Below are 72,089 nucleotides of genomic sequence, written 5' to 3'. Positions count from 1 at the left end.
ATTTCAGAGAGATTTTGCAAATAAAGTCAAAATTCACATTTGCAAATTTTCCCAACAACTAGACCACATATCACATGAGAAACTTATTTTCTTTTAATTTTTTTTGACATTTCCATTATTTTCTTTTATTTTTTTTAAAACTGAAAAGGCGATCCAGGGGGGAGGAGGTAGGGTCTCAACCCCATTAGTCCCGGTTCGTGCCTCAAACCGGGACTAAAGGTCTCAATCCCAAGTTCTGAATTATTTTAACCACTAGTCTGTACCACCCCTCATCACTTCTCAATTTATCCTCTAATCACCCTCATCATTCCAAATCATCTAACTTCCCGAACGGTCACCCATCCCTCTCACTACTCCAGCCCGAGCACGCTTAACTTTCGGGTTCTATTCTCCTTCGTTTCCAAGTCTGCACTTGTTGTTTTCCTGACAATAGTAAGATGTCAATCCTATTAACCTTCAGGAATTTTGCTTGAGCATGAAGTGACACATTTCACTGTTTGAGTTTGAAACTATTGTTTTAAAAAACAATAATTATTTAGTAACACTAATATTTCTTGAATAATTAGTTTGACCATTGTTTCACCACAGTTTGACCATAGTTTGACCAGATTTGACCAAAATTGAAATAACTAAAATAATTATTTAGTAACACTAATATTCTAGAATAATTAGTTTGACCATTGTTTGACCACAGTTTGCCCACTGTTTGAATTTTTTTCGATTTTTTCCACTCTAGATCTTAAAAGCCCCGTAACTTTTTTCTATTAGGTTTTTGAGGATTTTGAAAATGTTTAACGGGTTCCCCCCGTTAAATTTGGATGTAACTTTTCGAGTAGATGATTTTTCATATAAAAAACTTTTTCATCCGAGTTAGTATGCAAAAGTTATGCCCATTTTTACAAATTTCAGAGAGATTTTGCAAATAAAGTCAAAATTCACATTTGCAAATTTTCCCAACAACTAGACCACATATCACATGAGAAACTTATTTTCTTTTAATTTTTTTTGACATTTCCATTATTTTCTTTTATTTTTTTTAAAACTGAAAAGGCGATCCAGGGGGGAGGAGGTAGGGTCTCAACCCCATTAGTCCCGGTTCGTGCCTCAAACCGGGACTAAAGGTCTCAATCCCAAGTTCTGAATTATTTTAACCACTAGTCTGTAATCACCACCCCTCATCACTTCTCAATTTATCCTCTAATCACCCTCATCATTCCAAATCATCTAACTTCCCGAACGGTCACCCATCCCTCTCACTACTCCAGCCCGAGCACGCTTAACTTTCGGGTTCTATTCTCCTTCGTTTCCAAGTCTGCACTTGTTGTTTTCCTGACAATAGTAAGATGTCAATCCTATTAACCTTCAGGAATTTTGCTTGAGCATGAAGTGACACATTTCACTGTTTGAGTTTGAAACTATTGTTTTAAAAAACAATAATTATTTAGTAACACTAATATTTCTTGAATAATTAGTTTGACCATTGTTTCACCACAGTTTGACCATAGTTTGACCAGATTTGACCAAAATTGAAATAACTAAAATAATTATTTAGTAACACTAATATTCTAGAATAATTAGTTTGACCATTGTTTGACCACAGTTTGCCCACTGTTTGAATTTTTTTCGATTTTTTCCACTCTAGATCTTAAAAGCCCCGTAACTTTTTTTCTATTAGGTTTTTGAGGATTTTGAAAATGTTTAACGAGTTCCCCCCCTTAAATTTGGATGTAACTTTTCGAGTAGATGATTTTTCATATAAAAAACTTTTTCATCCGAGTTAGTATGCAAAAGTTATGCCCATTTTTACAAATTTCAGAGAGATTTTGCAAATAAAGTCAAAATTCACATTTGCAAATTTTCCCAACAACTAGACCACATATCACATGAGAAACTTATTTTCTTTTATTTTTTTGACATTTCCATTATTTTCTTTTATTTTTTTTAAAACTGAAAAGGCGATCCACCTAGGGGGGGGGAGGGGGTAGAGTTTGAAAATGGGACCTTTAGTACCGGTTCGTGGCACGAACCGGGACTAAAGGTCTCAAACCCATTAGTCCCGGTTCGTGCCTCAAACCGGGACTAAAGGTCTCAATCCCAAGTTCTGAATTATTTTAACCACTAGTCTGTAATCACCACCCCTCATCACTTCTCAATTTATCCTCTAATCACTCCTCATCATTCCAAATCATCTAACTTCCCGAACGGTCACCCATCCCTCCCACTACTCCAGCCCGAGCACGCTTAACTTTCGGGTTCTATTCTCCTTCGTTTCCAAGTCTGCACTTGTTGTTTTCCTGACAATAGTAAGATGTCAATCCTATTAACCTTCAGGAATTTTGCTTGAGCATGAAGTGACACATTTCACTATTTGAGTTTGAAACTATTGTTTTAAATAACAATAATTATTTAGTAACACTAATATTTCTTGAATAATTAGTTTGACCATTGTTTCACCACAGTTTCACCAGATTTGACCAAAATTGAAATAACTAAAATAATTATTTAGTAACACTAATATTCTAGAATAATTAGTTTGACCATTGTTTGACCACAGTTTGCCCACTGTTTGAGGATTTTCCCAACAACTAGACCACATATCACATGAGAAACTTATTTTCTTTTATTTTTTTGACATTTCCATTATTTTCTTTTATTTTTTTTAAAACTGAAAAGGCGATCCACAGGGGGGGAGGGGATAGAGTTTGAAAATGGGACCTTTAGTACTGGTTCGTGGCACGAACCGGGACTAAAGGTCTCAACCCCATTAGTCCCGGTTCGTGCCTCAAACCGGGACTAAAGGTCTCAATCCCAAGTTCTGAATTATTTTAACCACTAGTCTGTAATCACCACCCCTCATCACTTCTCAATTTATCCTCTAATCACCCCTCATCATTCCAAATCATCTAACTTCCCGAACGGTCACCCATCCCTCTCACTACTCCAGCCCGAGCACGCTTAACTTTCGGGTTCTATTCTTCTTCGTTTCCAAGTCTGCACTTGTTGTTTTCCTGACAATAGTAAGATGTCAATCCTATTAACCTTCAGGAATTTTGCTTGAGCATGAAGTGACACATTTCATTGTTTGAGTTTGAAACTATTGTTTTAAAAAACAATAATTATTTAGTAACACTAATATTTCTTGAATAATTAGTTTGACCATTGTTTGACCACAGTTTGACCAGATTTGACCAAAATTGAAATAACTAAAATAATTATTTAGTAACACTAATATTCTAGAATAATTAGTTTGACCATTCTTTGACCACAGTTTGCCCACTTTTTGAACTTTTTTCGATTTTTTCCACTCTAGATCTTAAAAGCCCTATAACTTTTTTCTATTAGGTTTTTGAGGATTTTGAAAATGTTTAACGGGTTCCCCGGTTAAATTTGGATGTAACTTTTCGAGTAGATGATTTTTCATATAAAAAACTTTTTCATCCGAGTTAGTATGCAAAAGTTATGCCCATTTTTACAAATTTCAGAGAGATTTTGCAAATAAAGTCAAAATTCACATTTGCAAATTTTCTCAACAACTAGACCACATATCACATGAGAAACTTATTTTCTTTTATTTTTTTGACATTTCCATTATTTTCTTTTATTTTTTTTAAAACTGAAAAGGCGATCCACCGGGGGGGGGAGGGGGTAGAGTTTGAAAATGGGACCTTTACTACCGGTTCGTGGCACGAACCGGGACTAAAGGTCTCAACCCCATTAGTCCCGGTTCATGCCTCAAACCGGGACTAAAGGTCTCAATCCCAAGTTCTGAATTATTTTAACCACTAGTCTGTAATCATCACCCCTCATCACTTCTCAATTTATCCTCTAATCACCCCTCATCATTCCAAATCATCTAACTTCCCGAACGGTCACCCATCCCTCCCACTACTCCAGCTCGAACGGTCACCCATCCCTCCCACTACTCCAGCTCGAGCACGCTTAACTTTCGGGTTCTATTCTCCTTCGTTTCCAAGTCTGCACTTGTTGTTTTCCTGACAATAGTAAGATGTCAATCCTATTAACCTTCAGGAATTTTGCTTGAGCATGAAGTGACACATTTCACTGTTTGAGTTTGAAACTATTGTTTTAAAAAACAATAATTATTTAGTAACACTAATATTTCTTGAATAATTAGTTTGACCATTGTTTGACCACAGTTTGACCAGATTTGACCAAAATTGAAATAACTAAAATAATTATTTAGTAACACTAATATTCTAGAATAATTAGTTTGACAATTGTTTGACCACAGTTTGCCCACTGTTTGAATTTTTTTCGATTTTTTCCACTCTAGATCTTAAAAGCCCCGTAACTTTTTTCTATTAGGTTTTTGAGGATTTTGAAAATGTTTAACGTGTTCCCCGGTTAAATTTGGATGTAACTTTTCGAGTAGATGATTTTTCATATAAAAAACTTTTTCATCCGAGTTAGTATGCAAAAGTTATGCCCATTTTTAAAAATTTCAGAGAGATTTTGCGAATAAAGTCAAAATTCACATTTGCAAATTTTGTCAACAATTAGACCACATATCACATGAGAAACTTATTTTCTTTTATTTTTTTGACATTTCCATTATTTTCTTTTATTTTTTTTAAAACTGATAAGGCGATCCACACGGGGGGAGGGGGTAGAGTTTGAAAATGGGACCTTTAGTACCGGTTCGTGGCACGAACCGGGACTAAAGGTCTCAACCCCATTAGTCCCGGTTCGTGCCTCAAACCAGGACTAAAGGTCTCAATCCCAAGTTCTGAATTATTTTAACCACTAGTCTGTAATCACCACCCCTCATCACTTCTCAATTTATCCTCTAATCACCCCTCATCATACCAAATCATCTAACTTCCCGAATGGTCACCCATCCCTCTCACTACTCCAGCCCGAGCACGCTTAACTTTCGGGTTCTATTCTCCTTCGTTTCCAAGTCTGCACTTGTTGTTTTCCTGACAATAGTAAGATGTCAATCCTATTAACCTTCAGGAATTTTGCTTGAGCATGAAGTGACACATTTCACTGTTTGAGTGTGAAACTATTGTTTTAAAAAACAATAATTATTTAGTAACACTAATATTTCTTGAATAATTAGTTTGACCATTGTTTCACCACAGTTTGACCATATTTGACCAAAATTGAAATAACTAAGATAATTATTTAGTAACACTAATATTCTAGAATAATTAGTTTGACCATTGTTTGACCACAGTTTGCCCACTGTTTGAATTTTTTTCGATTTTTTCCACTCTAGATCTTAAAAGCCCCGTAACTTTTTTCTATTAGGTTTTTGAGGATTTTGAAAATGTTTAACGAGTTCCCCGGTTAAATTTGGATGTAACTTTTCGAGTAGATGATTTTTCATATAAAAAACTTTTTCATCTGAGTTAGTATGCAAAAGTTATGCCCATTTTTACAAATTTCAGAGATATTTTGCAAATAAAGTCAAAATTCACATTTGCAAATTTTCTCAACAACTAGACCACATATGACATGAGAAACTTATTTTCTTTTATTTTTTTGACATTTCCATTATTTTCTTTTATTTTTTTTAAAACTGAAAAGGCGATCCACCGGGGGGGAGGGGGTAGAGTTTGAAAATGGGACCTTTAGTACCGGTTCGTGGTACAAACCGGGACTAAAGGTCTCAACCCAACCCCATTAGTCCCGGTTCGTGCCTCAAACCGGGACTAAAGGTCTCAATCCCAAGTTCTGAATTATTTTAACCACTAGTCTGTCATCACCACCCCTCATCACTTCTCAATTTATCCTCTAATCACCCCTCATCATTCCAAATCATCTAACTTCCCGAGCGGTCACCCATCCTTCTCACTACTCCAGCCCGAGCACGCTTAACTTTCGGGTTCTATTCTCCTTCGTTTCCAAGTCTGCACCTGTTGTTTTCCTGACAATAGTAAGATGTCAATCCTATTAACCTTCAGGAATTTTGCTTCAGCATGAAGTGACACATTTCACTGTTTAAGTTTGAAATTGTTGTTTTAAAAAACAATAATTATTTAGTAACACTAATATTTCTTGAATAATTAGTTTGACCATTGTTTCACCACAGTTTGACCACAGTTTGACCAGATTTGACCAAAATTGAAATAACTAAAATAATTATTTAGTAACACTAATATTCTAGAATAATTAGTTTGACCATTGTTTGACCACAGTTTGCCCACTGTTTGAATTTTTTTCGATTTTTTCCACTCTAGATCTTAAAAGCCCCGTAACTTTTTTTCTATTAGGTTTTTGAGGATTTTGAAAATGTTTAACGGGTTCCCTAGTTAAATTTGGATGAAACTTTTCGAGTAGATGATTTTTCATATAAAAAACTTTTTCATCCGAGTTAGTATGCAAAAGTTATGCCCATTTTTACAAATTTCAGAGAGATTTTGCAAATAAAGTCAAAATTCACATTTGCAAATTTTCCCAACAACTAGACCACATATCACATGAGAAACTTATTTTCTTTTATTTTTTTGACATTTCCATTATTTTCTTTTATTTTTTTTAAAACTGAAAAGGCGATCCACAGGGGGGGAGGGGGTAGAGTTTGAAAATGGGACCTTTAGTACCGGTTCGTGGCACGAACCGGGACTAAAGGTCTCAACCCCATTAGTCCCGGTTCGTGCCTCAAACCAGGACTAAAGGTCTCAATCCCAAGTTCTGAATTATTTTAACCACTAGTCTGTAATCACCACCCCTCATCACTTCTCAATTTATCCTCTAATCACCCCTCATCATTCCAAATCATCTAACTTCCCGAACGGTCACCCATCCCTCTCACTACTCCAGCCCGAGCACGCTTAACTTTCGGGTTCTATTCTCCTTCGTTTCCAAGTCTGCACTTGTTGTTTTCCTGACAATAGTAAGATGTCAATCCTATTAACCTTCAGGAATTTTGCTTGAGCATGAAGTGACACATTTCACTGTTTGAGTGTGAAACTATTGTTTTAAAAAACAATAATTATTTAGTAACACTAATATTTCTTGAATAATTAGTTTGACCATTGTTTCACCACGGTTTGACCATATTTGACCAAAATTGAAATAACTAAAATAATTATTTAGTAACACTAATATTCTAGAATAATTAGTTTGACCATTGTTTGACCACAGTTTGCCCACTGTTTGAATTTTTTTCGATTTTTTCCACTCTAGATCTTAAAAGCCCCGTAACTTTTTTCTATTAGGTTTTTGAGGATTTTGAAAATGTTTAACGGGTTCCCCGGTTAAATTTGGATGTAACTTTTCGAGTAGATGATTTTTCATATAAAAAACTTTTTCATCCGAGTTAGTATGCAAAAGTTATGCCCATTTTTACAAATTTCAGAGAGATTTTGCAAATAAAGTCAAAATTCACATTTGCAAATTTTCTCAACAACTAGACCACATATCACATGAGAAACTTATTTTCTTTTATTTTTTGACATTTCCATTATTTTCTTTTATTTTTTTTAAAACTGAAAAGGCGATCCACCAGGGGGGGGAGGGGGTAGATTTTGAAAATGGGACCTTTAGTACCGGTTCGTGGCACGAACCGGGACTAAAGGTCTCAACCCCATTAGTCCCGGTTTGTGCCTGAAACCGGGACTAAAGGTCTCAATCCCAAGTTCTGAATTATTTTAACCACTAGTCTGTAATCACCACCCCTCATCACTTCTCAATTTATCCTCTAATCACCCCTCATCATTCCAAATCATCTAACTTCCCAAACGGTCACCCATCCCTCCCACTACTCCAGCCGAGCACGCTTAACTTTCGGGTTCTATTCTCCTTCGTTTCCAAGTCTGCCCTTGTTGTTTTCCTGACAATAGTAAGATGTCAATCCTATTAACCTTCAGGAATTTTGCTTGAGCATGAAGTGACACATTTCACTGTTTGAGTTTGAAACTATTGTTTTAAAAAACAATAATTATTTAGTAACACTAATATTTCTTGAATAATTAGTTTGACCATTGTTTCACCACAGTTTGACCACAGTTTGACCAGATTTGACCAAAATTGAAATAACTAAAATAATTATTTAGTAACACTAATATTCTAGAATAATTAGTTTGACCATTGTTTGACCACAGTTTGCCCACTGTTTGATTTTTTTTTTCGATTTTTCCACTCTAGATCTTAAAAGCCCCGTAACTTTTTTCTATTAGGTTTTTGAGGATTTTGAAAATGTTTAACGAGTTCCCCGGTTAAATTTGTATGTAACTTTTCGAGTAGATGATTTTTCATATAAAAAACTTTTTCATCCGAGTTAGTATGCAAAAGTTATGCCCATTTTTACAAATTTCAGAGAGATTTTGCGAATAAAGTCAAAATTCACATTTGCAAATTTTCCCAACAACTAGACCACATATCACATGAGAAACTTATTTTCTTTTATTTTTTTGACATTTCCATTATTTTCTTTTATTTTTTTTAAAACTGAAAAGGCGATCCACAGGGGGGGAGGGGGTAGAGTTTGAAAATGGGACCTTTAGTACCGGTTCGTGGCACGAACCGGGACTAAAGGTCTCAACCCCATTAGTCCCGGTTCGTGCCTCAAACCAGGACTAAAGGTCTCAATCCCAAGTTCTGAATTATTTTAACCACTACTCTGTAATCACCACCCCTCATCACTTCTCAATTTATCCTCTAATCACCCCTCATCATTCCAAATCATCTAACTTCCCGAACGGTCACCCATCCCTCTCACTACTCCAGCCCGAGCACGCTTAACTTTCGGGTTCTATTCTCCTTCGTTTCCAAGTCTGCACTTGTTGTTTTCCTGACAATAGTAAGATGTCAATCCTATTAACCTTCAGGAATTTTGCTTGAGCATGAAGTGACACATTTCACTGTTTGAGTGTGAAACTATTGTTTTAAAAAACAATAATTATTTAGTAACACTAATATTTCTTGAATAATTAGTTTGACCATTGTTTCACCACAGTTTGACCATATTTGACCAAAATTGAAATAACTAAAATAATTATTTAGTAACACTAATATTCTAGAATAATTAGTTTGACCATTGTTTGACCACAGTTTGCCCACTGTTTGAATTTTTTTCGATTTTTTCCACTCTAGATCTTAAAAGCCCTGTAACTTTTTTCTATTAGGTTTTTGAGGATTTTGAAAATGTTTAACGGGTTCCCCGGTTAAATTTGGATGTAACTTTTCGAGTAGATGATTTTTCATATAAAAAACTTTTTCATCTGAGTTAGTATGCAAAAGTTATGCCCATTTTTACAAATTTCAGATAGATTTTGCGAATAAAGTCAAAATTCACATTTGCAAATTTTCTCAACAACTAGACCACATATCACATGAGAAACTTATTTTCTTTTATTTTTTTGACATTTCCATTATTTTCTTTTATTTTTTTTAAAACTGAAAAGGCGATCCACCAGGGGGGGGAGGGGGTAGAGTTTGAAAATGGGACCTTTACTACCGGTTCGTGGCACGAACCGGGACTAAAGGTCTCAACCCCATTAGTCCCGGTTCGTGCCTGAAACCGGGACTAAAGGTCTCAATCCCAAGTTCTGAATTATTTTAACCACTAGTCTGTAATCACCACCCCTCATCACTTCTCAATTTATCCTCTAATCACCCCTCATCATTCCAAATCATCTAACTTCCCAAACGGTCACCCATCCCTCCCACTACTCCAGCCGAGCACGCTTAACTTTCGGGTTCTATTCTCCTTCGTTTCCAAGTCTGCCCTTGTTGTTTTCCTGACAATAGTAAGATGTCAATCCTATTAACCTTCAGGAATTTTGCTTGAGCATGAAGTGACACATTTCACTGTTTGAGTTTGAAACTATTGTTTTAAAAAACAATAATTATTTAGTAACACTAATATTTCTTGAATAATTAGTTTGACCATTGTTTCACCACATTTTGACCACAGTTTGACCAGATTTGCCAAAATTGAAATAACTAAAATAATTATTTAGTAACACTAATATTCTAGAATAATTAGTTTGACCATTGTTTGACCACAGTTTGCCCACTGTTTGATTTTTTTTTCGATTTTTCCACTCTAGATCTTAAAAGCCCCGTAACTTTTTTCTATTAGGTTTTTGAGGATTTTGAAAATGTTTAACGAGTTCCCCGGTTAAATTTGGATGTAACTTTTCGAGTAGATGATTTTTCATATAAAAAACTTTTTCATCCGAGTTAGTATGCAAAAGTTATGCCCATTTTTACAAATTTCAGAGAGATTTTGCGAATAAAGTCAAAATTCACATTTGCAAATTTTCCCAACAACTAGACCACATATCACATGAGAAACTTATTTTCTTTTATTTTTTTTGACATTTCCATTATTTTCTTTTATTTTTTTTAAAACTGAAAAGGCGATCCACAGGGGGGGGGAGGGGGTAGAGTTTGAAAATGGGACCTTTAGTACCGGTTCGTGGCACGAACCGGGACTAAAGTTCTCAACCCCATTAGTCCCGGTTCGTGCCTCAAACCAGGACTAAACGTCACAATCCCAAGTTCTGAATTATTTTAACCACTAGTCTGTAATCACCACCCCTCATCACTTCTCAATTTATCCTCTAATCACCCCTCATCATTCCAAATCATCTAACTTCCCGAACGGTCACCCATCCCTCTCACTACTCCAGCCCGAGCACGCTTAACTTTTGGGTTCTATTCTCCTTCGTTTCCAAGTCTGCACTTGTTGTTTTCCTGACAATAGTAAGATGTCAATCCTATTAACCTTCAGGAATTTTGCTTGAGCATGAAGTGACACATTTCACTGTTTGAGTGTGAAACTATTGTTTTAAAAAACAATAATTATTTAGTAACACTAATATTTCTTGAATAATTAGTTTGACCATTGTTTCACCACAGTTTGACCATATTTGACCAAAATTGAAATAACTAAAATAATTATTTAGTAACACTGATATTCTAGAATAATTAGTTTGACCATTGTTTGACCACAGTTTGCCCACTGTTTGAATTTTTTTTGATTTTTTCCACTCTAGATCTTAAAAGCCCCGTAACTTTTTTTCTATTAGGTTTTTGAGGATTTTGAAAATGTTTAACAGGTTCCCCGGTTAAATTTGGATGTAACTTTTCGAGTAGATGATTTTTCATATAAAAAACTTTTTCATCCGAGTTAGTATGCAAAAGTTATGCCCATTTTTACAAATTTCAGAGATATTTTGCAAATAAAGTCTAAATTCACATTTGCAAATTTTCCCAACAACTAGACCGCATATCACATGAGAAACTTCTTTTCTTTTATTTTTTTTGACATTTCCATTATTTTCTTTTATTTTTTTTAAAACTGAAAAGGGGATCCACAGGGGGGGGGGAGGGGGTAGAGTTTGAAAATGGGACCTTTAGTACCGGTTCGTGGCACGAACCGGGACTAAAGGTCTCAACCCCATTAGTCCCGGTTCGTGCCTCAAACCGGGACTAAAGGTCTCAATCCCAAGTTCTGAACTATTTTAACCACTAGTCTGTAATCACCACCCCTCATCACTTCTCAATTTATCCTCTAATCACCCCTCATCATTCCAAATCATCTAACTTCCCGAACGGTCAACCCATCCCTCCCACTACTCCAGCCCGAGCACGCTTAACTTTCGGGTTCTATTCTCCTTCGTTTCCAAGTCTGCACTTGTTGTTTTCCTGACAATAGTAAGATGTCAATCCTATTAACCTTCAGGAATTTTGCTTGAGCATGAAGTGACACATTTCACTGTTTGAGTTTGGAACTATTGTTTTAAAAAACAATAATTATTTAGTAACACTAATATTTCTTGAATAATTAGTTTGACCATTGTTTCACCACAGTTTGACCATAGTTTGACCAGATTTGACCAAAATTGAAATAACTAAAATAATTATTTAGTAACACTAATATTCTAGAATAATTAGTTTGACCATTGTTTGACCACAGTTTGCCCACTGTTTGAATTTTTTTCGATTTTTTCCACTCTAGATCTTAAAAGCCCCGTAACTTTTTTTCTATTAGGTTTTTGAGGATTTTGAAAATGTTTAACGAGTTCCCGGGTTAAATTTGGATGTAACTTTTCGAGTAGATGATTTTTCATATAAAAAACTTTTTCATCCGAGTTAGTATGCAAAAGTTATGCCCATTTTTACAAATTTCAGAGAGATTTTGCAAATAAAGTCAAAATTCACATTTGCAAATTTTCCCAACAACTAGACCACATATCACATGAGAAACTTATTTTCTTTTATTTTTTTGACATTTCCATTATTTTCTTTTATTTTTTTTAAAACTGAAAAGGCGATCCACCGGGGGGGGGGGTAGAGTTTGAAAATGGGACCTTTAGTACCGGTTCGTGGCACGAACCGGGACTATAGTTTAGACCCCTTTAGTACCGGTTCGTGGCACGAACCGGTACTAAAGGTCTACTAAAGGTTAGACCTTTAGTACCGGTTCGTGCCATGAACCGGTACTAAAGGTGATCGTGGGGCCCCGGTCTGACGCCAGCCTGCCACCACCCCTTCAGTGCCGGTTCGTGCCACGAACCGGTACTAAAGGTTCAACACGAACCGGCATTAATGCAAATCCGTTCGAACCGGCACTAATGGTACCATTAGTACCGGCTCAAATACAAACCGGCACTAATGTGCTTCACGTTTGACCCTTTTTCTACTAGTGACAAGCCCTTTAACACGTCGGGTTGCGAGGTGTTGTTACTTGTGTGCAGGTACTGTTTACGTTGTGTTGTTTGGTTCTCCTACTGGCTCGATAACCTTGGTTTCTTCACCGAGGGAAATACCTACCGTCGCTATGCTACATCATCCCTTCCTCTTTGGGGAAATACCGACGTAGTCCTAGCAGACATGAGCTTTTCTGGCGCTATAGTTAGAGAGTAATCAAAAGGTATTTCTGGCGCTGTTGCCGGGGAGGATCTTCAACATAACCAGGTTCCTAATCAAAAATCTCATCTCCTTGCAATTTACATTATTTACCATTTGCCTCTTGTTTTCCTCTCCCCCATTTCAAAAAATTTACAGTTTTATTCGTCCTCTTTTTCGTTCACCTTTGTCTCGTCAAATCTTTTGTTTGCTTGTGTTGCCATGTGCCTCTATATGCTTGCATCTTCGCTTGCTAAAAATGTATTGATATGGATCCCCATCCACTTGCTAATCTTTTTAAAAGATCCAATCATGACGAACCAATTGCTAGTGAGTTGAGTGCACTAGATTATCTTTATGAAGTTTTGCTTGAGAATCGTGAATCTGAAAATTGTGATGAAGAAATTTATGAAGTGATTCATGCTAGCTCCTTGAATGAAAAGCATTATTTTAATAATTTTTCTATAAATTCTATTAATGTCAATTGTGCTAATAATATGCAAAACCCCAAGCTTGGGGATGCTTGTTTTGTCATGTCCGCTACTTATTGCAATGACCATGATTGGGGTGATAATGATTCTTATGATCTTCAAAATATATTTAAACCTCATGATGAATATGCTTGCGATAATATTGAAAGTGGGTTTGGAAGAGTGTCAACTTTAGCTAAAAATAATCCCACATATTTGGAGAGTGTTCAATCTTATGAAAATTTTGATAAAAGTGGGCTCGGAGAGGTCATGACTTTATTTAATTATAATCCCACTATTTTAAAAGAGTGTCAATTTTGCATGCATGTGGATCATGAAGAGAATATTTTATGTGATAGTTGTATTGTTGAATTTGATTATGATCTTACATGCAATTATTTTGAGAGAGGGAAGGGGCATTGTTAGTATCCTTTACCACACTTGTGCTTTAAAGTAGCACCATGTCTTTCATATGGAGAGTCTCTTATGTTGTCACTTTCATATAGTGGTGGGAATTTTTCATTATAGGATTAGATGCACACCCATTGAGTTTTCATACACTTATAGCTCTTAGTGCATTCGTCGCATAGCAATCCTTACTCCTCACGTTGATATCGATTGATGGGCATCTCCATAGCCCGTTGGTTAGCCACATCGATGTGAGACTTTTTTACTTTTTTGTCTTATCTATATTTACCCCTATCCTCATATTATATTCCACCCGTAGTGCTATACCCATGGCTTGCGCTCATGTATTGCATAAGAGTTGAAAAAGTTAAAGCACGTTAAAAAGTATGAACCAATTGCTCGGCTTGTCATCGGGGTTGTGCATGATAAATACTTTGTGTTAAGAAGACCAAGCATGACAAGACTATATGATTTTGTACGGATAACTTATTTTAGCATTGATATTTAGAAAGACATGGTTGCTTGTTGATATGTTTGAGTATCTAAATTATTATGTCAACACTAAACTATTGCTTTGAATCATATAAAAGCCCAAATGTCCATGCTATAAAGAAAAAAATATAATATGACATGTTAAACAGCACTTCACATAAAAAATTCTGTTTTTATCACTTACATACACGAGGACGAGTAGGGGTTAAGCTTAGGGATGCTGATACGTCTCTAACATATCTATAATTTTTGATTGTTCCATGCATGCCGCTATATTATCAATCTTGGATGTTTTATAATCATTTTATATCAATCTTAGGTACTAACCTATTGACATAGTGCCAAGTGCCAGTTCCTGTTTTTCCGTGTTTTTTACATCGCAGAAATCAATATCAGACGGAGTCCAAATGCCACGAAATTTTACCGACATTTTTTATGAACCAGAAAGAACATGTTGTGCCTTGGTTGCACCTGGGGGAGTCCGAGGTTCCGTTGATGCAGATACCGTATGAAGTGGAATATGCGTGCGGCTCTAGCGCCGCGGAATCGTTATCCCCCGTGATGGGGTCGAGCTTCCCAACTACGGGCGAGTTGATCTGCTCCAGATATAAGGCCAGAGCTGCTATAGGAGCTATCTCCTGGATGCAGCCTGATGACAGGTTTAAGCCATGTTCGTCGAGGTCATGGTGAGCGGTTGACGCGGTCTCGGATCCGTCGAAGATCAAATCTCCACGGACGTCCATGACGTAATTTAGGCTTCCGAATTTGACCTGATGGCCAGGGGCGTAGCTGTCGATCTGCTCCAGATGGCCAAACGAGTTGGCCCGTAGTACGAAGCCGCCGAATACGAAGATCTGTCTGGGGAGGAAGGTTTCTCCTTGGACAACGTCGTTATTGATGATTGAAGGGGCCATCGAACCTTTTGTCGACGAAACAGTGGAACTCTCAATGAAAGCACCAATGTCGGTGTCAAAACCGGCGGATCTCGGGGGGGTCCCGAACTGTGCGTCTAGGATCGATGGTAACAGGAGACAGGGGACACGATGTTTACCCAGGTTCGGGCCCTCTCTATGGAGGTAATACCGTACTTCCTGCTTGATTGATCTTGATGAATATGAGTATTACAAGAGTTGATCTACCACGAGATTGTAATGACTAAACCCTAGAAGTCTAGCCTATGCATATGGTAATGAGTATACGTGGTGTCCTTTCCGGACTATCCCCTTCGGTTTATATAGACGCCGAGGGGATCTACGGTTTACATGGAGTCGGTTACATAAAAAGGAATCTTCGGTTGCCTAGCTTGCCTTCCACGTCAAGTAGAGTCCAATATGGACACGATTATGATCTTTGATCTTCAAAGCCCATTAGTCCGGCCCTTGGATAACAGGCCGGACGCCTGAGGACTCCTTAGTCCAGGACTCCCTCAGGGGCGGCGAGGCGGCGGCCTCGGTCCGGGCTCCCGGCATGGCCTAGGCGTGGACGGCACACATGCGCTCGGTGGCAGCTCGGCTGTGGGAGTGCGCGTGGGGCACAAATCGACGGCTGGGCGCGGTGACCGGCGGCTGTGCGTGGTGGGTGTGCTGCTCTGGAGTGTGCGGTGTGCTGCGGAGGGAGAACCTGCTCGTCTTTGGATCTGGTGGGAGCTTGTTCTTCAATCTGGGTGCTGCGCGTCGCAATGCGGCGTTGGTTGATGCGGTGGTGGTAGTCACGGTGGTGCCACGGTGGTGGACGGTGGCTTCGGCCAGGGGGTGGTGCGTTTCTGGTCTCGGTGGATCATGGGATCACGTGGCCATAGTGAGGTCGACCTCGGCAGGGGTCGTGGTTTGTTGGCGGCGGTCGGTGGTGGCGGGCGGTAGGCACATCTCCGGGAGAAATCCTTGCTCCAGTCTCCACTGGAGCCGGCGATGGCAGTGCCCGCGGGTGCCACGATATTTCTTGGAAGCGTCGTCATGGAGGTGCGCTCCTCCTCGGGCGATGGAGGCGTCTTCACGTCTTTCTCCTCCTTGGGGGCATCGTCTCGAAGTAGGCTACGACTGGGAGACTGGTGGATAACGACATCCTTGCCGTGGAGGGCGGCATCTTCGCCGCGTGGTCTGCTGAGGCAGAGCGCTGGTTTCTATTTGGCAATGATGATGGCGTCGAATGGAGCTTGGGTCGCGGCGTGGTCTTCGGTAGTCTGTTCTTCCCGGCGTGTCCGAGGTGCTCTTCCGTGGTTGCTGGTTGCTTTGAAGTCAGAGCTGCGGTGGAGCGAGTCCAGGTGGTGACGATGACAGGCATTCAGTGGTCGTCTGCGGGGGGCATGGTCGGCGCAAGTGCTGCATATTTCCCCTGCGTTGCTCGTCAACAAAGTCGGAGCTGTCGGTTGCTTGCGCGTGCGGTCATCTGTTGGCATGTGCCGTCGTGGCTTTTGTTCCATGTCGGTGGCTAGGTTGGCCGGTGGTGCCCATGTCATGTGGGCTGTGTTGTAACGGTTTTAGCCCGGTTTTCTGTCAATTAACCAGGAAAATTCTCTTCTTCTTAATCAATAAAAATGGCATGTCTTTTTCCTCGTTTCAAAATCTTTTGAGTTGTGACAAAATTTGCTGGGTTTTATTTTCTTATTGCAAAGTGTACCATAATGTCTCACTAGTTCAATGCCCGTGTGTTGCCACGGGCCAACAAATGAATATAAATATTGCTCAAGTTTTTACCATAAACATGCATATTGTGTATGATATTCCACGAGACCACAAAAACAAGCATCTTCCTCTCTTTTTCAAGAAACACAATTCACCACTCTAGCAGACCTTCCTCAGGCCTGCTCCCGAGAGCTTAGCGATAATACATCAAATCTTCCCAACAACTATATCAATAAAAAAAATCACGGCTATGTGTTCCAAACTGAAAATTGAGACAACCCAATAATGCCCAAGGAACCGGAGGAGTAGACATGGAGCATCTAGCAGTGGGGGGCAAGAAATCTAACCAGGTCTCTTTGCACACCTCTCTAGGGTATACGGCAGCGACAAGCTCGAAATACCTGCACTTACGGCTTCGTCACCCCCCCTCCCCGCGCGCTTGCCCCGTAGTCTCACAATCCAGCTCATAGTTGGTGTCGAGATGGAAGCGCGCCTTGTCAAGCTCCAGCACGAGCACGAGCCCCTTGCCCTCGTCGAGATCATACAGACCGTGTGTGTTCTGGAACCCGCCAAGGCATAAGAATGGCACGGCATACCCACCGACATCATACTCGTCAGAAATGAGTCAGGCGATGGGGGAATCGACCCTGCCAAAACCGGCGACGTCGTTAAAGTAGGTGAGGGCCGGGTCGAGGGGCTCCTCGACCTCCTAGACGTGGTTAATGCCGGCGCGGATGCGCGGGTGGCACTTGTGTTGGGAAACGTAGTATTTTCAAAAAAAAAATCATACGATCACGCAAGATCTATCTAGGAGAAGCATAGCCACGAGCGGGGAAGGGTGTGTCTACGTATCCTCGTAGACTGAAAGCGGAAGCGTTTAGTAACGCGGTTGATGTAGTCGATCGTCTTCGCGATCCAACCGATCAAGTACCGAACGCACGGCACCTCCACGATCTGCACACATTCAGCTCGGTGACGTCCCTTGAACTCTTGATCCAGTTGAGGCCGAGGTAGAGTTTCGGCAGCACGACAGTGTGGTGACGGTGATGATGAAGTTACCGACACAGGGCTTCGCCTAAGCACTACGACAATATGACCGAGGTGACCCCCAGTACTCCGAAACTTATCTGAAACGATCCGAATCATTTCGGTGTCCGAATGTAGCCTTCCAATATATCAATCTTTATGTCTCGACCATTTCAAGACTCCTCGTCATGTCTGTGATCTCATCCGGTACTCCGAACAATCTTCGGTACATCAAATCACATAAACTCATAATATGAATCGTCATCGAACGTTAAGCGCGCGGACCCTACGGGTTCGAGACCTATGTAGACATGACCGAGACACATCTCCGGTCAATAACCAATAGCATAACCTGGATGCTCATATTGGTTCCTACATATTCTACGAAGATCTTTATCGGTCAAACCGCATAACAACATACGTTGTTCCCTTTGTCATCGGGATGTTACTTTCCCGAGATTCAGTCGTCGGTATCATTATACCTAGTTCAATCTCGTCCTGGCAAGTCTCTTTACTCGTTCCGTAATGCATCACCCCATGACTAACTCATTAGTCACATTGCTTGCAAGGCTCATAGTGATGTGCATTATCGAGAGTGCCCAGAGATACCTCTCCGACAATCGGAGTGACAAATCCTAATCTCGATCTATGCCAACTCAACAAATACAATCGGAGACACCTGTAGAGCGTCTTTATAATTACCCAGTTACGTTATGACTTTTCATAGCACAGTAAGTGTTCCTCCGGTATTAGGGAGTTGCATAATCTCATAGTCATAGGAACATGTATAAGTCATGAAAAAAGCAATAACAATAGACTAAAGGATCATAGTGCTAAGCTAGCGGATGGGTCTTGTGCATCACATCATTCTCTAATGATGCGATCCCGTTCATTAAATGACAACACATGTCTATGGCTAGGAAACTTAACATCTTTGATTAACGAGCTAGTCTAGTAGAGGCATATTAGGGACATTCTGTTTGTCTATGTATTCACACATGTACTAAGTTTCAGGTTAATACAATTCTAACATGAATAATAAACATTTATCATGATATAAGAAAACGTACAAGTCCTTAAATTTTTAAGAGTTAAACCAGACCTAGCCTCCACAGCAGCCATAAGAAGATAAAGATTCATCTCAGCAGTAGCGCTGTCTCGTAACTCATCTTCGTCCATACCTGAGTAGTCTCCCTCCGTGAGGTGTAGAATAATAAGGAGGCCTTTGAGCAGATCTAGGCCGCACACACCGAAAAGGCATATATGGCCGATCTCCAAGCAAATCATTCGGAGCTCGTCGTTGAGGAGCTCCGGGTTTGCGAGCTCTACAAGAATATCACCGATGAGGCTAGACAGTCCGGTGGGGGCTCGGCGATGAGGATGGAACGGTAGTGATAGATTTTTGTCTGTGACTCCAGCTCTGGAGGGTCCGGCGTAGGTGACGCGGATTGGGAGAAAATCCTGGCCAAAGAAGATTAGTTTTATTTAGTTTAAGTTTGAATCGAGTAGTTTAAGTTGATGTTATACAATGTACTGAATTATCCAATCATTGTTTAAATTTCTGTTTCAATCGAGTAGTTTCAATATCTGTTGAAATAAATTAGTGTGGAAAATGTTTTAGGGAGTTAAGTTAAGAGTTTGGCTAGGAACTATTTTTATTTAACTCTTCAAAATATAATGAGTTCAGGTTTGAGGGGTCGTTTGAGGGGCTAGAGATGCTCTTATGTGGTGAGATTACTCACAAAACCAAAAAGGTTAATTAGATAGAATTGATCTAAATTTGTGGGATAGAAGTAACCGGAACAGCCGAGACAAGGGACTGAAATTGTCTGGTTTCAAGAGACGAGGTGCAAATTGTCCAGTTTGAAAGTTAAGGGACTAAAAGTACACTTTTCCCTTGAGAAAATCAAATTGACCTTTAGCTTTTTACATGAAGCTATGACCGACGGTAACGATAAAAGTGATCCTATATGTAAACGTAGATCCGTCTCAGTCACAGGTAGCCTAGCCTAGGCGAGAGACCATTCTGCGCTGCTGCTTTCATACGGTCTTACTACGCGGGAGACCAGTAATGCACAGAAAAAAGTACACAATAGAGGAAAGAGCAATTTTTTTGCGGGATATTGAGACCATGATATCTACCACCACAATCATTTCTCCATATTTCATTGTCTCTAGGCGTTTCGTTGTCTCTAGCTTGCTCTCATCAAACATCGATTTACCACCACAATCGTTTGTCCATGTTTAGTCTCCAAGACGAGATCTTGTCAAGCAGTCGGTATGTGTTTTGTCACGTCACGAGTCAGCATATGTATGCTTTGAGAGTGACTCCTCAAGATGAGTGTTAGAATTAAACACGGCTTTCTACTTCGAAGTACTAGACTATTCAACAGCGGGATATTGTAACTAGCGGAGATGAAACACCTGCGCGCGCGAATCTCCACCCAAACGCACGCGTTTCGTCAGCAGGAAACTCGAGTCCGTACATCCTTATTACATCTTCTTCTTCCTCCTCCTTGCAGACACACGTTCTTCCCTTCCCTTTCCATTCAATCCACTCCAACCCAACCCGACCAAATCCATCTCCGACCTTGCGCGCTGACCGCTAGGACTGGGAGCCAATAACACCAGTAGAAAACAGGGCTATGGTCCAGGCCGGCTCAGCCCATTAGTCCCGGTTCAGTCTAGAACCAGGACTAATGTGAGCATTGGTCCCGGTTCGTGCGGCTAAGGCATTAGTCCCGGTTCACTCGGACCCTTTAGTCCCGGTTTAAGACATGAACCGGGACTAAAGGGTGCGATGACCTTTAGTCCCGGTTCGTGCCTCAAACCGGGACTAAAGATTAGACCTTTAGTCCCGGTTTGAGACACGAACCGGGACTAATGGGGTTGAGACCTTTAGTCTCGGTTCGTGCCACGAACCAGTACTAAAGGTCCCATTTTCAAACTCTACCCCCTCCCCCCCCCCCCCCCCCCCGGTGGATCGCCTTTTCAGTTTTAAAAAAAAAAAAGAAAATAATGGAAATGTCAAAAAAATAGAAAAAATAAGTTTCTCATGTGATATGTGGTCTAGTTGTTGGGAAAATTTGCAAATGTGAATTTTGACTTTATTTGCAAAATCTCTCTGAAATTTGTAAAAATGGGCATAACTTTTGCATACTAACTCGGATGAAAAAGTTTTTTATATTGAACCGGGACTAAAGGGTCAGGGCATTAGTACCGACACTTTAGTCCTGGTTCAGGAACCGAGACTAAAGGCCCTTACGAACCGGGACTATAGGCCCTTTTTCTACCAGTGTAAACAGGACCCCCGCCAACCGAGCCCTTCATCTCCGGCCGGCCAGTGCCTCCGCACTGCCAGAGCACGAACAAATGCCTCCTCCTCCTCCTCCTCGTTACTCACCACGCCAGCATGCAGGACTGGAGGGGCGTCGGAGGCCTCAATCCTCCTCATCTTTCATCTGCGCCTCCCTAGCGGCAGGGCTCCTCATCTTTCATCCGCGCGTCCCTAGCGGCTGGGCTCCTCATCTGTGTCGTCAATGTCGGGCTTCTGCTGCCCGTTGCCAGCTTAATAGGCTTGTGATGCTTTGTCTGCGTCCAAGTTCCTCACGCCCGTCGCCACCGCCGTCGCCCAAGGTCCCAAGTCCTAAGTCGCACGCGCACCCCGCACACAGATGTATCACTGTTTCTAGTACATATAGTGATGGCCTTAGAAGAACCAGGAGGCCGCGGATCGGTGAGGTGGCGTAAGGTATGACAGACCTTTGATGGATGCCAACCAATGGATGGAACAAATGAACAAAGGGAGGAGGAGGGGCGATATATTTAACGGTAGCAATTAAATGGGGATTGCCTGATTCCGAGGAGGAGGGATAAGCGAGAGGATTAACTGCAAAACGGTTGGCAGTTTCCAGCTTTTTTCATATATAATGTGAATCCAAGGATGCAAATCGGTTGGCTGTTTCCAATTTTTTTTTTCATATGTAATGTGAATCCAAGGATCACGTCACTCAGATCTCTAGTTTGTCTCTCCTCCTAACAAACTTGTCGAGATCACTCCTTTCTCTCCTGCTAACAAACTTGCATAGATCTCTCCTTTCTCTCTCCTCCTAACAAACTTGCAGAGATCTCTCCTTTCTCTCTCCTCCTAACAAATTTGAAGTGTCTGATTCCCAAAACAAAAACTGATCTTCCCTAGTAGATTTTACATATTATTAGGAATAGTACGTAGATTAGAGAAGATAACTAAGAAGAGAAAACAGGTTGCTCTTTTGCATTCCTCGGTTTCTAATTATAAGATGTTTTGTTACTTGTGACAGATATGGTAGCATACAACATTACACATATTCGATTCAACACTGTCTGCTCGAAATAAGAATGATCAGAACAACCCAGTGATCATCATCAATATTAGAACATGATCAAGTTGAACCATCATCAAGCATCAATCAAAACTAGTAATCATCACATGATTAAAATGCACCACAAATCAATTATCTTCTACTTCCTTGTCACATAATCTTGTTGCAAGTAGTAATACGCACCAAAAGAGAGAAGAATCCAAATCCAACCCTCCAGTTTCGACATGATTGTCGGGGACAACAATAACTACCAGCCAAGCAATACTATGCTTGCTCACATGTTGATGCATACACAAGCACAACCACTCCAATTTCCTTTTCTAATGGAAAATTTGAAAGCAAGAAAGCAATTGCTTTCCACATCAACATACTAGATATGTTTTCATGCACAAGTTATTATTGTACGTATAACTATTGAATGAATCATTCATGAAGAATTACTACCATTTGAGCCGCACACATTCATTCCAATCTCTTGACACTGACCGAAAATACAATAATAACTCCCTCCATGCCACACAATACAATCCCTGGGACAAGGCCAACATATATCACCATCCCATCAATTTTACAAAGTTCTGAGACACCTCAGCCTACAAGAGAGAAAAGTGAAAATAAACACAATAATGCCAATCTGTATTCTTCAAGATTAGATCGGCAGGGTCTTCTTGTATCTCAGAATGTATCACCATTCAGTACAGACACTTAGACCATAAGATTGGGATCTCTCTACAGACCCCTCTCAGTCCATCCAATGGCAAACAAGCCTAAAAGTGCCCTGTTGATTGCTGAAATACGTCGAGCAATTTCCCCCTGCCTTCAACCAATAGGGCCACCGTCCACTTCCAAGGACTCTTGAGACTGGCAAGGTGCATTCGACCACATCCATTAGTGGTCGCTCACCATCATCCGTCCATTCCATGGCACATAACCTGACGACCATAGGAACAAAACTTCTAAGTCAGAGCTTCAAATACACATGCAACAAGTTAAAGAAACAATGACCAGACATGTTCAGTCAATCTGTGCAGAGGGAATCGGTCCCTAAGGAACCCCCGAAAGGGATTCACAAACTAAATGTTCTATAGCTAGTTATAAAAAAAGAAGCTAGAAAGTCAATCTCACACAAAACTGTTGGCAGGTACTATTATAACGAGATGACAAAAACAAAAACATGCTATGCTCAGAACCCAAAACGAAAAGACACCCTTGTACATAAGCTGGCCTTAAGTAACGACAGACCCTCACGTAATCGAAGTTCTGTCACCATCAACTTCACAAACAAAATGTTTTATGGTGACTAATCTAAAAAGGCACTAGACAATCTCACACCCCAAGTGTTGGCTTATACTACCAGGGGGGACAACAAAAACAACGGCATGCTATGCTAAAAACCAAAAGGAGAGAGGGAACCAAAGATGATCGGCCATTTAGCTAGCGTATGGTCACAGACACCAAAGTGTTTGCGCTTGGCAGTGTCACTAATGTTGAGACACTTATTTTGGGACGGAGGGAGTATATATTGTCAGCTAACATGAATATAGCCAGGTAATGGGAGAATCCTGCACTTTATTAGCCCAAGAAAGGTGGAGGAGCCATTTCAAACCCTGTAATGGGATAAAGGTGCAACCAGCCAACTTCAAACAAATTAACACAAACTGCTTGGACTCATTCGTACAAGCAAACAGCATCGAACCGACCTTCTTGTTCAACTAGTATTAGTAGTGTAGTTCGTTTGGTCAGCATCACAAATTTATTAGAAAGTGGATGTCACATCCATCACAAATTAGAGATACATGCTTGGACTGCTTAGTTAGGAAACCAGAAATTACAAAGAGCATACAACATTGTGTTTGAAACTACCACTACTAGGGAAAAGCTTATACACAGACGCTTACTAGTAGCGCTCTTTATTTACCCACGCTACTACTATTTACTAGTAACGCGCTATAATGACCCGCGCTACTAGTACTATTTACTAGTAGCGTGTGGCAAAAAATAACACGCTATTAGTAAATATTTTCGACCGTGCCCCGCCGACATACCGTAGTAGTAGCGTGGGTTTTAAACAATCGCTATTGCTAAGTGGATATCTGTAGCGCCGGTGAGATACCCTGCGCTACCGCTAGCCTTTCAGTCCATCCCCCAGCCCGTCAACCGTCCCAGTCCACCCACTCCCGCACCCCACCCACCGCTGATTCACATCCCCTCCACCTCCTCTCATCTCCTCTGCCGACGGGATCTCTCCCTTTCTCCGATCCATGCCGGGATCCTCCACCGCCCAGCCGACAAGGCCCATCGCAACGGCCAGCCCGGGCTGCTCCCCGCCGCGGCATGGAGGTGGGGCGGCGCGGCGGCCCCGAGGGACCGTCAGCTCATCTCAGCCCCCTCCCAAAGTCCCAAGCGCGCCAGGATTCGTTCCCCTGCACCGGTCAGACCAATCGGCGGCGACGAGGAGAGAGAGAGGCCTTCACTTTCCACGACCGACGACCGCCGGAGATGGGGGACCAGGAGGAGGAGCCGGCCGGGTTCGCGCGCGAGCCACGCGGCGTTCCTGGAGGTCATGTCGTCCGAGCTCCCCGACGGCTACGCCACGCAGGAGGTCAACCACCTCACCCTCGCCTACTTCTCCGTCGCCGGCCTCTCCCTCCTCCGGGAGCTCGACCGGGTAAGCTGAGTCGAGATCTACCCCGCTGCCTGCCCTCTGGGCGTGTACTCTGTCCACGGTTGCACAAATTGCACGGAATTCTAGGGGGTTTCCTGAGTGATCTGTCATGTTCTAGATGTGGCTGTCCTCTGTTCATAGCTTTGGATCTCGCGTGGGTGTACTGATTATACTAGGAGATTGTATGCTTGTGCTCAGTTTATTCAAAAATTGTCAAGCATGCACATACACATCAGTAGATTTCTGCGCTATGATGTACTCCCTCCGTAAACTAATGTAAGAGCGTTTAGATAACTACTTTAGTGATCTAAACACTCTTATATTAGTTTACAGAGGGAGTAGAAGAAAAGGTGGCAAATTTTTGAAAAATTTGGTTGTGGCGACTGAAATTAAGCTGCCCCTAAGCCGCTCCCAACTCAGGTCATCAAGGTAGCGATTTTAATTAGTTTTGAGGCTGATTTGCCCTTGCCCTGCTCACTTGGCTTTCTGCCGATGCTACATTGGCTGAGTCTCCTATCCATCGATCTGAGGACTTGGCACTTCCTCATATATGCACATACTGAACTCTGAGTTTTGCATCGGAAACGTGCAGAACATTGATATGCAATCAGAGCGAACTACATTGTAAATTTGTAGCTAGTTTGAACTCGTCAAAAAGTATGCAAACTCTACTACTCTAGCTTAGTTGCAGGAGACTAAATTAGGAACTAAGTAGTGCTAGTATAATGGTTGAAACTCAATGTTGACTGCTGCTGCGTTCTCTATTTTGCATACACTCAAGTACAGATTAATTTGTTGTTAGCTTTGGAATCAATTCATCTTCATGCCTTTATTTTGAGGATGCTATCGTTAATTTTCATTGGATAGCAGATGCCATAGTCCAGTTTAATTTTGATAGGTCTGTTTCGGGCTAATAGACAACTTTCTTTACATTCTTGTAGAGATTTTTGTATCAGTTATGCAAAGGAATTGCACACTGCCATGGCCATGGTGTCCTTCATCGGTTAGACCTTTGTTTTCTGATTTATGTTGCTGTATTTATCGGCCCATACAACATATTGCAATTGTTGCTAATGTGATTTACGATTGTTCCTCTTTGATATCATAGGGAGAATGTGATTTACGATTGTTCCCCTTGGTCCGGGAGTAGGACTCCCCCCCTTTCCTAGTTGGAATAGGATTCGCGGAGGGGGGGAAAGTGGAGAGAGAGGAGGAAGGGGGGCCAGCCCCCTCTCCTTGTCCTATTCGGACCAAGGGGGGGAGGGGCGCGCGGCCCATCTCTGTCCACCTCTCCTCTCTTCCACTAAGGCCCACTAAGGCCCATATACCTCCCGGGGGGTTCCGGTAACCTCCCGGTACTCCGGTAAAATCCCGATTTCACCCGAAACACTTCCGATATCCAAACATAGGCTTCCAATGTATCAATCTTTATGTCTCGACCATTTCGAGACTCCTCGTCATGTCCGTGATCACATCCGGGACTCCGAACAACCTTCGGTACATCAAAATGCATAAACTCATAATATAACTGTCATCGTAACCTTAAGCGTGTGGACCCTACGGGTTCGAGAACAATGTAGACATGACTGAGACACGTCTCCGGTCAATAACCTTAAGCGTGTGGACCCTGCGTGTGGAACCTGGATGCTCATATTGGCTCCTACATATTCTACGAAGATCTTTTATCGGTCAGACCGCATAACAACATACGTTGTTCCCTTTGTCATCGGTATGTTACTTGCCCGAGATTCGATCGTCGGTATCCTATACCTAGTTCAATCTTGTTACCGGCAAGTCTCTTTACTCGTTCTGTAATACATCATCCCGCAACTAACTCATTAGTTGCAATGCTTGCAAGGCTTAAGTGATGTGCATTACCGAGAGGGCCCAGAGATACCTCTCTGACAATGGGAGTGACAAATCCTAATCTCGAAATATGCCAACCCAACATGTACCTTTGGAGACACCTGTAAAGCTCCTTTATAATCACCCAGTTACGTTGTGACGTTTGGTAGCACACAAAGTGTTCCTCTGGCAAACGGGAGTTGCATAATCTCATAGTCATAGGAACATGTATAAGTCATGAAGAAAGCAATAGCAACATACTAAACGATCGGGTGCTAAGCTAATGGAATGGGTCATGTCAATCAGATCATTCAACTAATGATGTGATACCGTTAATCAAATAACAACTCTTTGTCCATGGTTAGGAAACATAACCATCTTTGATTAACGAGCTAGTCAAGTAGAGGCATACTAGTGACACTCTGTTTGTCTATGTATTCATACATGTATTATGTTTCCGGTTAATACAATTATAGCATGAATAATAAACTTTTATCATGATATAAGGAAATAAATAATAACTTTATTATTGCCTCTGGGGCATATTTCCTTCAGTCACATCCATCACAAATTAGAGATACATGCTTGGACTGCTTAGTTAGGAAACCAGAAATTACAAAGAGCATACAACATTGTGTTTGAAACTACCAGACATGCAATTAAATAACAGATCCAAAGACTAAATCAATGCCTTGATGGCCAGAACATCTCAAAGCAAGAGAGAGAGATAGAGGTGCGGGGAGGGGGGATCAATGACTCACCTGAACCAAGATGTGTAGGGCTTCCCTCCCAAAGCCTGTGATTTCCAGGGTGGTTTTCCTCCCTTTAAAAGGTCCTGTCATAATGAAAGAAACCGCAATGTCAGGTCTCTCTGTATGAAACAACCCAAAACAGACAAAATATAAAAGCGAGAAAGGTTCAGGGTGGATGAATACCATGGACCACTCATTTCCAAGAGAGCAACCATCTAGAATGCAAAACAACACTACATCAAATTCATCACAAAGAGCAATTAACTACATAAACAAATTATCCATGATTAGTGGTTCGGGTGTCAACTGTGAAATACTGAGCATCAACTCAGTTCCATGTATTGCGGTAATCAGCGTGCAGTGCAAAATTTCGGTGGTCGCAGAACTCAAGCAATGACAAACTGCTACCATTGATCGATGGTCATGAACACGCAGAGCTTAACTAAAAACAAGGGAAGCTGACCAACTCACCACCAGTAAGACACATGTGGGCGAGGAAACGGGACCATCCATCTCCTCCAATTTGTGACATATTGCGTCCTTTCTCGACCTCCATAGTGTAGGGCCCCAGGAGCCTCAAAGGTCACATTGTCTCCTGTCATCTTGTTGAATTTGAGCCTCACATTGCATGGGACAATCTGTGTACAAAAACAAAAATGACACAATGCATTAATGCCAACACTAAAAACAAAATACTTGTTACATTTCATATAATTTCTTACCGCCGCATGACAAAAACTTGGTTGGAAGAAGATGCCGAATAGCTTGCCAGCTGCAAGGCTGCTGCCACACCATGACTTGCACAGTCGACATGGTGGTGGTGGTCGCGCCATTTTCTTAAAGCAATATGAGCAAAGAAAACAATAACTTAGCATGGGATGATCATCAAGCTCAACATGCAAACCAACGTAGCAAACTAGCATCGACTATTCTAAACCCTAGAAACTATCCTATATCAAAGTGTTATATATGGCCAGAGGCTTATATCAACTAAAACCTATCAACTATGTCTAAATTTTTACTAATCAATTAATATCAACTAAAAACTATCAACTATCATATCTCTCTCTCAGTGTGTGTCTCTCTAAATGTTGCATATCAACTAGCCTACTAAATCAGCTAAATCAAAATGTTCTAAATCAACTAGCCTACTAAATCAAGTAAATCATATCAACTAAATCAAAGTGTTGCAATGAACTAGCCTACTAAATCAAGATGTAGCAAGGAGGAGGGGTTGTGGATGGAGGAGGGAGGAGGGAGAAGGAGGGGCGACTGGAGGAGGAAGGAGGACGGAGGAGGAAGGCGGAGCGAGGAGGGGTCGGCCGGCGGCGAACGGAGGAGTGGAGGGAGGACGGAGGAGGGGGGTGGGGAGGAGGGCGGCCGATGTAGGATTACCGGGTCCAGGGAGAAGAGGGAGGTGACGGCGGCGCAGAGGGAGAAGGGGTAGGCGACGGCGGCCTAAAAACAAAATACTTGTTACATTTCATATAATTTCTTACCACCGCATGACGAAAACTCGGCTGGAAGAAGATACCGAATAGCTTCCCAGTTGCAAGGTTGATGTCGCACCATGACTTGCACAGTCGACATGGTGGTGGTGGTGGTCGCGCCATTTTCCTAAAGCAATATGAGCAAAGAAAACAATAACTTAGCATGGGATGATCATCAAGCTCAACATGCAAACCAACGTAGCAAACTAGCATCGACTATTCTAAACCCTAGAAACTATCCTATATCAAAGTGTTATATATGGCCAGAGGCTTATATCAACTAAAACCTATCAACTATGTCTAAATTTTTACTAATCAGTTAATCATATCAACTATCATCTCTCTCTCTATCTATCTATCTCTCTGTCTAAATGTTGCATATCAACTAGCCTACTAAATCAACTAAATCAAAATGTTCTAAATCAACTAGCCTACTAAATCAAAATGTTCTAAATCAACTAGCCTACTAAATCAAGTAAATCATATCAACTAAATCAAAGTGTTGCAATGAACTAGCCTACTAAATCAAGATGTAGCAAGGAGGAGGGGTTGTGGATGGAGGAGGGAGGAGGGAGAAGGAGGGGAGACTGGAGGAGGAAGGAGGACAGAGGAGGAAGGCGGAGCGAGGAAGGGCCGGCCGGCGGCGAACAGAGGAGTGGAGGGAGGACGGAGGAGGAGGGGTTGGGGAGGATGGCGGCCGATGAAGGATTACCGGGTCCAGGGAGAAGGAGGAGGTGACGGCGGCGCAGAGGGAGAAGGGGTAGGCGACGGCGGCCGGCGGGGGAGGACCGGCGCGGGGGGATTGAGGCGGGAGATCGAGTGAGTGTGAGTGGAGAGACGAGAGTGATGGGCGGTTGGTTGGGGAAGATAGAATGACTTAGCAGTAGCACGCTATAGAGAAATGCGCTACTGCTAAAAGTACTAGCAGTAGCGCCTTATAGGCAAAACGCGCTACTGTTATGTGTAAATATGTAAAAATATACATCAAAAATACATTGATCATCAATGATCTTTTTGTGTACGATCTGAATTATTAATATGAGTCCTCATCGGTTTTTAGAAACCGGAGAAGACTCATATTGCAGCCAAAAATTCTACACATAGAGTTCAATGAAAACCAAGTGGTTGTGATAGTTTGAGAACTAACATATTTAAGATGGTAAAAACCCTGTTCGCGGAGCGAGGTGGGACTAAATTTTGTAGTAAAATTAGCAGTAGCGGTTATAGTGAGCATGCGCTTCTGCTATGATCTGTAGTAGTACCGCTCTTTTAGTAAGGCGCTGCTCCTATAACTAGCTTCACCGCAGGGTCGTGGCAATTATAGCAGTAGTGCGGCTTATCATAGGCACAGTGCTCCTACATCTATGTTAGCAGCGCGTTTTCTCGGCATGCGCTCCTGGTACGTAGCAGCAGCGCCTTGTTTTAAAGCACGATGTTGGTAAGATTCTATGTATTGGCTTTTCCCTAGTAGTGGGTGCTGACAGAGGGTGATCAACACGACACTTCACCTACGCCTAAAATTCAAGCTTTGGAATAATCTAGCTTCAGCACACTCTTAAGTTGACACAGAAAAGATCACTACTAGGGAAAACCTTATACACATAATCTTAGCAGCAGCGCGGCACAAAAAGAGATGCTACTGCTAATTAGCAGTAGCGAGCTTAGGAAAACCGTGCTACTGATGTAAATTTAGCAGTAGCGTGTGATGTCTAAACCGCGCTGCTACAAAAATCGACCGACAGTACACACCAACCTAAGTTTACCATCAGCGCGGCGTCACGAAGCGCGCTACTGCTAATGCAATAGTAGTAGCACGCTTTTTAGTCACGTCGCTGCTGCTAATTTTGAAATTGTCCACACGGTTGGCCCATTTAGCAGTAGCGCGTGTGAGGAAAGCGCGCTGCTGCTATGCTCTTAGCAGTAGCGCGCTTTTCCTCCCGCGCTACTGCTAAGATGCAGCCCCACCACCTTTTCCCCTACCTCGCCTCCCCATCTCCTCTCCTCCCTTTCCCCTACCTCCCACATCCTCCCTCTCTCACTCTTCTTCTTCCTCAATACTTCTCCCCCCATTACTCTCCCTCTTCTACCTACCTTTCTCTCTCTTCGTTACTCCTAGCTAACTACACCACCTCCATTAATGCATCTTCTTTCTCTTTTTCCTTCCCCCTCCACTAGTTGAAGTTGTCTCCTCCCAAATTAGCTAGCTAGGTAGATGTAGCATTTAGTTAAGTGACCTATTTGCCCCCTAACTAGATCTATCTTTGTCAAGAAGAGCTTTGTGTATTAAAATTTCATGCTTTTGCAAAATGGAAACATGTGTATGTGTGTGTGATATGATAATTGGGCAATATGATGGAAATTGTGTGTGTGGCATGTGTTGATGCCAAATTGTGCTTTTGAGTTGCCTATATTTTGCCGAAATGTCGATTTATTTCCGTTTCGACAAATTCCAGGAAAACTCTAGATCTATATATGTCCCATTTTTAGGAAGGTCATGCCAAATTTTTGTATGAATTTGATGCATGCACGCATTTTAATAATCAATTTGTTTATTATTACTGTGCAGATGTTCATGATGGTCAGTGGAACGATGGTGGACAAGTGGTTGCGGTCGGCGGTGCGGGACATGAAAGAAAATAACCGGACAGAGGTTTTATGTCCGTGTCGAAAATGCAAAGGAATAGTTTGGCTCGACCCCTATGATGATGGTCGTGTCGAAGCGCACCTGCTCATGACTGGTTTCATGGATGGCTATACTCGGTGGATAATTGAAGATGATGATGACGATGTTGAGGACGCCGACGGGGCAGGGGATGACGACACGGGGCAAGACGAAGAGATGATCGATAATGGTGGTGGGGAAGAAGCGGGACATGGCGGCGGAGATGGGGCCGGACATGGAGGCGGAGAGAACGTGGACTCCACGCAGCAGAGTTTGTCGGTACTAAGTTCAATCGTGCAGGACCCTCATGTTCAAGCACTGCTTCGCAAGGAGACGAGTACTGAGAGAGCTGCTTCTAGAGAGGAGGCTAAGCTGGAGCAACTGGTGGTAGACTCGAACACTCCATTGTATGATGGTTGCAATCCTAAGGTGACCCGCTTGAGTTTCACGCTCCAACTCTTGAAGACGAAGGCTCAAAACAAATGGACCAACACTAGATTCAATGAGCATCTCAAGTACCTAAAGGATGTTCTTCCCGCGGGGAATCTATGTCCTACTAGTGTTGATGAGGCCAAGAAGATCGTGTGCCCTCTTGATCTGCCGCATGTTAGATACCATGCATGCATCAACGATTGCATAATTTATCAGAAGGAGCACGCCGAAAAAACAAGTTGTCCGGTGTGCAATGCTTCACGATACAAGAAGGCCGGGAAGAAATGTCCCCAGAAAGTTGTATGGTACTTACCGATCACTCCCCGTCTCTAGTGGTATTTCGTAGATCCCAAGGAAGCAAAGCTAATGCGTTGGCACGTGGAGAGGAAGAAGCCCGACGATGGAGATGATCTGAAGCTGAGACACGTCAAGGATGGAAGCCAGTGGAGAGCGTTCAACAGCTTCTATCGGTATTTCGAATGTGATGCAAGGAACATCGTGCTCGGCGCGTGTACCGATGGCATGAATCCGTTTGGCAACCAGAACACCAACCATAGCACATGGCCCGTGTTTGTAAGGATGTACAACCTCTCCCCTGGTTGTGCATGAAGTCGAAGTACATTCACATGAGCATGCTTATTCAAGGGCCAAAACAACCAGGGAATAATATTAATTTGTATATTGGGCTACTTTATGGAAAACACCGACCAAGACATGGGACGCCAGCAAAGGCGAGTATTTCTACATGAGAGCCGCGCTGATCACGATGGTGCACGACTATCTCGGTTACGGATATGTCACAGGCTAGGTGTGCCATGGATATTGCGGATGCACGCGGTGCATGGATGATACGACGTCTCAGCAGCTAACATCAAGGAAAGATGGTAGGTCTGGGGAAATCGTGTACATGGAGCATCTAAGATGGCTCGAACAGGACGACCCGTGGAGAAACCGTGGAGATCTATTCTATGGTCACGCTGAGCATCGAGGACCTCCACGTAAGCGGAGTGGTGCCGAAATCAATGAGCTGTTGAAAAACTGGAAGGAGTGCCCCGCGCCGGGAAAGACGATGAAAAAGGCGCCGGAACCACTTCTGAAGGTAGGGAAGACATGGTCTGTGTTCTTGGACTTGGAGTACTGGCACAAACTCGATACACCTCATTGCCTTGATCAAATGCACATCTGTAAGAATGTCCTTGAGAGTTTGCTCGCGACATTGATGAACACGCCAGATAAGACAAAGGATGGGCCGAAGGCAAGAAAATACTTGCAAGATTTGAATGTCAGGGAAGATCTGCACATGTTGCCCTGTAAACAGTCAAACGAGATAGAGACGGAGAGAGAGGCGCGGGAGAAGATGGGCAAGAAAATAAAGAAAGAGGATTACTGCCCCCCCTTCTTGCTTCACCTTAAGTCAGGCTGAGATCGATCCATTCTTTAAGTGCCTTACCGGAGTCAAAGTTAGTTCTGGTTACTGTGGCAAGATAAGCAAATATCTAGACACGGACAAGAAAAGGTTCAACGGGATGAAGTCCCATGACTGTCATGTGATGATGATGCAGATACTACCTGTCGCCTTAGAGGGATAATGGACAAGCACGTCTGTGACATGCTTATTGGTCTCTGCAACTTTTTCGACGTCATATCTCAAAAGTTGAACAGTCTGAAGCAGCTCCAAAGGCTACATGAAGATATCGTTGTGATACTGAATGAGCTTGAGATGTACTTCCCGCCCGCATTCTTTGATGTGATGGTGCATCTGTGTGTCCATATGGTGGACGACATAATAGACTTGGGGCTGTCATTTCTGCAAAACAAGATGTCGTTTGAGAGGATGAATGGGAACATCAAAGGATTCGTTCGTAACATGTCCCGTCCGGATGGAAGCATCGTCTAGGGCTATCTGACACAAGAGTGCATCTCTTTCTGCGAGAATTTTCTATATGGCGCAGACCAGCCGCCTGATGTTAGTGATGGTTTGCCCATTAACAAGCACGATGGGAGGCTTGAAGGAGAAGGTCACTCCAACGGTCGCAGTGAACTGCACGTGGCATACTCAGATCGACGCAGCGACTTTGACATAGCAAACTTGGTAGTACTACAACACATAGACGAGGTAGATCCTTTCGTGGCACTGCACAAAGAAATTATTGCAAAGAAGTATTGTGACCGGGGGTATGCAGGACGGACGCCAAAGTTACTAGAGAGCACAACTCCACTTTCATGCATTGGTTCAAAGAGCATATTATTGCTAATCCCCCGGAGGAGGGCTCTAAGGACGGATTGCTCATATACGCCTTAGCACATGGCCCCTCGCCCAACCTCCTAACCTATCAGGCATACGATATCAACGGATACAAGTTCTACACGGAGGCCAAAGATATGGATAGTGATGATCAGAACACAGGGGTGACAATGGAATGCATGACCGGCAGCGACAACGGCGCAACTGGAAGATTTTACGGAAGGGTCGAGGAGATCTGGGAGCTTGACTACTCTGGACTGCACAACACGATGATGTTCTGTGTCAGATGGGCTAAGAATGTTGAAAGAGAAAACTGGAATTTCACTACCATGACTATACCCGATGCCAAGAGCGCTACCGTGGACGCTATCGCAAGAAATGAGCCATGGGTACAAGCTAAGCACGTGACACAATGCTTCTTCATAACCGACCCGCGTAATCCCCGCCGTGTTGTCGTGAGGAGAGGCAAAAGGAACATCATTGGAATGGATGGGGTCGCCAACGAGAAAGACTACGATCAGTACGGCAACCCAATGAGGGAAGATGATGATGAAGTATACGTCAAAAGAAAAATCAATACTACATTACATAAGAAAAATCGTACTCCATGGAAAAGGCAAAGTCACAATGAGGGGCTCAATTATTCTTCAACGAACAAGAAGGGAAAGAAGCTGACTCAAAAATGAAAACATCAACGCTGAGGAACCGTATGTCCAATGATGTAATATATATGTTCCTATTTAGTATACATATTTAACCGTCAAATGATGCAATATATATCGCCTTCAATTCCCTTCGTTAACTGTTCCTGAAAATAAAGGAAAAGAAAATAGAAGGAAACAAACAGAAAAATTGTTATATAGGTACTGGTTATAGCAGCAACGCTTTTTTGAGAAAAGAGCTACAGCTAGTCAAGGTAGCAGTAGCGGTTTCTACACGAAACTGCTATAGCTACCTGGAGTAGCTATAGTGCGTTTTGCCTAAACACGCTACTACTATGCCCACTTAACCCCGAAAATCCCCACTCCTCTCTTCATCCCGCCTCTTTTCCCCCAAATCCCCACACACTCTCTTCCCCCGTCGCGCCGCGGGAGCCCTCGCCGCGCCTCTACGCTCGCCTCCGACCCCGACGCCGACCGACCCCGGCGCTGGCTCCGGCCCCTGACCCCGACCCCAGCGCTCGCCCACGGCCCCGGCCCCAACCCCAACCCCGGCTCCGATCCCGACCCTGACCCTGGCTCCGACCCCGGTGCTCGACCCCGACCCCTCCCAACCTCGGCCGTCGTCGGGCCTGCACCCTCTGTAAGCCCCCCACCTCTCCTCCTCTATCTGGTAGCTAGATTTTTTGGTTAATTTAGTTAGGTTTTAGTTAGGTAGATGGTTAATTAGGTTATATATTTAGTTATGAATTTAGCTAGGTTTTTTCTGCAAATTCTATATTTTTCTTCCTTTTATATGCAAATTTGAAGTGGACATGTGATATGTGGACATGTGATGTTTTGGACATGTCATATTTAGAAATTTGGACATGTCATTTGGACATGATGATTATGTGCTGGGTAACTGATCTGATTGGCCTATGTTACGCCGGAATGTTTATTCATTTCTGTTCCGGTGAATTTCAGACGCTCGATATGTCCATTTTTTAGCAAAGATCATGCCAAAAAATTTCGTGAATTTTGGCATGATTTGTGCTAGATAGTAGGCATATCGAGTGCTGGGAAACGACATTCCGGCAAACATAGATTTCTTTTTTATGTCATTTCTCATTTTTTTTCATAGTTTTTGAATTAAACGAGGAGACTTAATCATAGGAACTATGTCAAACAACAAAGAAATTGGGCCTTCTAACCAAGATGCAGACGAGATGGATTATGAGGGTGAACAAGAGTACCTGGACTTTTTAACTGCTAAGAAAAAGCAAAGTCAAGGTTTCCAGGTCAGCCTCGATGATGGTAATGATGCCAACATCGACATCGATGGCGCCGGCACCGATGGCGGCGCTAAGACCGGCAGGGAAGATACCGGCGAGGAAGATACCGTCAGGGAAGGTACCGGTGCTGATGCCGCTACCGAAAAGAAGAAGTAGAAGAAGCAGAGGATACGGAAACCTAACAAAGCAGGGATTGGACGACTGGTGATCACAAAGATGGCACCTGGCAAGTTTGAACCATTAGAGCCGGAAGAACCTCGCAAGTGTTATGGGAACCAAGTTGACGATGACTTAAGGAGTAAAGAACATTTGACGTAGTTGCTCCTGATGAAGTTGCACAAGGGATTCAAATTCCCCGACCGGGATGATAACATAGAGGAACCGTGGGATGATCCGGAGATGAAAAAGATTAACAATCACGCCATGGGCATGTTCAGCAATGATTTGGCCTCCTAGAAAGGGAGGGTGAAATGGGCTATTGAGCTGAGGAACCCCTGTCCAAGATTTTGGAGGAAAATTCGACACTTACGAAAGAGGAGATCGAAAATTTCAAGGACACTTGCGCTACCGAGGTATCGAAGTCTAAGGCTGCTAAATTCAAGAGCCTTCAGCAAAGGAACACGAGGAAGCATCGCCTCGGAAGCCGTGGCTACCTCGGTAAAAGGCCCATATGGGATAAGGAGGACGCGGAACGTGAAGTCGCGGGTATCCCAGACCCCTTCGCGAAGTTCACCGACCCCTTGGAGCGTGACTTCATCAGGGCCCGCTACAAGTGGGACAAGGAAAAGAAGGTTTTTTACATGGACCAGATCACAAGGAAATTGATTAGACTACTGGTAATTATTCTTTTACCACCTTACATTTAGCTCCAGATCTAGTCGACTACACATTCCTAAACGGTTCACGCTCCTTCTGCAGGAGAAGCAACACCAGCTTGCAGCCGAAAGCCCTACCTCTCAACCGGGCCTTGAACGGACTTAAGGGACTCCCTTTGGGCCAGTGGCCGCAATATGGTCGTGTGCACGGCGCTGGAAACGGTACCACGTGGAAGGTGTTTTACAACAAGGGCCCGAAGGCCAAGAAGCAGAAAAAGAAGTTTAGTCAGGCGGACATCAACGAGAAGGTGAAGCTTGCGGTCGAGAAAAAAGCAGCTGAGGACGCGAAAAAAACAGCCCAGGAGAAAAATGAGTTGCTACAACAGGCAGTCAATGCAGCTGTAACTGCCTGCAGAAATGATTTCGCTACTAGCTTGGTTCCAGCTATCATCATATGGACGAAGGAAAATCCAGACAAGACGGTACATGATTTCCCGTTGCCCAATTTCGTCGGGAGCAACTCCGTGAACAACAACACCATGCACCATCACTTGCTCATGCAACCGGGCTTCCTCTCGCAGTCGCTCCCGCTCATAGTAGCCCGTCCTGAGTCTCTGGCGCGCTAGGTGGGCCTTCGTCTTTGGCTGAGCTCGATGGCCTCAAACTAATTACATGTCGCACCAACATGTGTTTGTAGGCCGAAGAAACCCCGTGCACCATACTCTACTTGATCAAAGGCCAAAAGGTGGACGTGGGAAAGGGGATGATAATGAATCCCTTGCAACCCATGTTCCACAACCACCCGATCCCCTTTGGGCACTTCAGAGTTAACTTGTCTAGTGTGACATCGGGGCATGAGCATTTGCCTCCTCCAGTACAGCCTGTGGGAGAGGACGACGAGACCCCGCTGCGGATTGGAAACTGCAAGGGTTGGATGCTGCTATGGTCGAAGAATCTTATTCATGTGGAGCCGGCCGAGAGCACACCAATAACCACACATCAACAACCATGTGCGGAGACCACCACCCCGCCTACGCAATTACCAGCTCATGTAGTGTCGGGTGAGAGCGGCGGATGACGTGATGAAGGGGGTGCAATAGTACTAGCTAATGTAATCGGTCTTGTACAACATAGAATGGATGATGAGACGGAGGTCGACCCAATGGGTTTCCTCAATACAAACGCGTATGACTGTGACGTAGATATGATGAGTCAACCATATGACGAATCGGGCTATCAGCATGCTAATGAGGATATGGATGATCTGCCCGGGCAGGAAGGTCGTAGCAGGGATTGCAAAAAGTCTCTCTTCATGAAATCCTCACAGGACACACCTGAAGATGCCGCCTCAACACAGGCTCAACTAGCCGAGGGTCGTACAGTGCTTAGCCCGGGAACACTGGGGAAGGGGTTAAGGAAGGGTCTGGAAGGTGTGCCCAAGAAAAAGGAGAGGAAGATATCGGGGAAGATAGCTGCCTCCAAACAAGCTAGAGCACATCGCAGCCAGATGATGGATTCCGAAGAGCATGTACCCGTGAAAGGTGCGGCCATGTTCCATCTCACGGGCGAGCTGATGCTACCGTCGAAACCGCAGGAGGCACTATGAGGGGATCTCAGGAGACTGCACGACCATGTGCTGTCGACTGAGAAAAGCCTACTAGCCTCAAAGGATCCAGGATATCCGACATACGCGGCTCGTGTGCCTGAGGGGAAGTGCTACGTCGACACACGGCCCGCGGAGGTGTTCTTCCTGCGGTTTGACCATATCTTTGAGATGCTTCTAACAAGGCGGCTCGATTTTACAATCGTCCGCCTTTTTGCACTACATATGAGCTCCGTCATGAAGAGAGAAGAAGTCTCGCAAATCTGTGTGGCGGATCTGTACTGCATGCACGAGTATTTCTTGAGTCTCGGCGACTTTGAGTGTGAAACTGCTAGGGACTACCTCCAAAACTTCATGGTACAGAATAAGGACCAGGAAATTGTCCTCCTGCCTTATCATCCAAAGTATGTCAGTTCCGGACAACCCTTTCGTACATTTCAATCATTCCTTCTCGCTCATATGGAGAATAATTTGAGGTGTCTTTTCCCCGCAGCAACGGGCACGTCCTCCTTATCGTTCTTTACCTGCGAGTCTCCCACGCCATGTATTTCGACCCTTCCAAAGACTATGAGAAGAAGGACTACACTCACATAATGAATAATCTAGATGATGCTCTCCAAGGCTTCAGCATTAGAGGTGGCCACATGCAGATCAGGAAACAAAAGAACAAGAAGATGGGTTTCGCGCATAAAACTAACTTCTGTTGCATCCATGTCCCAAAACCAAACAAGAAGGATGGATTCTACATCCTCCATCTCATGATTGAGTTCAACACGGATCACCAAAAGCTTCGCATGACAAGCAGAAATGATGAACATATCCACAAGTGGCTAGAATCTCATGGAGAAGCGGATTATGAACTTAGAGATGACTTCTTTCGCATCCAAAGGGACATTGCGACGATCATTATGAAAGAAGTCGTCGATGAGAAGGGGATGTTCCACCACGGCCCTATATCGCGAGCTGACGTCCGAACTCGCAAAGGCATGCAACGTCAAGACCTCACGTCATTCAAGAAGCTAGGGTCCATCCTCGATGATATGGAAGGATTGAACTTGTATACTTTCTGTAGCGATGAAACTTTGTGATGTCCATGGTCCCTGCCGAACTTGCGTAACACTACTTTGTTTGTTTGGGTACGATGACCTGCGTACCTCTAGTTAATTAGTTTGCGTACTGTATGTTGCATCTAGTTGCTAATTAACCCTTTCTTTTTCGTGTTGCTCTAATATATTTTGTTGCATATGATTGTACATCCTCTTAATGAACATGCATCTCTAACAGGTACCTAGTTTCTTGATGGCGAGATGGCGGTGCTATGTTGTGTATAAAGGGAAGGTTCCGGGGGTGTACAACGAGTGGCCTGACTGTCAGGCGCAAGTGAATGGGGTCTCGGGCGCCAGCCATAAAGGCTTCAAAACCAGACAAGAAGCCGAAGCTAGTTACTTGAGGTTCACGCTAGCTCGAGAGAGGACTCGTAACCGCCGCCTCATGTACTGAATAGTTCCGCTATCACTCATAGTGATAGCTCTTCTCGCGTATACCATTGTTTAGATGGATGACGTTGTAGTTGCAAGTATTCAAGACTTGCATGTATCGCTATTTTCGAGATGATGACGAGATACCACTTTGTGTTGGATGATGATTATGATGGGACTATTTGTATGTATATGCTATGATTACATTTGTGGTCTCATAGCCATTTGTATGTGTATCATGATGACATTTGTATCTGCTAAATATTGTTGTATAAAGCCTGTTCAAATACAAAACAAATATGCAGAAAAAAAACAAAAACTACTAAAATTAGCAGTAGCGAGTGGAGAAAAGTTAGCAGCAGCGCCACAGTAGCAGTAGCGCGTCCAGGCAAAGCGCGCTAGAGCTATTAGCAATAGTGAGCTTCCACGAAGCACGCTACTGCTACACTTGTATAGCAGTAGCGCGGGTGTGCACGCACTACTACTACGGGTTAGCTGTAGCGCCTTATTAGTAGTGTCGGTCCCCGCACTACTGATATACCTAGAACCCGCGCTGCTGCTAGCCTTTTCCCTAGTAGTGGATCCTTGGTTTTTACTATTGAAGATATACGACATAATTTGGCTGCATATTGCATATGAAAGGTAGTCTGGTAATGTGAAAATAAAGCTACAATGCTAGGCCTCGATGAAGTTGCATATCACATATCGCAAATCTGAATGAAGTTGTTAAGTTTAGAAATACAAAATAGGGACACTTCAATCATAGCTGAATATGTACTAGCTAAATGTTTTATTCAAGATTTTGATACCATACTAGAATGTGGCTGTGTTAACTATTCTGCAGGGTTTCCATCTAAGATAGTAAACAAGTAGCAAGGGGTATGAAAATAGCAAAACTTATACTAGAGGAATTGCCAGTAGTTGCAGAGCCAATCTTCTTAAAAGCTGGCTCAAGTTTACACTTAATAAAACTACGACCACCAATGTCAGGAGATCTCTGTTTTACTGTTCAATGTACTACTACTTGTTAAACATACTACTACCGTAAAGCTGTAAACTGGCTGCGGTGGGATGAGTGAGCCCTCGAATTCTTGGAAGAAACAGTTGGCAAATATCGAAGAGATCATCTGGAAACAACAAATATGGAAGAGAAAGACACGGAGCAAACCTCGTTTCTCTGCTTCCCCTTTTCACTCCACCTCCGGATTAGTTCTTGTCTCGCTTTGCCCGTTCTGGCAGCTCGGCCCCCTTCCAAGTCCCACCTGATGGAAACAAGGCCGTAATCAGTGCTCTGCGAAGAAACCAGCAGGGATCGCTTGTTGAGCAGAGAATAATCCAGCTTCAATACACTCTTAGGTGACACAAAACAGACCCTTTATTTTTACTACCGAAGATATACATAATAGTTTGGCTCGATATTGCATACAGAAGGTAGTCTTGTCATGTAAAAATATAGCTACAATGCTAGACCAAGCAGTATCATAATTCTGAGTGAAATTGTTGAGTATAGAAATGTTGAAAAGAGACACTTTAATCGCATAGCTGAATATCTACTAGCTAAATGTTTTTCTCAAGATCCTAATACCATACTGGAATGTGGCTGATATCTACTACTCCCTCCGTCCCATAATATAAGAGCGCGTTTTTTACACTCTGTAGTGTCAAAAGCGCTCTTATATTATGGGCCGGAGAGAGTAGCTGAAATGAGACGTTCGAATGTACTTTAAAGTAAACATAGCTTTGCATAATTCATCTCAACCATGGAAAAGGCCTAAAATTGGTCATCTGAAATTATCTAGCTTCAGTACACACTTAAGATATTTACTACTGAAGATATACAACATAGTTTGGTTGCATGTTGCATACAAAAGGTAATATGATCATGAAAAAATAAAGCTACAATGCTAGACGAAGTAGCATCATAAATCTGAATGGAATTGTTAAGTATAGAAATATTGAATAGAGACACTTCAGTCGCAATGGTATGAAAATAGCAAGCCTTATACTAGAGGAATTGCCAGCAGTTACAGAGCCAATCTTCTTAAACATGGTCCTAGATTTCCAAAGCTTCACCGGATCAAGCTGTGCACATAGATCACCAGCGAAACCATGTCAAAACAGTAAGGAGAAAAGGTATGTTGATGGTTATGTATCTGCGTTGTGTTCATGTGTTATTCTTTGTATAGCACAAAATTCTATTGAATATCTAAGTCAAAACTAGACCACGATGATCTGCCAATAAAAATCAAATGAAAGCATACACAGATGAAATTGAATAAATTCCTTCAATTCCTTCTCTTCGACACAATCCATAAATTTAGTAATATGCAAATCAACACTACTATGATTCGACTGGTGGATTATCCACTTATCCCTCTTGAGAATTGAGATACTAATATTATGTCAACGGAGCAGCTATACTTTTGTAATTAACTGTTGTTTTTTCCTTCACAACATCTCCAAGTTAGAGCATCGGGCATGAACTCTCTTCATTTAACACACATGGTAAAATATGAAATGATGAAAGCACTATTGATGACAAATGTACTGGTAACATTATTGTCATGCAGCCAATTACAAATGCCCCATACATTTTAGTGCGCGAATTCGAGAACCAATGATTGCAAAACACTAGCATCTGCGTTGATTCATACTACATATTAGCTGGCTTTATCATTGATTCATTTACTGAAGTTCACACTAAACTAGAGTCACAAAATCTCAAGGTTCTGAACTTTCTGCAAGATTTGTTCAGTAGTTCAACAAGCAAAGACAAGCCTAGTTGGGGGAGAAAACTTTGGCTTGTAGTTTAGGAGAGAAGCAGGTTTGTTTGTCAATAAATCTTAAATTTTTGTGTGTGCCTTTTTCTATCTAAACAAGAACATGAGTGCATGCATGCTTCTCTCGCTCGCTGGTACCACCGGGACAGCACACGCATGCTCGCATGCCTGCATTCCTTGGTCGGTCCTATGCAAAACCTTATTTGGTTTGTTTTGTGCATCTATCCATTGATGGAGCCTCGCTCCTCCTCCCTCATTTTCGATCAGAATCAAAGCAAGAACTTCAAGCCAGATTCAATCAAAGAAACATGTATGTACATCTGGACAGGCTGCGCAAGGTGGAGAGGCAGCTCGCTTCTCGTTGCCATCATTTCTCCTCGGCAAGCCTGGGCGTGATACATCTCCAACGTATCTATAATTTTTTATTATTCCATGCTGTTATATTATCAATTTTGGATGTTTTATAATCATTTTATATCATTTTTTGGTACTAACCTATTGACATAGTTTCAAGTGTCAGTTCCTATTTTTTCCGTGTTTTTACATCGCAGAGAATCAATATCAGACGGAGTCCAGATGCTACCAAACTTTATGGAGATTTTTTATGGACCAGAAAGAACATGTTGGGCCCTGGTTGCACCTGCGGGGAGTCCCGAGGAGGGGACAACCCACCAGGGCGCCCTAGGAGTCTAGGCGCGCCCTGGTGGGTAGTGCCCACCGCGGGTGCCCCCCAGACCGTGTCTTTGCTCTATAAATACCCCAAAAATACCAGAACCCTAGGGGGGTCAACGAAATATTCATCCAGCCTCCGCAGAGTCCAGAACCACCAGATCCAATCGAAACACCATCTCGGATGGGGTTCACCACCTCCATTGGTGCCTCTCCGATGATGCGTGAGTAGTTCTTTGTAGACCTTCGGGTCCGTAGTTAGTAGCTAGATGGCTTCATCTCTCTCTCTCTTAATTCTCAATACAATGGTCTCTTGGAGATCCATATGATGTAACTCTTTTTGCTGTGTGTTTGTTGGGATCTGATGAACTTTGAGTTTATGATCAGTCATATCTTTTTATATCCATGAAAGCTATTTGAGTTTCTTTGATCTCTTATATGCATGATATCTTATAGCCTCGTATTTCTTCTCCGACATTTGGATTTTGTTTAACAAACTTTATCTATTTATCTTGTAATGGAAGTGGTGCCCAGTAGTGGGTTCGATCTTACAGTGGTTGATCCCAGTGACAGAAAGGGAACCGACGCGTGTGTATCGTTGCTACTAAGGATAAAAAGATGGGATCTATATCTATGCAATAGATAAACGGATCTTGTCTACATCATGTCATCGTTCTTATTACATTACTCCATTTTTTCATGATCTTAATACACTAGATGCATGCTGGATAGCGGTCGATGTGTGGAATAATAGTAGTAGATGCAGGCAGGAGTCAGTCTACTAGTCTTGGACATGATGCCTATGTAATGATCATTGCCTGGATATCGTCATAATTATTTGAGGTTCTATCAATTTCCCAACAGTAATTTGTTTACCCATCATGTGCTATCTTTCTCGAGAGAAGCCACTAGTGAAACCTACGGCCCCCGGGTCTTCTTTCTCATATATTTGCGTGTGATCTACTTTTCCTTTGCATTTTTGTTCAGATCTTTTAAACCAAAAATACAAAAATACTTTGTTGCACTTCATTTTATTTGCAATCTATTATTTCAATCTATTACAATCTCTGGCATCGTTACCCGAAAGGGATTGACAACCCCCTTAACACGTCGGGTTGCGAGGTGTTGTTACTTGTGTGCAGGTGCTGTTTATGTTGTGTTGTTTGGTTATCCTACTGGTTCGATAACCTTGGTTTCTTCACTGAGGAAAATTCCTATTGTCGCTGGGCTGCATCATCCCTTCCTCTTTGGGGAAATACCGACGTAGTCCTAGCAGACAGGAGCTTTTCTGGCACAATAGTTAGAGAGTAATCAAAAGGAATTTCTGGCGCCGTTGCAATGGAGTATCTTCAACATAACCAGGTTCCTAATCACAAATCTCATCTCCTCGCAATTTACATTATTTACCATTTGCTTCTCGTTTTCCTCTCCCCCACTTCACAAAACTTTACAATTTTATTCGTCCTCTTTTTCGTTCGCCTTTTTCTCGCACTACACAATGACACCACAACATCAACATGGATCTATTGGTATAGGTGTGCATTTCCGACACATTTTTTGTCCAGAACAACGCCGACACAAAAAACATTAGGGTTTGCTCAACATTTTCGACGGTCAGTCTGTTGGTAAAGTTTGGTAATTCATCGACTTACTATGTGTCGGCATATGTTTGACTACCACTGGATTAAGTGTCGCCGAAGCATTGCCACTGGAAAAGTGTCGGCGTAGTCCTAGCATGGCCCACTTATTTTCAGCTGCGCGGCACAGCCCAAAGTACTGAGCGGCAAGCGACGCGTGAAAGCCCAAATATACTTCGGTAAGTTTCCTCCCCCCAATCCCCCTCCGGTCCGACCTCTCTCACAGCACACACATTCAACCTAAACCTAAATCGCCGCCGCCGCCCCCAACCTGCCCGCAGATTTGCTTGCTTCGCCGCCTCTCCCACTCCGGCATCCCATCCCTTGGCCCGTCGTTTAGTCCTACGTGCTGCCCTATTATACACTGCCGAGGAGTTGCTGCCCCATCTGCAGCCGATGAGCCGCCGCCCCATCTACAGACGAGGAGCCGCCGCCTAGGCGCATAGTCCGCTGGCAGGCAACCGAGTTCTGGAGTCGCCCCGCCATTCGTCTTCCTCCACCAGCGACCCCTGTCCAGATCGACACCCCTTGTCCTGCCCGACTCCAGTCTCCAGGCCATTGTAGGTAAACTGAGTTTTGTCCTTTGCATCTACTCCTATATAAGTTCTAGGCTTTTCTCTTGTTCCGTCTTGTTTAATCTTGTCTACTCTTGCATCTTGTCTTTTCATTTATCCAGTGGTGGGCATGCAAATGTAAGAAGGTTTATTAGTAACTTCTGCACATATTAGCATTCAGAGACCAGCTTTAACTACTAGAGGGTGCATATTTAGAAAGGAAAATGTAACAGAGTTGTAGCACACCTTTTGTTTCAACATTGTTGTTTGAGGATGTTCAAGTGGAGAGTTCCCTACACTTCAGAGATCTAATTCACCAGATTCTGCAATTTGACACAGAACCTTCAGTTACTGTTGATATAAGAAGGATGACATACCGGCATGTGTTACTTTCTAGAGAGAACAAAAATGCATTTTTATTTCATTTTCTACAAATGAACATAACACCGAAGATTCAGATTTCTTGTATGTTGGGTAAGATTGTAAATCTGCCTTTGATCCTTTTATTTTCTTTGTTTATGCCGTGAAAACAGAGACTGAGGTTTAGCCTTACAATTGTGTATGGTCCATAGTAGTGCCTTCAGTGTATCTCATGTATGTATTTTCTTTTTGTTGTACTGGATATTTTCTTGTTCTTTCACTCCTAATCTGTAGTTTTCTCATAATCTAGGTGCTCACGAATCACAACTTTAATGTTTGCGTATTGAATCAAGAAACCTTCTAAATCTGCCAACATAGCCTCCACTTACTGTATGCTCAAGTCTGTTTGTGGCATATCACATTTAACTTCTGTTTTAGTCTGCTCAAGTGGAGAGCTCCATAAAATTCAGAAATCAAAGTCACAAAATTTTAGGGATAAAAGGGGTGATGGCAAATTGCATTTCTCTAGTCTCAGTTTATTCTTCCTTGGCGCCCCATTATTTAATTTTTGTCTATTTGGTATGTATATTCGAAGTGAATGCCCACTTCTCCTATCCATATTTCATAACTATGTTTCCTATTTTTCATCACTATGTTTCCTATATTTTCATAACTATGTTTCTTAATTATGCTACTTCACACAAAATTGCTTGGTGGATGGTGCAGTTGTAATCTTCTGCTTCTCAATAAAATTTGTGGCCATGTATTTAAATCGTTACATAATTTACTCACTTTTCATATCTTTTGCACTATTTTTTTATTAAGCATCATGGTCTGATATGTGCTATTTGCAGGAGAAAAGATGGAAGCAACAAGAGTTGGAAGTGAGCTCCCTGCATATGAACAATTGAGGCTAGCAAGTATTGCAGAAAACAAAAATAAGTTGAGAGCTCCTGTTGGAATATAAAGAAAATATTTAGCATTGGGAGAAAACATGAGGCCCTCTGGGGAAGTAGGCGGCTTGTCTCATCCAGCCAAGAAGAAAGTTATTCGGATTTCTCATTACTCCATGTAGCTGGCATCAAGAGTTACGCTCGTAGCAGGCATGAATTGGTAAACTGAAGCACCTCTTTTTGAAAGTGATGTATCCGATTAGTTAGGTTTTCTACTTACTAGGGAAAATAATTTGTTGCGGGCTGAAGAACTTGACTATGACCTGCGGGTAGATGAAATATTTATCAAAGCACATCACATACAACTGGAGTTCCTACCGCACAAGCAGAGACACTAATTGTTAGTCAGAGATACACATCATGTGCTTTTCTTTAGTACAGTCATGCTTGTGACTGCATATTAACTGATGACGACTAAAACTACACTGAGGTCATTATAGAAATAATTTTAGGTGCCTCATTTGCTCTATTTTTTGCAGAAACAACCTGAAGAAGCAGCTGAACTCCACCCAGAATTGAAGGAAAAACCTACACAAGGAAATTTTTCATGCTCGTGCTTTTGGAGAGAAGGAACCAAGAGGAGGTGTGCGAAAGTTTGTACTCTACTATAGAAGGAACCAAGCGAAGGAACACAAGATGAACAAGTTTGTACTCTACTAGAGCGCACGGAACAAATGCAATGAAAAAATGGAGAGATGCATCAAGTTCTTTTTTGTCTAGGAATCCGAAATGTGGAAACACCATTGCCTAATAGTTTAGTATCTCGGCCCGTGGTACAATGCTTAGTTATCAACTTTTTGAAGTCTTATCTAAAACATGTGGACACTAATTTAGTTTTTTGTGCATGGCCCTCCATAGGTCTCACGGATTGTATAGCACAAGATGGCAAATGGATCTTCTAATTCAGACAACTTTTGTTAAGTTATATCAGGTATTATTCTTGTGAACTTTTTTCCATGAGATGACACAGGTTCATGATGGGCACGATAAAGTGATACTAAATCTGGGTTATAGCAGAACATAGAATGTTTGGTTTCTATATTTACATGTGTGTAGTGCAACCCCCATTATCATGCAAATAGTATCAAGTTCAGAGACTTAATCATGAAAGCTAGCAGAAATGCGCGATTTAGTACACAAGCTAAACTAAATGTTTGCTTGCTTTCTTTTAAGGTGAGTGGTACAAATGTCCGTAAGTGTGCAATTCCTAGTATCTAAACTGAAGCTTGCTTTCTTTTAAAGATCAGCCACAAAAAAACTACTTCCATTATTTTTTAGGGAAGAATATTTAGTTCAGCCCACATATTAGGTTTACATCTGACTCTTTTTTTAGAGAAACATAGTTTTGGTAGCTTTTTCAGCATCTGTTCAGTCTCAGGATTTTGACCATATCAGAGAACAATATATGCGAACCTCTATTGTATACCACACAATGTTTCATAGCATGCATGAACCAGAACACAAGCAATATCCTGTAAATTTGACTTGTTTTCACCAAGTGCACTAATACATATATGACTGCTGGTACATGTATATGTAATAGTACTTATGTGATTTTTTGCCGATTCAGTAACTTCGAAATCTCTGAAATTACACTAAGGACCTTACTCATCTTGTCTTAGAACATACCTGATTGCTCATCAACAAGTTCAGACATTTTTATAGTAAGCCATTTGTAATATGCTAGGTGCTATGCTGACTTTGGTTTACATTCTAATAAGGTTATCTTTTGTAACTTGAATCTTTGCATAATTATAATATTCTTGAGATAATTGGCTTTATTTTTCAGATCCTTTATTTAGTAGATAAAAGGCCTCCTTATTTGTTTTATGTTTCAAATGTAATAGTAAATAAAAAGACATGCATAATTTTTATTGGAGAGGTCATGCAGTCAAGTATTTGTTTACTTTTCTTGTAAGCAAGCTTGTATGTTACATCTTTTGTTTCTTGGATCTTTGGACTCACTCACAAAGTTGAACAAATTGTATTATTTCTAAGATTACTGAATTATTTCGTAGGGACAAATGATAGAAAATAGCAAGCCTGCTAGTTGATTGAACATGTCCTCGTGATTGCTTTTGTTGAAAACATGGATGACACATTTTGTTCATATGGAAGTTGACTTGGCTTGGCGATTGAAGAGCTGATCTTCATAATATTCTGTAGTCAGTTCAGTGATCAAGCACTTGGTCTCTTAGGAATTTTAGCCATTATGTTTGTAACATGCCTATCTTGTACATCTAACTTGTGTATATCCTTCATGGTTGTAGCCATCTTTAGTGAAGAAAACTAATGAATCTTGTATGTATATATTGAATGGATGCATTAATCAATGATACCTTGTGATGAACAGAAGAGTGCAATTGTTTGTATATGTATTGCGTATTGAACATGAACTGAATATTATGAATGTAGTTTGATTCAAAATATTGTGCATTTTCATATGTGCTGAAATGTAGAACCGTGGCAGCAAATGTGTCAGCGCAAGTATTTGACATCGCACTATCTGTCGGCATAACACACCGGCAGAAAAACTATCGGGGTAACAATGGACGTTGCCCAGTGTGTCGGCATAGCACACTGTCAGATGATCTGTCGGCGTAGCATAGTCCGTCGGTGCAGAAATGTCTGTCGCCATAGATCTCACCAACACGGTCATATTGTCTATCGGCCTCGATTTATCTGTCGGCAAAGACCTATCCCGGCAGGACTATAGGCGACAACTCCTTTCTGTTGGCAAAGGTCTTTGCCGATAGTAAATGTGTCGCCTTAGGTGACCTATGCCGACAGATTGTTTGACGCTGCTTTGAGTGTCATGGTGTAGTGTCGTCAGATCTTTTGTTTGCTTGTGTTGCCATGTGCCTCTATATGCTTGCATCTTCGCTTTCTAAAAATCTATTGATATGGATCCCCATCCACTTGCTAATCTTTTTAAAAGATCCAATCCTGATGAACCAATTGCTTGTGAGTTGAGTGCACTAGATTTTCTTTATGAAGTTTTGCTTGAGAATCGTGAATCTGAAAATTGTGATGAAGGAATTTATGAAGTGATTCATGCTAGCTCCTTGAATGAAAAGCATTATTTTAATAATTTTACTATAAATTCTATTAATGTCAATTGTGCTAATAATATGCAAAACCCCAAGCCTGGGGATGCTTGTTTTGTCATGTCTGCTACTTATTGCAATGACCATGATTGGGGTGATAATGATTCTTATGATCTTCAAAATATATTTAGACCTCATGATGAATATGCTTGCGATAATATTGAAAGTGAGTTTGGACGAGTGTCAACTTTAGCTAAAAATAATCCGACGTATTTGGAGAGTATTCAGTCTTATGAAAACTTTGATAAAAGTGGGCTCGGAGAGGTCATGACTTTATTTAATTATAATCCCACTATTTTGGAAGAGTGTCAATTTTGCATGCATGTGGATCATGAAGAGAATATTTTATGTGATAGTTGTATTGTTGAATTTGATTATGATCTTACATGCAATTATTTTGAGAGATGGAAATATGGTTATAGAAAATTTCATGTTACTAAATTACCTCTCATTATGTTGAGATCATTAATGTTTTATTCCTCTTCTTTGCATATGTTAGATGTTTCTTGTCTTTAATTTGTTTGCTTACAAAATTCATATGCATAGGAAGCATTTTAGACTTAAATGTGTTTGTCGTATGTTTCATGATGTTCTCTTTGTGTTTCAATTCTTATCTTTCATGTGAGCATCGTTGAAATCTTATGCCTAGCTAGGGGCGTGAAACTATAGCGCTTGTTGGGAGGCAACCCAATGAAAAAAAAATATTTTTATTTTTTTCTTCCTGTTTTTGTGTGTTAGCACAATTATGCTACTGTTATGATTGTGTTTTTATATTTTAATTAGTGTTTTTGCCAAGTAAAGCCTTTAAGATCTTCTTGGGTGATAGTTGTTTAATCTTGCTAAAAAATCAAAAACTTTTATGCTCACGAAATTAATTTTCATTTTTTACTAGAGAGCGATAAAATACCCATTCCACTTGCAGTAGATAAATATACAACTTTCTCAGGTTGTCCTAATTTTGCAAAAAAAATGGAGTTACAGAAGTATTCGAAATAGTCAGATTCTGTTTTCTTTGTGTTGTGTGCTTATTTTGATGGCCCTATGGTTTTCTTTGATGAGTTTTTGCCATAGAAAGTTGGAATACAGAAGATATAATACAAGAAAAAATATGAATTGGTTTGACACATCACTTATAGTAGTGGTTTCTTATTCTTATGCTAACGGATCTCACGAAGGTTTTGTCGAGTTTTGTGTGATTGAAGTTTTCCAGTTTTGGGTTATCTTACGATGGATGGAGGAAGGATGGAAGATCCTAAGCTTGGGGATGCCCCGGCATCCCAAGCTATTATCCAAGAATGAGCAACCAACTAAGTTTGGGGATGCCCCCGAGTGGCATCCCCGCTTTCTTCCAACGATCATCGGTATTTTACTTGAAACTATATTTTTATTCGTCACATGATAGGTGTTTTGCTTGGAGCGTCTTGTATGATATGAGTCTTTTCTTGTCTTTTTTGTGTGTTTTAAGTCATCAATCCTTGCTGGACAAACCTATTTGAGAGAGCCAAAATTATGTCATGACTTGTTAGAATTGATCTCTATGCTTCATTTAAATTTTTATGAGCTAGGACTTGCTCTAGTGCTTCACTTATATCTTTTTGAGCACGTCGTGCTTTAGTATTTTTGAAGAAATGCTCTCTTGCTTCACTAGGGTTTATTTTAGAGTTAATAAAATTTTGAAGAAATTATCTCTTGCTTCACTTAAATTATTTTGGGAGAAAGAAAATGTGTTATGCTCATGATCTTCACTTATATATGTTTGAGCTTATGAAAAGAAACACAAATAATTAGTCCCAAAGTGATAAATATCAAGAAGGATAAAGAAAAAGAAAGTCATGAGGATCATTGGAGAAAATAAACTTGATTTTTAGTAATAGTTTTAAGATATGATGATGTGATATATGAGTTATGTTGATGAGTAATTGTGCTCTAGTAGGAATATTGGTGTTAAGGTTTGTGATTCCCCAAGCATGCACGAATGGTCTCTCGTTATGCTATGGTGTTGGAGCATGATTTATTTTTGATCGTCTTTTTTATGAATGGTGGTCGGGGATGAGCGACGGTTTTTTCCTACCAATCTATCCCCTAGGGACATGCGTAGTAGTCTTCGAGGGCTAATAAACTTTTGTAGTAAGTATATGAGTTCTTTATGACTAATGTAAGTCCATCGATTATACGCACTCTTACCTTTTTCGCAATTTGCTAGCTTCTACGGTACCGTGCATTGCCCTTTCTCACATCGAGACATGATGCAAACTTCGCAGGTGCATCCAGACCCTGTGATATGATACGCTCTATCACACATAAGCCTTATTATATTTTCCTCAAAACAGCCACCATACCTACCTATTATGGCTTTTCCATAGCCATTCCAAGATATATTGCCATGCAACTTTCACCGCTTCCGTTTGATGACTTGAGCATTCACTGTCATATTGCTTTGCATGATCATATAGCTGACATAGTAGTTGTGGCTCAGCCACCGTTCATCATTTTTCATACATGTTACGCTAGATCATTTCACATCCTGGTACATGCCAGAGGCATTCATATAGAGTCATACTTTGTCATAGGTATCAAATTGTAATTTTTATTTCTTTTAAGTTATAAGTAAATAGAAGTGTGATGATCATCATTATTCATTTCTAGAGCAGTGACCTAGTGAGGAAAGGATGATGGAGACTATGATTCCCTCACAAGTCGGGATGAGACTCCGGACAATGAGAGAAAAGGAAAAAAAGAAAAAGGAAAAAAAATAAACAAAGAGAGAAGGGGCATTGTTAGTATCCTTTACCACACTTGTGCTTCAAAGTAGCACCATGTCTTTCATATGAAGAGTCTCCTATGTTGTCACTTTTCATATACTAGTGGGAATTTTTCATTATAGGATTAGATGCACTCCCACTTTCATATTTAGTTTTCATACACTTATAGCTCTTAGTGCATTCGTCGCATAGCAATCCTTACTCCTCACGTTGATATCGATTGATGGGCATCTCCATAGCTCGTTGGTTAGCCACATCGATGTGAGACTTTCTTACTTCTTTGTCTTCTCTATATTTACCCCTATCATCATACTCTATTCCAACAGTAGAGTTATATCCATGGCTTGCGCTTATGTATTGCGTAAGAGTTTAAAATGTTGAAGCGCGTTAAAAAGTATGAACCAATTGCTCGGCTTGTCATCGGGGTTGTGCATGATAAATACTTTGTGTTAAGAAGACAGAGCATGACAAGACTATATGATTTTGTATGGATAACTTATTTTAGCATTGATATTTTGAAAGACATGGTTGCTTGTTGATATGCTAAAGTATCTAAATTATTATGTCAACACTAGACTATTGCTTTGAATCATATAAAAAGTCCAAATGTCCATGCTATAAAGAAAAGAATATGATATGACATGGTAAACAGCACTCCACATAAAAAATTCTGTTTTTATCATTTACCTACTCGAGGATGAGCGGAAGCTAAGCTTAGGGATGTTGATACGTCTCCAATGTATCTATAATTTTTGATTGTTCCATGCTGCTATATTATCAATTTTGGATTGTTTATGATCATTTTATATCATACTAACCTATTGACATAGTGCCAAGTGCCAGTTCCTGTTTTTCCGTGTTTTTTACATCGCAGAAATCAATATCAGACGGAGTCCAAATGCCACGAAATTTTACCGACATTTTTTATGAACCAGAAAGAACATGTTGTGCCTTGGTTGCACCTGGGGGAGTCCGAGGTTCCGTTGATGCAGATACCGTATGAAGTGGAATATGCGTGCGGCTCTAGCGCCGCGGAATCGTTATCCCCCGTGATGGGGTCGAGCTTCCCAACTACGGGCGAGTTGATCTGCTCCAGATATAAGGCCAGAGCTGCTATAGGAGCTATCTCCTGGATGCAGCCTGATGACAGGTTTAAGCCATGTTCGTCGAGGTCATGGTGAGCGGTTGACGCGGTCTCGGATCCGTCGAAGATCAAATCTCCACGGACGTCCATGACGTAATTTAGGCTTCCGAATTTGACCTGATGGCCAGGGGCGTAGCTGTCGATCTGCTCCAGATGGCCAAACGAGTTGGCCCGTAGTACGAAGCCGCCGAATACGAAGATCTGTCTGGGGAGGAAGGTTTCTCCTTGGACAACGTCGTTATTGATGATTGAAGGGGCCATCGAACCTTTTGTCGACGACACAGTGGAACTCTCAATGAAAGCACCAATGTCGGTGTCAAAACCGGCGGATCTCGGGGGGGTCCCGAACTGTGCGTCTAGGATCGATGGTAACAGGAGACAGGGGACACGATGTTTACCCAGGTTCCTGTTTTTCTGTGTTTTTTACATCGCAGAAAATCAATATCAAACGGAGTCCAAATGCCACGAGATTTTACGGACATTTTTTATGAACCAGAAGGAACATGTTGGGCCCTAGTTGCACCTGGGGGAGTCCCGAGGAGGGGACAACCCACCAAGGCGCGCCATGAGGCTCAGGCACGCCCTGGTTGGTTGTGCCCACCTCGGGTGCTCCCCAGACCGCCTCTTTACTCAATAAATACGCCAAAAATATCAGAACCCTAGGGGGGGTCGACGAAATATTCATCCAGCCACCGCAGAGTCCAGAACCACCAGATCCAATCTAGATACCATCTCGGATGGGGTTCACCACCTTCATTGGTGCCTCTCTGATGATGCGTGAGTAGTTCTTTATAGACCTTCAGGCCCGTAGTTAGTAGCTAGATGGCTTCATCTCTCTCTCTCTCTTTATTGATTCTTAATACAATGGTTTCTTGGAGATCCGTATGATATAACTCCTTTTGGGGTCTGTTTGTTGGATGAACTTTGAGTTTATAATCAGTCATATATATCTTTTTATATCCATGAAAATTATTTGAGTTTCTTTAATCTCTTATAGCCTAGTGTTTCTTCTCCGGTATTTGGGTTTTGTTTGACCAACTTGATCTATTTATCTTACAATAGGAAGAGGTGCCCGGTAGTGGGTTCGATCTTACGGTGCTTGATCCTAGTGACAGAAAGGAAACCGACACGTATGTATCATTGCTACTAAGGATAAAAGGATGGGATCTATATCTACGCAATAGATAAACGGATCTTGTCTACATCATGTCATCGTTCTTATTGAATTACTCCATTTTTGCATGAACTTAATACACTAGATGCATACTGGATAGCGGTCAATGTGTCGAGTAATAGTAGTAGATGCAGGCAGGAGTTGATCTACTAATCTTGGACGTGATGTCTATGTAATGATCATTGCCTAGATATCGTCATAATTATTTGAGGTTCTATCAATTGCCCAACAGTAATTTGTTTACCCACCGTTTTCTATCTTTCTCGAGAGAAGCCACTAGTGAAATCTACGGCCCCTGGGTCTTCTTTCTCATATATTTGCTTGCGATCTACTTTCTCTTTGTATTTTTATTCAGATCTATTAAACCAACAATACAAAAATACTTTGTTGCACTTTATTTTATTTGCGATCTATTATTTCAATCTATTACAATTTCTCGCATCGTCATCCGAAAGGGATTGACAACGCCTTTAACACGTCGGGTTGTGAGGTGTTGTTACTTGTGTGCAGGTGTTGTTTACGTTGTGTTGCTTGGTTCTCCTACTGGTTTGATAAGCTTGGTTTCTTCACTGAGGGAAATACCTACCGTCATTGTGCTGCATCATCCATTCCTCTTTTGAGAAATACCGACATAGTCCTAGCAGACAGGAGTTTTTCTGACGCTATAGTCAGAGAATAATCAGGGCGCCAACGTCCACACCCACGCGCCATCTAATCAAATCAGAATTCACGCCCTCGTACTTGCACTAAAGACTATTATAGCAGACCAGAATCATGACGAGAAGCACAAGTAAATATATGAAACTGTTGTCTGGTTGTATGTGAGCACACATAATTTGTTTATTTATCAAGTAAGCAACACATAGTGAGTAATTTTCAGAAGTGCATCAGCAGCATATGCAACACTATAGCAATGCAGCTGGTCCTCTGCTCTCTGAAAAAGGTTCCAGTTTTCATCTCACACCTAACCTAATTAATTCACCCAGAGCAAGAGCAGAGCATGAAAGAGAGAGATCTTAAAGAGTCGGAGCAGCGGCGGAAGAATCAGTCAGACCCTGTGGTGGTGCATGGTGCATCAACCCAAATCAAAACCAACATGGTCATGGCGGCAGGCTGCAGACCTCCATGGCGTGGTTGTGGACAAAGATGGAGCCTGCCCTGTAGGGCTGGACACGAGCCGAGCCGAGCCGAGTTAGGTCCGAGCCACGCTTTAGCTCGCTCTAGGGCGGCTCGGCTCGGCTTGGCTCGTGAAACCAACGAGCTGCATATGGGTGGCTCAGCTCGATTTTTCACTGACTGGGTCTAGCCCGAGCGGCTCGTGACAGGACGGCAAGCGACATGGGCAGTGTGGCAGCGCGGCTTCGCGAACACAGCGGCCGACGTCGGGGAGGACTAGGAGCAGAGAAGGACGTGGGTGGGTAGCGCGCGAGCACCGGCGTGCGTATGTGCGCTTGGCGACGATGTCATGCCTGCATGCGCGCGCGCCGCCGACGGCATGCGTAGGCGCGGCGTCCAGTGGGGTCGCGTTGTCCTGCCCCAAGTGCACCTGCGGTATGTTGCCCAGCGCCACCGCAACGTCACCCTTCTCCTCATCTTGCTTGGAAAGAGAATGGCAGATCGATGGATGGCGTCGGGGAGGACTAGGAGCAGAGAAGGAGGGAGGCTGGGGGCGACCTATGTGTGCGGCGGCGACGGCGGGGATGGTGCTGGATGGGGTGCGTGGGTGCGTGCTGCTCGTGTAGGTCAGAGAAAAGGGGTTTGCTATGTATTGGGCTTGGCCTGCTCGTGTAGCGCTAGGCTGCGGAATGTTAAAATTTGAGTGTGCGAAGAAACGGCCCCCGAGCTGGACCGAGCGAAAACAGGCTCGGCTCAGTCGCTGAACGGGCCTATATTTCCAGCTCGGCTCGTCCTTTTTAGTTGTCGGGCCGAGCCCAGTCGGCCCGAGCTAGAACGAGCTTCAAGCCGGGCTAAAATGCTCGCTCGTACGTCCAGCCCTACTGCCCTGTGCGCGAGGAAGGGAATGAGGCTGAGCCAAATTGATCGAAGAGGAGAAGATGGCGAGAGAGTGGGTATCTTGACGCGGGCCCAGGTTTCCAAAGCTTCACCGAATCGATCAAGCTGTGCACATAGATCACCAGAGAAACCATGTCAAAACAGTAAGGAGAAAAGGCATGCTGATGGTTATGTATCTGCGTTGTGTTGATGTGTTATTCTTTGTATACCACAAAATTCTATTGAATATGCAAGTCAAAACTACACCATGGTGGTCTGCCAATAAAAATGAAATTGAAGTCAATTCCTTCTCTTGGACACAATCCATAAATTGAGTAATCTGCAAATCAACACTACTATGAGTTCACTACTGGATTATCAACTAACCCCTCTTAAGAATTGAGATGCTAATATGTTACTGAATTTCACACCAGACTAGAGTCACAAAATCTCAAGGTTCTGAATTTTCTGCAGGACTCATTGAGAAGTTGAACAAGCAAAGACAAGCCTAATTGGAGGGAGAAAACTTGGCTTGCAATTTAGGAGAGCAGCAGGTTCGTTTGTCAACAATAAACCTTAATAAGTAGGACGCCGATAGCTGCCACACGTGTGGTATATTCGATATGCGCCCACACATCTGTGTGGTGTGAGCAGGAGGCAGCCCACACGGGCTGTGTGTGGGCGGACATTAGAATTGCCCACATGTGTGGGCGCGGCTACTTCGTGCCACACGTCCAACAAATACTATTCATCTCCACCCCGCGCGTGTGGCACGAAGCAAAAATGCCCACACGTCCTAGCGCAGCTACGTTAGGTACCCCGCGGGATGGCGATTTACTTGCCATCCTGGTTGGCAGATGTAGTTATTCGGGATGGCAAGTGTAGTTGTAAAAGCATGGCAACTCTATCTGTTTTGATTAACTATAGTTGCCATATCTAATTCATGGTAGTTGCCGCGTGTAATCAAACCATAGTTTCCGTGTGTGATTAACTACTTGCCACATATGGTCAAACAGTAGTTGCCATGTGTATTATCTAGTTGTCACGTGTAGTCTAACCATAGTTGTCATGTATTATTAATCACAGTTGCCATATGTGTTTATCTGGTTGCCACGTACGCGCAACTGTAGTTGCCGTCTAGCAAAGAATCACAGTTGCCATGTGTATTTACCTAGTTGCCACGTTCACGTAACTGCAGTTGCCATCCACAACGTAGGAGTGTCGTGTGGGCGAAAAGCAGTTCGCCCACACGCGCATGACCTAGGTGGTGGCTGTGTGGGCAGAAACTAGTTCGGCCACACAGCACAGCTGGCAAACAACGTGGTGCGGGCGTGTGGGCAAACTCTCCAACGCCCACACACCAGCCCCGTCCTATGTGGCACATCAAATCCACCTTTTCATGTCAAGATTCGTGCAAAAGACAGCGAACGATGATCCAGACGTGTAGGCGAGTTAAGTAACGCCTACATGTGTGGGCGTTAGTGTTTCCGAATAAGTATTTTTTGCGTGCATTGCCCTTGAGTATTCAACTAGGAGTATATAGGCATGTTCGGTACCACTCCGCTCCACAACTCCGGGAGCAGAGTTGGTGGAGCTATAGTTTAAAATGGTGGAGCTGCACTTGCCTCGCTCCACAGATTCTAGAGTAGATGACTACCGAACAGGGCCATAGTAGTAGCCCCAATGTCAGGAGAGAGATGTCTATTTTACTGATCAACGTGCTAGTGGTAGTTTAAGCTGATTGCGGTGCTCTCGATGCTTATATAGAAGAAAAGGAAGCGATTCGGAAACAGATAATCTGAAAAGAAGAAACCTTTCTTTTTCTGCTTCCCCTTCTCACTCCACCTCCAGCCTAGCTAGTTGGGTAGTTCATGTCTCGCCTCGCTTCGCCCCCCTTCCAAATCGCAACAAGGCCGCAATATAATCAGTGCTCTGCAATTAAAGAAACTAGGTGATACTCCGCGCGTTGCTGCGGGATATTAGTATGCCATATTGTAAACATTTATGAGGTGCATTCTTAGAGTGTAGATAAGGGATAAAAGGAAAATGAACTTATCACTGAAGTAGTATGTTTGCGAGGTCACAGAGACCACAGTTGGAAAATGTGGTAGTACAACATGTGGAAATTCTTGCTAAGTTCAAATATATACATATATAAATAATATAATCAGCTTAAGCAAGTTTGGTGTATTATACTGATATAGATGTTGACTCATACGATAATTTTGCAATGATGTGAAGTTTATTCTAGTACAAACTAACCCAATTTCATACATAGAGATTATTTTACTATTCATAATTTGTTGAAGGGAGATAATTCTCCAGATAGTTCGGATATAAGTACATCTACAACAAACGACTGGAACCATAAAAATAATTTTACTGGCCAGAAAGGCAATGCATGCAGCAGTTTGAGACGTATATATGCCACTGTTAGGGAGATATAGGGTAGTTGATACAAAGGAGCGATGACCTTAATACATGAATGTAAGATGAATGTAACCATATATTGAAGGAATAAGACACTTGGTAGTGTAGCAGTAGAGATTTAGTGAGGGGGAAACTTTTAAAGTTGCAACCTTCTTGGATGTATGCATCAGACTTGAAAAAACGCCAGGTGACCAAAGTTTATAATTAAGCAAGATGAACTTGGGACATTTAAATCAATAATAGAAGTATAAACAGAAGTTTCCCAAGCAACGGATGATGAACTGTAAAAAGGACCGAGAATTAAAGATTGATGAGAAATCATGAATTTTGGACTGTAATTACCTCTTTGACAGGAACGTCGAGGTAGAGGATACAGGCCGGCTGCAATGCCATGCTCTTGTATGTCAGACTTTAAGCCTTTATATATAACTCTACAGAAAGATTAGGAACATACAGATCATAAACTAATTAAACTCTTTCTGCTTCAAAATTGAATATGAACTACTATATGATGTTATGAACTAATGAACTTGTTATCACTAATTGCAGAAATTTCTCAAATGAGTGATCAAATGGTTATTGAGAAATAGATAGATATCATACCACATCACTGAAGATTTCGGGGACCTCATGAACCTAGCTAACTAACATCTGTTAAAGTTACATATACCTACTGCTATAGGTTGAGCGATTAAAATAGGTGCTGATGATCAGTGGTGTCATCCGCGTGGACAGCAGGACCTCATCGAACAGCGAAATCCTGTTTAGTACATTACGGGATATCAATTTTTCCCAATCTTGTAAACAGAAGGGTTCAGAAAGGTAACCAATTGATGTAACTGTATACAAAAGAAACATCAAATTTAAGCTAGTATCTAGTATATGGTAAATTCCCGGTACCTCTTTAATTGGTACCTCATCACTGGTCCTCTTCTTATTATCTCTTCGTCTTCCAGCACTTGTCACTGGCATCTTCATCACGATCAGGATCTCCCCCAAGGATCAGGCAAGGTAGATCTGTTTCCAAAATGCAATGTTTTAATGTTTTTGTTGGGCCGCAAGAAAACCCACCAGTCAATCTCTGTTCTTGCTCCACGGAGAAATAAGATGACTGACAGATCAGACATGGGCAGCAGCAAGAATCGCTCACCTGGAATCCTTCCTACCTACTCTTCCTAGGCGCCTTCTTGAATTTCTAGAGGCAAGACCTGCAATGGACCCACACTATATATGAAGGCAGAACCATCAAGCCATCGACACTGATTGGGGTGCAGCTGCACCGGTTACTCCTGCAATGGGAGGTAGAGGAGTAAGATCTGATGGAGAACGTGAAGAGAGATGTGATTCGGTGGGTGGAAGAGCAAATGTCGGGGAGAAGAGCCCCTCTGTTAAATCTAGCACCAAGGGCAAAATAGTGAGGGGCGATTAATCCTCTTCTTTCATGTGCATCTGTGGCTGACGTTTCATATCGTGAGTGAATAGCATGTCAGTTGGAAGAGAGAGCGACGGCGAGTGAGGTTGGAGCGAGGAAGACGAAGCCTAGTCGCATCGATCAACTACAATTACATGGGCTCACCCCACGCACCAAAAACCTGCCCAAGCCTACATGGGCTGGCACCAATGACAAAGCCAGCCACATATGATTTATTGGACCCGGCAGCCCAGTTGTTGGCTTACGCGCGAGTACATCTGCAGCCCAGCCAAAAAAATCGAGTCGTAGCGCTAGGAGGCAGCCAGCGAGCAGGGCCGCTCGAAAGAACGAAGCGGTATTTTTCACTTCGCGGTGGCAAGTCTCGGTAATTTTGTTCACTTATGATCAGACGGCTGGCACTGCTTAGTTATACTACATCAACGGCTATAATAATTCAGATGACGTGACTTCATGAGGATCTAGAAAAATCAGCTAGTGAGGTGCTCCTATTTAGATATAGAAGATTGTTGAAAATATGAGCAAATTACTACGAGATTTAATCCGAATAAACAGAAGATAAATCATGACCACAGCAGCAAAGATTAAACTAATCATGCGAACTAGCATAGCAGATGAACATATCACATCTAGGGCACACACTAGAAGCATGAATTCTACCACGATCTCGAACATGAAGGATATAATCACATACGGTGCAGCGGGTGCAGCACCGCCGGCGTTGACGTTGTCGCCCATGTCGTCGAGGACGAGGTTGCCGAGGTCGGGGAAGAAGTCGTTGTTCGCGAAGTCGTCGCTCCCAGCAGTCGCGCGAGTGCGCTACCCAAAAACCTGATCGCCCCTCTCCCGTACAGGATCACGAGAGGCGGGGTTCCGGAGGCCTGCTGTCCCTTCTCGCGGTGCATGCTGGAAGGAGGGATGGAGAAGACTTGCTTGGCGGCGCAATGATCTGGAACGGTGGTGAGAAACCATACGAAGCGGCGGCGGCTAGGGTAGACGTCTGCCTGACTATATAGTTCAGGCCGGGTAGGTCGTGGGAGTAAACCCCACGTCCGAGTCGTCACGATCCAAAAAAATCGGAAATGGTTCAGTAATTAACGCGTCCGTTAATTATTAATTAATGACTCATTAATTTTGCCATGCAGCAAAAATATAGACAACATGCATAGCTCTGTCCTCGGCTCAGCTCAATCCCGCAACCCGCGACGCGGCGCGGCGCGTCGTGACGAGGCGAGGCGTGGCGTGGCGAGGCGAGCGAGGAGGAGGAGGGCGCGTGTCGGTCTCCTCTTCTCATACTCATACAAGTGGTAGCACTGGTAGAAAAAGGGCCTATAGTCCCGGTTCTTAAGGGCCTTTAGTCCCGGTTCCTGAACCGGGACTAAAGTGTCGGTACTAATGCCCTGACCCTTTAGTCCCGGTTCAATCCAGAACCGGGACTGATGGGCCTCCACGTGGGTAGTGCGCAGAGCCCAGTCAGGAGACCCTTTGGTCCCGGTTGGTGGCACCAACCGGGACCAATAGGCATCCACGCGTCAGCATTTCTGTGGCTGGGGTTTTTGTTTTTTTTTTGAAGGGGGGTTGGGGGTTTTGGGGGGTTAATTTAGGTGTTTCATATATTGTGTTAGCTAGCTATAATTAATAGAGAGAAGAGTCCTCTCTTATGTCCGTGTTTGGTCAACGCTACGTACTATACATACGTATAGAGAGGACTAGACACGCTGGCTAGCTAGTAAGCAAACGAAAGAAACAGAAGATCGTCATGAACATATATGCATACAGAGAGAAGTGATATCGACCACCTCTCCTTCTCCGAGAGATTGGTCGAACAACAAGTTCTCGTATATCTATCTGACACTACCGGCTACATATATACAATAATTATCTCTTACAAATATAATCATACGGACTCAGGGTCCACATAGAATTCTCCATCTTCAGGGATCACGTGGTCAAGAAAGAATGCCGCCAATTCCTCTTGAATTGCTCGCATGCGAGCTGGTGCTAGGAGTTCATCCCTCTTTCGAAACATCTAATTTGAAGAAGGGGGTCAATACATATATATATGAATGAATGAAACTCAACACAAATGATGGTAATAAAGTAAAATTGTGAATGATGGTAATAAACTCCTCTTCTTAATATTCTATTTTCTCTTCTTCTCCACTATTCCTTTCTTCCTTCTCCTCTTCTTTTTTTTCTTTTTTCTTCTTCTTATTTATTTCTCCTCTTCTTTTCCTCTCCTCTTCTTCTTTCTTTCCTCTTCTTATTTTCTTCTTTCCTATCCTTCTTTTTCTAAAATTGTAATTTTTGCATATATAAATTTTTTCTAAAATTGTAACTTTCTATATAAAACTTTCCTATCGGGAGGGGGAGAAGATCGAAGAAAAAAAAGAAGAAAAAAAAGAGGAGAAGAAGAAAGGAATAGAGGAGAAGAAGAAAAAATAGAAAAAATTCTATTTTTTCTTCTTCTCCTCTATTCCTTTCTTCTTCTCCTCTTCCTTTTCTTCCTCTCCTCGTCTTCTCCTTCTTCTTCTCCTTCTTTCTCTACTTATTTTCCTTTTCCTTATTTTACTTTTTCCTCTCCACTAACATAAAATGCACTAACCTAAAATGCAACAAACATAAAATGCACTAAAGAGGCTCAACTAACCTAAAATCAGTGATAAAATGCACTAACCTAAAATCGATATCTACTAACAACTTAAAAAAATTAATACATATATGAAAAAATGCATATATGAAAAAAACATCATCATATCATCAACAGAAAAAAAACATCATCATATCATCAACAGAAAAAAACATCATCATATCATCAACAGAAAAAAAAACATCATCATATCATCAACATCATCATATCATCAACCTAAAGGGCGCCGGCGCGGGGCGACGACGGGCTCGGGGCGGCGACGGGGCGGGGCGACGGCGGCGGGCTCGGGGCAGCGACGGGGCGGGGCGACGGCGGCGGGCGCGGGGCGACGACAGGCTCGGGGCGACGGCGCGGGGCGACGACATACGGGCTCGGGGCGGCGACGGGGCGGGGCGGGGCGACGGCGGGGCGGGGCGACGACGGGGCGGGGCGACGGCGGCGGGCGCGGGGCGACGGCGCGGGGCGACGACGGGCTCGGGGCGGCGACGACGACGACGAACGGCCTGGGGGCGTCGGGGCGAATGGGAGCGGTTGGCCAAAATTTCACAAGTGGTGGCTTATATAGCCAGAGCAATGGTCCGGGACTAATGCTCCCTTTAGTCCCGGTTGGTGCGACGAACCGGGACCAAAGGCCAATTTTCGGCAGCCGAAAGGGCGGGAAGCGAAGGCCATTGGTCCCGGTTGGTGCCACCAACCGGGACCAATGGCCTTGTGCTGCATCGCTAGCTGAAGTTTAGTCCCACATCGCTAGCTGAAGGGCGCCGCACTTGTTTATAAGCGCTGATGTGCCTGCCCATTCGAGCTCCTCTCTAATGCAGGCTTTCGGGCCTAAACTTGTTACTGCCTGTGGGCCTATTGGGCCTCTGCGGGCCTAAATCCTGGCCCATGTAGGGTTTCTAGTCGTATTCAGGCCGTGGAGGCCCAGCAGGTGACATTTTTTTTGGTTTTTTCTTTTTTATTTCTACATTTTTTTGGTTTTTTATTTTTTTTGTTTCTACTTAAAACTAAATACTTACAGTTTTTTAGTGACTTCCTTTTGCTTTTAGAGCACCACAAAGCCCTCTCCCCCTCGGCCAGAAAAAACAGAGCACTGTGCTCTGCTCTTGCGCGAGGGGGTATATATAGGCACCTCATTGGTCCCGGCTGATGACATGAACCGGGACTAAAGGGAAGCCTTTGGTCCCGGTTCAAGCGACCAACCGGGACCAATGGTGGTGGGCCAGGAGCGAGGCCCATTGGTCCCGGTTCGTCCCACCAACCGGGACCAAAAGGTCCAGACGAACCGGTACCAATGGCCCACGTGGCCCGGCCGGCCCCCTGGGCTCACGAACCGGGACCAATGCCCACATTGGTCCCAGTTCTAGACTGAACCGGGACTAATGGGCTGAGCCGGCGTGGACCATAGCCCTGTTTTCTACTAGTGTGGAAGAGCTCACCTTATAAAGAGGTGCAACTCTCTCTCAACTTCCGGGGTGGGACTAAACTTTAGCCTCACTCACTCCACTCACATGTGTGCATGAATGGGCCAAGAGAATTTCAGAATTTTAGTTGGGCTTTGGGCCAAAGGCCTACTAGCAAAATTCCAACAATCCCCCACAAAGTCTCATTGGCACATCTCATCATTTAGTTCCAAAACATTGTTTTATATATCGGTGCTTAGTGGAGACTGTGAAGTTGAACTTCCACTTAGAAATTTATGCTACACTAGATCACAACTTGAATAGTGGACTATGCCTTGAACTACAAGTTTTCTGTGAAACTAGTTTCACACAAATTCCTGACCGATACTGGGCTACCGTAAGGCTTCCCCGCGGGTGGAGCGTATACGTCATACTCCAGGGCCTTTCATGAATTTATTAGAGAACACCCAATTCTCACAGACTGCGATGTTAACAGTCAAATTCATATAGGTGTGTTCCTCAGAAGATGTTCTGCAGGACAACATCTCTGCTTACCCGAATAAGCCACTTGGAACACATTAATATAAGTATCAACCTGCCATGCAGATCGGAGAGTATTGCATCTTCACGGAGTGGGATAATTAATATAGGGATACTCTCCTCCCAGCTGACCAACAGCTTGTCTCCCACTTCTACTTCACGGGATCACCGATCACATAGAGTGGTTTACGACTATGGACAACTCATGCAGTGGGTCTCAAACCCATCTCCATCGATGCATTATCTATCACATTACATGATAGACCCTTTGTGAAGGGATCTGCCAAGTTTTTCGACGTTTGGATATAATCCAACATAATAACTCCGAAGTTCCTCAATTTTCTGACAGATTTTAGTCTCCTCTTCACATGCCTTGAGGACTTCATATTGTCCTTAGAACTGTTTATCTTGACGATCACAGTTTTATTATCACAGTTCATCAGGATAGGGGGTATTGGTTTTTCAACCATAGGTAAGTCCATCAAGAGTTCACGAAGCCACTCTGCTTCAACAGTGGCAGTGTCTAATGCTGTGAGTTCTGCTTCCATAGTTGACCTCGTTAAGATGGTCTGTTTGCAAGACTTCCAGGAAACAGCACCACCACCAAGTGTAAAAACATAACCACTTGTGGCCTTAATCTCATCAGCATCAGATATCCAGTTTGAGTCACTATAACCCTCCAGTACCCTTGGATACCCGGTGTAGTGAATCCCATAGCTCGCGGTGCCTTTCAAATAGCGCATAACTCTCTCAAGCGCATGCCAATGATCATCTCCCGGTTTTGACACAAATCGACTCAGCTTGCTCACAGCAAAAGAGATGTCAGGCCTCGTGGCACTCGCCAAATACATAAGCGAGCCAATAATCTGAGAATACCTCAGTTGATCTCTAGCAATCCGTCGATTCTTTCGAAGCAACACACTAGCATCATATGGAGTTGGAGAAGGCGTGCAGTCGTTAAACCCAAGATGACTCAAGACCTTTTCCACATAATGATACTAAAGCAGTGTGATCCCACCATTCTCATCTCTCAACAGCTTGATGTTTAAGATAACATCAGCTACTCCTAGATCCTTCATCTTAAAACAGCAAGATAAGAAATCCTTAACCTCCTTGATTAAATCAAGTTTGGTTCCAAAGAACAATATGTCGTCGACATACAGACAAAGAATAACTCCTTCGCCCCCACCATAGCGATAGTACACGCACTTGTCACCATCGTTTACTACAAAGCCGGCAGCAGTTAATGTTCTTTCGAACTTCTCATGCCAATCCTTAGGAGCTTGTTTAAGGCCATATAAAGACTTTAATAACTTGCACACCTTTCCTTCTTGACCAGGTACTACAAAACCATCTGGCTGATCCATGTAAATTTCCTCCTTCAACTCTCCATTGAGGAAAGCCGTCTTAACGTCCATTTGATGAACGAGAAGACCATGTGAGGCAGCCAGTGATAGTAGCACCCGAATTGTGGTCAGTCTAGCCACGGGTGAGTAAGTATCAAAGAAGTCTTCACCTTCTTTCTGGGTATAACCCTTGGTCACAAGTCGTGCCTTATACTTTTCAATCGTACCATCAGGTCTAAGCTTTTTCTTGAACACCCACTTACATCCTACAGGTTTGCACCCATAAGGACGGTTAGTGATTTCCCAGGTACCGTTAGCTAAGATGGAATCCATCTGGCTACGTACAGCTTCCTTCCAGTAGTCAGCATCAGGAGATGCATAGGCTTCTGAAATAGTCTTGGGTGTGTCATCCACGAGGTACACAATGAAATCATCACCAAAAGACTTTGCAGTCCTCTGTCTCTTACTCCTCATAGGAGTTCCATTGTTACCCTCAACAGGATTCTCAACGTGTTCCATCGCAATGGTGGGTTCAGGAATTACAGTGAATTCCTCACTAGATGGAGTAGGTATCTCCTGATTTGATGAACTCGACATATCCTTCATAGGAAATATGTCCTCAAAGAAAGTTGCATCATTTGATTCCATAATCGTACCAACATGCATGTCGGATACCTCAGATTTTATTATCAAAAATCTATAGCCGATGCTATGGAAAGCATAGCCCAGAAGAACACAATCCACGGTTTTTGGTTCAAGCTTGCGCTTCTTGGGAATTGGTATATTGACTTTCGCCAAACAATCCCAAGTACGTAGGTAAGAGAGTTTCAACCTTTTCCTTTCCCATTCCTCAAATGGAGTCATGGTCTTATACTTTGTGGGAACTCGGTTTAGGACATGACACATAGTCATTAGCGCCTCCCCCCATCATTCCTTGTATAGACCCGAAGTGTCTAACATGGTGTTAACCATATCAGTTAGAGTTCGGTTCTTTCTTTTGGCTACCCCATTTGACTGGGGTGAGTAGGGAGGCGTCCTCTCATGGATTATACCATGTTCCGCACAAAACAGATCAAACTCATTGGAAAAATACTCGCCACCACGATCGGACGTAAGCCATTTAATTTTTCGATCAAGTTGGTTCTCTGCCTCAGCTTTATAGTTCTTAAAGAAAGTCAAAGCCTCATCTTTTGATTTCAGATGATACACATAACAATATCTAGTGGAGTCATCAATCAACGTCATGAAGTATCTCTTTCCACCTTTTGTCAACACGCAATTCATCTCACAAAGATCAGAATGTATAAGCTCTAGTGGCGCCAAGTCTCTTGCCTCTGCAGTCTTATGGGACTTGTGAGGTTTCTTAGCTTGCACACATACTTGGCACTTGGAGCCTTTGATAGTAGAAATTTTCGGAATTAAATTCATATTGGCTAACCGCGTCATGCAACCAAAGTTAATATGACAGAGTCGTGAATGCCAAATATCAGACTCATTATTGTGGCACACATTATTAATAATTTTAGTGCAAATATCTGACAAAGATAGGCGGAACAAGCCTCCGCACTTATAGCCTTTTCCAACAAATTGTCCACACTTAGAAATTACAACTTTATTGGATTCGAAAACCAACTTAAAACCATCTCGACATAAACGGGAACCGCTAACGAGATTTTTATTGATGGACGGCACATGATGAACGTTCTTCAGACGCACAGTCTTCCCCGAAGTAAACTTCAGATCGACCGTACCAACACCTCGAACGATGGCATGTGACCCGTTCCCCATCATCATGGGTGAAGTCCCTGTTGCCTGGTAAGAAGAAAACATGGAGGCGTCAGCACAAACATGTACATTGGCACCGGTGTCAATTAACCAATCAGGGGATTGAAATACTGAAAGGATGGTAGGAAAAATACCGTACCCTGATTCCTTCATATCAGTATCACCGATGAAAACATTAGCAGACTTGCCGCTCTTCTCATGTTCGCGCTCCTCAATGCGGTTAGGACACTTCGGAGCCCAGTGATTAGGATCACCGCAGACATGGCAAAGTCCCTTCCCCTTCTTATGAGAATTCTTCTTGAAGTTGGTAGAATGTGATGGCTTGTTCTTTGTATCAAACTTGCCTTTGCCCTGAGTTTTGTTCTTATTGTTTTTGAACTTGTTGGGCTGGGAGTTCTTCTTCTGTACCATGTGGGCACTAGAACCTCCCTCAGCAACTCGAGCACGTGTGTCCTTTGCTCTCGCCTTCTCTTCAACATCAAGAGTACCAATGAGATCCGCAACGGAAAACTCCTGTCTCTTGTGTTTTAGGGAAGTAGCAAAATTGTTCCACGAAGGTGGAAGCTTGGCAATGATGCCTCCGGCAACAAATTTGTCCGGCAACACACACTTGAAGTACTCAAGTTCTTTTGCGAGCGACTGTATCTCATGAGACTGCTGTACAACAGGGCGCTCATCAATCATCTTGTAGTCATAGAATTGCTCCATGACGTACAACTCGCTGCCGGCGTCCGAGGCACCAAACTTGGCCTCGAGCGCAGCCAACATGTCCTTGTCGTTGTCAAACGACATATACGAATCCACAATGGAGTCATCAAGAACACTCAGAAGAGCGCCTTTAAAGAGGGTATCGATCTTCTCAAAAGCTTCCAGCTGTGCTGGATTAAGATCGCCCTCAGCCTTGCCCTTGGTGGCATCATAGCAGCCCATGGTCTGAAACCAGTAGACTGCTCTCGTGCGCCACCTCTTATATTGCGCCCCCTTAAAGGCATGCGGCTTTAGATGCGCAGCAAAACCACTCAGAGTAAATTGCCTATAATCAGGTTTTTGGATTGTTGAAAATATGAGCAAATTACTACGAGATTTAATCCGAATAAACAGAAGATAAATCATGACCACAGCAGCAAAGATTAAACTAATCATGCGAACTAGCATAGCAGATGAACATATCACATCTAGGGCACACACTAGAAGCATGAATTCTACCACGATCTCGAACAGGAAGGATAGAATCACATACGGTGCAGCAGGTGCAGCACCGCCGGCGTTGACGTTGTCGCCCATGTCGTCGAGGACGAGGTTGCCGAGGTCGGGGAAGAAGTCGTTGTTCGCAAAGTCATCGCTCCCAGCAGTCGTGCGAGTGCGCTACCCAAAAACCTGATCGCCCCTCTCCCGTACAGGATCACGAGAGGCGGGGTTCCGGAGGCCTGCTGTCCCTTCTCGCGGTGCACGCTGGAAGGAGGGATGGAGAAGACTTGCTTGGCGGCGCAATGATCTAGAACGGTGGTGAGAAACCATACGAAGCGGCGGCGGCTAGGGTAGACGTCTGCCTGACTATATAGTTCAGGCCGGGTAGGTCGTGGGAGTAAACCCCACGTCCGAGTCATCACGATCCAAAAGAATCGGAAACGGTTCATTAATTAACGCGTCCGTTAATTATTAATTAATGACTCATTAATTTTCCCATGCAGCAAAAATATAGACAACGTGCATAGCTCTGTCCTCGGCTCGGCTCAATCTCGCAAGCCGCGACGCGGCGCGTCGTGACGAGGCGTGGCGTGGCGAGGCGAGCGAGGAGGAGGAGCGCGCGTGTAGGTCTCCTCTTCTCATGCTCATACAAGTGGTAGAAGAGCTCACCTTATAAAGAGGTGCAACTCTCTCTCAACTTCCGGGGTGGGACTAAACTTTAGCCTCACTCACTCCACTCACATGTGTGCATGAATGGGCCAAGAAAATTTCAGAATTTTAGTTGGGCTTTGGGCCAAAGACCTACTAGCAAAATTCCAACAGAAATCCCAATCAAGGGATCACATGCTGAGAGGAGAACAAGAAGCAGCACAAAATCAATCAACTGAAAGAAAGAAACACAGGGCACCCGCGGGACAAACCGGCTAGAGGCCTTGGCTCTGCGCCTTGATGTGATCGAGACCTTGAAGAGTCGATCGGAGCAGCGGCGGCAGAATGAGTCAGACCCGGAGGTGCTGCATCGGGAGAGCTCCTATGTGACGCTCTCTGCGTCAAGCAGTCGAGCGATCGCATAGGGGATCAAGAGACAGGGCCGGCCCATCTCTCTCGCGAACAGTAGCTCACGGCGGAATAAAAAAAAGCTGCGTTGCCAGGAATCGAACACAAGACCTACTGCTTAGGGCATCTCCAGCCGCGCCCCCAAGAAGGCCCTTCAGGCGTTTTTTCGTCCGTCGGCGCCAAAAAATCGGCTCAGTCGCGCCCCCAAGAGCCCAGTTTTCGCCGGCTCGGGCCGAAATTGGCGCCGGCGGACCCAACTCGAACCCGGCGCGCTGGGGGTCGCTCGGGGGTGCCGGGCGAATCGTTTTTGGCGCGAATTGCCGCGGGCCCGCCGTGTCAGCGACTCTACTCTCTTCTTGCCCCTTCGTCGTCCTCATCACCTCGTTTCCCGCGGCGAATCAATGCCAAAGCTGCCGCGCGCTGCCGCGCCTGTTAGCCTCCATTGATGCCTAACGGGCGGCGTAGTGAAGGCTGGGCGACGCGTCCCTCGGCCGCCACGCAATCACGCCACGCGTAACGCGCTGGCCAAGCCAACCACGCGGCGTCTCCGCCTATAAAAGCCGACTGCAAGCGCGCCGGAGAGACTGACCCCGATCATCCACCGACGACGCGCTCGTTCCTCCCCCTTTCCTCCTCTCGCCGTCACCAGTTGAGAAAGCATGGCCGAGCGTTTCCCAGGCGACGGCGCGGCGGCGAACGGATTCGGGCGCCGTCATCTGCACAAGGACGAGGCTCGCCTCCTTTTCGAGACCGAGTACCCGGTCCCGCCGGACATGCGGGTGCCCGGGGCGTGGAGGATCAGCGCCGGCGGCGTGGCGGTGCCCCCGGTACCCACCAGCGCGGCGCGGCGTGCGGAGATCGCACGCATCCGCTCGTCCCTGCCGCGTGCGGCGAGGGAGGGGCCTCGGTACGTCCCCGACAGCCCAATCTGGGAGCCGTACTTCCGCCGCTGGCACGACGAGCAGCTCGAGGCCACCAATGGCGTCGTGCCCTCCGGTAGGTTCAAC

The 72,089-nt window shown here is 43.2% G+C and overlaps 1 long non-coding RNA gene across 1 annotated transcript; it reads left to right on the top strand.

The window, feature by feature from the left end:
* The first annotated feature begins 45,435 nt into the window (after nt 1–45,435).
* LOC147978271 (uncharacterized) lies at nt 45,436–49,535 on the top strand. The gene is made up of 5 exons (XR_015599567.1): nt 45,436–45,776; nt 46,981–47,239; nt 47,559–47,852; nt 47,938–48,010; nt 49,098–49,535. It is a non-coding gene; the product is annotated as an uncharacterized LOC147978271 (long non-coding RNA).
* Nucleotides 49,536–72,089: the final 22,554 nt, after the last annotated feature.

This window comes from Triticum urartu, chromosome 3A (genome assembly GCF_056163025.1).
Source record: "Triticum urartu cultivar PI428250 chromosome 3A, HENAU_Tu73, whole genome shotgun sequence".
In the NCBI taxonomy this organism is placed as follows: Eukaryota; Viridiplantae; Streptophyta; class Magnoliopsida; order Poales; family Poaceae; genus Triticum; species Triticum urartu.
The sequence above is the reverse complement of the archived record's forward strand: the minus strand, read 5'-3'. Positions and strand labels throughout refer to the sequence as shown.